The sequence below is a fragment of the Phodopus roborovskii genome, unplaced genomic scaffold (genome assembly GCF_943737965.1).
Source record: "Phodopus roborovskii unplaced genomic scaffold, PHOROB, whole genome shotgun sequence".
Classification (NCBI taxonomy): Eukaryota; Metazoa; Chordata; class Mammalia; order Rodentia; family Cricetidae; genus Phodopus; species Phodopus roborovskii.
This window is the reverse complement of record NW_026126541.1, coordinates 22,353,141-22,425,229: the sequence shown is the minus strand read 5'-3', so window position 1 is coordinate 22,425,229 and position 72,089 is coordinate 22,353,141. Positions and strand designations below refer to the sequence as shown.

The following is a 72,089-nucleotide window of genomic DNA, read 5'->3' as shown; positions in this document are numbered from 1 at the left end:
GCCTGCCTCCGGAAACACAAGATGCTGAGACAAAATGCTTGAGTCTGAAACAAGAAAGCTCATCTGTTCTTTGCAGAGTCAGCTCGCAAGAAGCACAAAAAACACAGGACAATTTGCCATTACAACTCACATCACACTAGAAAGCTCAAAATTAACATTTGAGGGCTGAAGACACAACTCAGTAGTTAAGAGCGTTTTGTCCCTCTTTTTAACAGTTATCATTATATTGTGTGTAAAGGTGTTTGGTGTACATAATCTGGTGCCCATGGGTACCAGAGAGCACTAGATCTCCTGAAACTGGAGTTGCAGATGGTTGAGAGCCACCATGTGTGTGCTGGGAAGCAAACCCAGGTCCTGAGTGAAAGCAGCAAACACTTAATGAATCTTCCCTTCATGCTGTTCTTCCGGAGGACCCAAATCAGGTTCCCAGCAGCTGCCTGTAACTCCAGCTCCAGGATGCTGATGTTCTCTCCTGGTCTCCTGGTACCCACACAAATGTGGAGATAATCTCTATCTGTCTGTCTGTCTGTCTGTCTATCTATCTCTCTCTCACACACACAGACAGACACACACTAAAAATCAAATCTTTACAAAATAAACTAATATTTCAATTTTAATATCTGCATTTTATCAGGCCTGCAATCAATCCTTTACATGATGAGTTTCTCTGAGGTCTCAGATTTTACAATAAGTCTTAAATGTGTTTAGCTAGGCTTGGCTAGATGTAGAATGCCTGGCTTTTCAAAAGAGACAATGGCAGAAAACAGAAGGAAGGGCGTAGGCAAACAGTATCCCTGTGACGGTTCACCGACATTGTCAACTTGACACAGAAACACACAGCTTGGTTTGTCTTTGAGAAATGTTTAACTGAGGAGAGACCTGGATATGGATATAAGTAACACCGTCCCTGGGCTGGGGTTGTAGACTGAATAAGGAGAAGGATCTGAGCACTAGCATCCATCCCACCCAAACCCCTTCAACCCAGGACTTTCTCGTGATGTTGTGGGTGGTATTCTCTCTGATGTCTCCACCCTGCATGGTGGAGGAACAGGTTTGCAATAAACAGGAGAAGTCACCGAAACACACAAAATTAAAACATTAAAAAGTGGTAGGAGAAAAGGAATGGTAGCAAACACATGGACATTCTGATATAAGCAAAAACAACCCATGATTGAAAACAAAATAGCTACCCAAGCAGCCAGTCATGGCCAAGCCAAAAGTGACCTGAGCCCCACTGAGAATTCTCCATCATCCACTCAAGGTGGAAAGAGACCCCTGGCCACAAAGGGCACATGATTGTATCCAACATTGATCATACTGACTGCTCCAAGTGGATCCTTGGGGGAATCCTCAAACTAAACATGCATTCCTGTCTACAAACCCTCTGACTGAATGCCTTGAGTACCCATCTCCTCCCATCTTATATTCCTCTGTCTATCCAGCCATATCACTCCTGTCTCTGCCTCTGCTGGGATTAAAGGTGTGGTCACCACTGCCTGGCCCCTATGACTAACTAGTGGCTTAGTTCCTCACTCTGATCTTCAGGCAAGCTTTATTTGTTAGATCACAAACAAAATGTCACCACAAAGGTGGACAATGAATGGCTTTCAAAGGTACTAAAAATAGAGATAATTTGGCCGGGTTGGCAACATTCTAATGCTCCACAACCACAAGGTCCTTGTAAATTCTTCAAGAGAGGTGAAGTTTACTTCTGGGAACTTCCATTCACACGAGTCACCAATACGTCCTATTAGTAACTGCTTACCCAAGCCCTATACATAAATCCAGTAAACTCATTGGTCTGCCAAGCTGGATTTGAATGGAATTGTTCCTTTGGTCTGTAGGTGTCCTATCAAAAGTGAATAGATGATTCTCCACATCTCCCTAGGAAAAGTCACACAACACATGTAACCTTCTGTGTGCTCACTAACACAGACATGTATGTATATACACACACATACTTCACCCCACCCCACACATCATTTTTATTTCCAAGCTATTCACTCTGGCACTGTGCTCATCCATGGACCTAGCCTGCCAAACATGAGTTTATGTCTGTGTGGTTTCTCCTCACAACCAGCTTCCAGACCTCCCTGGTTTGTATCCCACAGTGGCCAGATATGTTCTGCTCAGCCCAGGCTGTGCAGGCTGCTGCTGGAAACTCTTCAGCCCCCATTTGGATTTTCCGGGGTATAAACTACAGTCTGGGAATGTAGACCAAGTCCAGGGTCTGCCTGGAAAATGATCTGATGGCTGCTCTGGTGGCACAGGAGGAAAAGAGGGCATCCTGGAGCAACGTCACATCCCAGAACCTCAGGGCAGAGACCTGGGCTTCCCACTCTGACATGAGCTGTTTGTATAGTCTCTTCCTGGGTCTCATTTCCTCCCCATAAAGTGAAGGTGTGAACATGGCTGTCTCTGGAGCAACTTCAGCACAAGCACAGTATCCCTCAGTATCATCTCCCTTGCATAGCATCTTCCTCTGAGTCTCTGCTCCCTGAGGGCAGAGGCTGAGCCAAAACAGGTGAGGTAGAAGGGGAGGCTGCCCTAGAGGCCAGACACAGACTAGAGTTTCTTCTTTCTAGAGCTGGCTTCCTCCTCTTGAGACAAAGTGCTGTCAGTGGTGCTTTGGAAGCAACATACATGATAATTACATTACCCCGAGTGCTTTTTCTTTTCAATTAAAAAAGAAAAGCAACATTTCAGCAAACACTGAGGGCTTTCTGCCCTGCATAAGGAGAACTTGTCTGCTCAGCTCTGTGTTGTGAGCAGCACCACTCCTTAATACTCCATGCTAGGGTTTTAGTGATACCCATCTACTCAGTGTGCAGCGTGTTTTAATACTTCCCTAATTCACTGGTGGGTGTCTTTGTTTGTTTGCTTTTAATTCTAGATCTGGGTGATAGAGAAATGGCTCAGTGATTAAAAGTACTTGCTGTTTTTCCAAAGGACCCTCGTGGCAGCTTACAACCATCTGTAACTCAGGGTCCATGGGATCTGATACCCTCTTCTGGCCTCCACAAACACTGCTTACTTACGGTGCAGATACATATGTGTAGGCAAACACCCATACACTGCCTTAACCACAGTTCTTATAAAAGAAAGCATTTCATTGGTGACTTGCTGACAGTTTTAGAGGCTTAGTCCATTATCCTCAAGGCAGGGAGAAAGCGTGGCAGCACTCAGGCAGGCTGTGGAGCACTAACTGAGAGTGACTGGGCCTGACACAGGCTTGGGAAACCTCAAAGCCCACCCCACTGTCACACTTCCTCCAATAGACTACATCGCCTAATCCTTCTAACCCTATCAAAGAGTTCCAGTTCCTGGTGACGAAGCACTCAAAATATGAGCCTAAGGGGGCCATTCCTATTTAAACCACCACATGCACATGAAATAGGAATTAATAAATTCCAGAAACTGGGCATGCTGGTGCATTCCTGCAATTCCAACCCCCTGGAAATTGAAGCAGACTGTTGCTGGTTGTTGCTGTTGTTTTGTTTTGTTTGTTTGTTTTTTGTTTGGGTTTTGTTGTTTTGTTTTGTCTTGTCTTGTTTTTTGTTTGTTTGTTTTTTGTTTAGGTTTTGTTGTTGTTTTGTTTTGTTTTCTCTTTGGCTCTTTTGGGGCTGCCACCCAGTACCCAAATAAATCACACTTGGAGGCTTATTTTTAGTTATGAATGCTGGCCCTAGCTTGGCTTGTTTCTTGCCTGCTTTTCTTAACATAAATGAACCCTTCTATTTTTTGCCTCTGGGCTTTTCCTTTCCTATCCCTGTCTTTCTTTCCTTCTTACTCTAAGTCTTGCTGTGTAACTGGGTGGCTGGGTGGCTGGGTGGGCTGGGTGGCAGAGTGGGCTGGGTGGCTGGGTGGCTGGGTGGCTGGGTGGCTGGGTGGGCTTGGTGGCTGGGTGGCTGGGTGGCTGGGTGGCTGGTCCCAGAAGTCCTCTTCCCCTTGTTCTCTCCTTGCTCCTCCTCTTCCTTGTTTCTCCTTATATTTATTCTCTCTGCCTGTCAGCCCCCGCCTATCCTTGCTCCTGCCTAGCTATTAGCCATTCATCTCTTTATTAGGACCATTGTGTTTTAGGCAGGCAAATAATCACAGCTTCACAGAGTTTAAAAAAATGCAGCATAAACAAAAGTCACATAACTTAAAATGATATTCTACACCAGCAGACAGATCTTAAGTGCCAGACCACATACATTCTTTCCTCTTCAGAAAAGAATTCTAACAATAAATAAATGATTAAATTTGTTGAGTAAATCATTTTTCAAAACTACTCCACCTTCTCCTGCATAAGTTGTCACTATGAACAATTTGGCAACATTCTTTTATACTAACATTCATACAAATATTTCTTAGCCTTTTACTATGGACATTTTGACCAAGATATTTCAATGTTGTAGGATGATTAGCTGCACATCTGGTCTCTATTCACTAAATACCAGTAACACTTTCCAAATGACAGCCAAAAACATCTTGAAATACTTCTAAGTATCTCCAGAGGACAAATCATACACACACACACACACACACACACACACACACACACACACTCCTTAATACCCACATCACCCTCTCTTTTAGAACTACTATAATATACACAAGCACAGAGAGAGAGAGAGAGAGAGAGAGAGAGAGAGAGAGAGAGAGAGTAAAAGCAAGAGAGGGGTAAGTGGTAGAGGCGGGGATCAACAACTATATGCAATTGAAAGATTATAAGTCAAAATTTATATTCCCTTGCCCCTAGTCTACATGAGCTGTGTCCGCTCATTCATTTTTTAAAATTTCAGTCATCAAGTGTTTATTGAGTAGCTATAGACTAGTAACTGTATCATCAATGTGAAAACAAACAACAAAACTCCCACAACTTTCTCCTCAAAGGGAGTAAGAATTGATGCTAGAGTCAAATGGGAGTAATCACAGTCCTGAACACGGGTTCAGGTTGCTGTGAGAAGCTTGTCCCTCTGTGGAGGTGCCGCTTCCAGAAGAGTCTTTAGTCACAGATCTAGTCATTCACTAAATGCGTTGGTGGCGCACAGGTTCATGGGTAACACAAAAGGAGAAAATGCGGCTACAGGTCTCAGGTGCTCTCCGATGACATCCTAGCTTTTAGATTGGAGGAAGCTAGTGATCTGCTAAACAAACATTTAAAGCTTTGATAGTTACAAGGGTGTTGGGTCAGGCAGACATGGGGTAAGTGATGAATTGCTTTCACAGGGACTAAAAATAGCCCAAGATAAATTAAATTGGCTCTGGTCTACAACATTTAACTCTCCATGATCATGAAATTTAGTCACTTGGCCTTGTAGAACTTTTAACACAGGAGTAAATCTTCCTTTTTCTGGGAACTTCAGTTTACAGCTATGCTGGCTGATTTTATGCCAACTTGACTCCATCTGGGGTCATCTGGAAAGAGGAAACCTCAGCTGAGAAAATGGCCTCCACCAGATGTGCCTGTGGTCAAGCCTAAGGGGGCATTTTCTTGGTTGATGATTGATGTGGGAGGGCCCAGATCACTGTGGGCGGTGCCACCTGTGGGAAGGTGATCCTGGATGATAAAGAACACAGACTGAGCATACCAAGCTGAGCAAGCTGGTAAGCAGCATTCTGATTCAGTTCCTGCCTCCTGTTCTGCACCCATACTTCCTGGATGATGAACAGATGCCATAGGCTGAAGCAAACCCTTCCCTTACCAAGTTATTTTTGCCGTGGTGTTTCATCACAGCAAATGGAAACCCAAAGTACAACTCTCATGGGTACATTTTAAGTCTACTTCCCAGTTACATTCACACACACTCCCAAAAAGGAAAGGGGTAAGTGGGAACAAGCCACCCCTAGATTTTGTCTGGTTACATGTGTCTCCTAAAAACACACCACTCTCATCTCTAGCCAGCTCTCTCATACCTCCAACAGCCATATTGCCTTGGGGAAAGGAAAAGGTACAGAAAAGAGAGAAGGAAAGAGGCAGATGTCACTTGGTGTCCTTGGTCTTCCTTGGAATGAGTCACTGGAGCACATGCCATCCCCAGGACCAGGGTCCTTCCAAACCCTCCATGCCAGCCCCAGAAAGGCCTTTGTAAGCACTTTGCAAGTGTCCATATCCTAGATGTATTTAGCCCCCAGGCCCGCCCAGCTGCTCCCAGCCCTGTTTACCCATGCTGGTCTTCAAGCATACTCTTCGGCCAACCTTAACCAGGTTACTGGCACAGCCCCTGGGTATTGACCTACTCAAAGATTAAAACTGAGCAAACAAAAAGCACGTTAATTTTTAATTTCACTTCCATTGATCGGACTTCCTCTCTGTCCTATAACAAGACACACACAGTCCTTGCCCTACATTGAAAGTCCACCGATGTGGCCATCCTGACCCTGGTGGGTTTGTCAGCATAGCACCCATTTTGGTTTGGCAGCAGCCATCTTAGAGAATTAGGGAGTTTCAGAGTTGAGCAACACGATAGATAGTCTCCAGAATAAAAGGGGAATGATAGTCTCCAGAATAAAAGAGGAATGCCTAGTGCAGAGAGACACAAGGCTTGGCTGAGGAGTAGAGTGGGGTGCCTTCCAAAAGGAGCAAGCATCTCCTCCCACCACCCCCATTTAGAACAAGCCACTGCCAACCACAGACAACCTCACACTGTGGAGCCATGGCTTCTCCTCCAGGGGTGGCTTTACCACCCTGCAACATGAGGGCAAAAACCTGCTGAGCCTGCTGAGGGGTATCCATTTCTGCACGTAAGCCTTTAGGCTCCATAACTGTCACACCACCCTGGGAGGTAATTAGCGGCTTCCTCACTTAGGTGGAGAGCTGTCACTTTCCCCCCCCCCCTTTTTGAGGCTGAGGTGGTTTTAGTGTGAAAACCGTGATAAATTTAGTCAAGACAAGCAACAGGAGCTTTCTCCCCCCAAAACTGGAGTGGGTTTATGCTTCTGTCTTGTTCATGCTTGCCTTGCCATGTTACTAATTGCAGAGGAAGAAGAAAGTTCTAAGACTGCCCTTTGCAGCCTCAAGCCATGTCTCTGTTCGGAGTGTTGTTTGCTGGTTTATTTGTTTTTAACTGACACAGAAAGTATAGTCAGAACCTAAATGAGACTTAAATGCTGGAGACCCAGTGAGCAGAAATTCATTCAGTCAGTTATTTTAAATAATTCACTCCAGAAAAGACTAAAGGTGTGTGTGTGTGTGTCTATGTGTGTGTGTGTGTGTCTGTGTGTGTGTGTATATCTGTGTGTATCTGTGTCTGTGTGTCTGTGTATGTGTCTGTGTGTGTGTGTACTTTATTCATAGATGTTAGCAAGTGACTGAGGGGAAAAAAGAAGAGAAATTCAATGCCTATAGGTGAATCCACCAAATTATGCAAGCATCATAGAACTTGAAGATTGAAAGGAAACTAAGAAATCTGTAACATATGGCTTTCGACCTTTTTCAGAGGAGATTTTTTCTGAATCACAAAGACAGAATTCATTCTTAGTGTGGAAGGAGAGGAAGGGTCAATGTTGTCCTGAGCACTGCTACTATCTATCAACTCTGAGGCCTCCGGTCTGCCATTGCTGTGGTGACATTTCTTTGGAAAAGCAATCTTACCATGTTTTCTTCCCAGTGGCTCTATGGTCACACATGTTAGAGAGGCATCATAAGTTCCACCCTTCTCCTGGATAATTGCTAGTTGTGTCTGCACAGCAAATTCTGAATGACTAACCTGACATTTATAGAAACACTGCTCATTAACCTTGTATCATACAGGATACAGGGCAACCCTGACCTAGAAAGGACTGTGATACCTCAAGGTGCTGCACATCACAGGAGAAGCATCGGCTACTAAGCCGTGACATAAGAGGTCTCTGTTATTGTTGTCTCCTGAGCATGCTGCCCTCAGGCAATCAGCTGAATCCATCTTCTCAGAGGCAAGATGGATACCTCCTCACGATGTAATGTTTTTAGGTTTTCAAAACACACTACACAACTCTCTTGTGTACATCCTTCGGGGGGCAATAATGTTTCTCTCTGAAATTCCTATAGAGCTTCCACATATATTGTCCTAACCTTAATTGATTCTGTTAGATCTTAACGTTAATCTGCAGACCTCACCTGCCCAAAGGTCAGGTAACTTTCTTGGATTTTGGGAATTGTAGTTCTTGAAAGATAACACCTGCCCAAGGATGAGGTAATTTCCCAGGATTCTAAGAGTTGCAGTTGATGGAAAGTAACAACAAAGCTTCATGGGAAAGTACAGTGGCCTATGGGTTTTCCCATATAAGCTCCACCAACACAAGTCTCGGAGGCCACTTACCTGGGAGGTTTCCAGGTGGTGGTCTTAACCAAATTCCATCTTGATCAGTATTTAAATTTTTAATGAAAGCTTGCTTAAATTCTGCCAAAATGGTGTAACTGGTCTCTCTGGTGAGTTTCAGGGTTAGCAGATTCACTGATTGAGCAAGTATTTACTGAAAACCACCTATGCCTCAGGACCAGGTTCAGGGATGCAAAGTTAAGTGAATCATAGCCTCCAAACCAGAGCATGCTGTATTGGTCTGTTTCGGGCAAATGTAACAACTGTCAGTGCCCCAGGACCACAATTACAATGCCCAAAGGGCCAGTTAGTACAGGGCACTGTCAAACCCCACTCATCCTATTACAGCTACTCTGGCAGGTGACAGATCTGGTTGAACTTTGGTCAAATGAGTACCCAGCCTTTACCTCCATTTGGAAGGATGATGAAAGCAGTCCTTTACCTTACCACAGAAGTACTTCCAAGTCTGCATGTGTCTTCTGTGAGATGCACATAAGAAAGACTGGGCTGCATCTCTAAGAAATACATAGCCCAAGAAGTTAAACAAAACACTATTTGGTCCCACAGATGTTTACAGGGCAGCTGCTAGGTAGCCAGATTAGTACTCAGGACCAATTAATATTGTGGATTTTCCCTATTTTAATAAAGAAAGACTGGGCCATGGCCGTTTTTAAAATATAAATTTATTTTGAGTGAAAGAGAAGTCAAAAAATGCTGCAAGGGAAAGCTATGTCTTTTATGTCAAACGAGAGGAAGCTGGGATACCGATGAAATGTGTGCCTGGCTCTCAGAGTCTAGCTGGAGGAAACATTACAGGTTTCCAAGTGTGGATCCAGGAGAAGGAGCCTGTGTGACTTAGTGGCTGCGAAGGAGTTGACGTCAGTTTCTCCTCACGGCTGGTGCAAGGCATACTTACTAGCCAAGCTGGGAAATGAATGGAATGCATGTAGCCTGGCCAACCTAGGCTCTGAGATCTGGAGTACACCTACAAATTGTCCTTCTGCATATCACACACACCCTGAAATTCCTCACAGGGCAGCAAAGTCTAGCTGGGATCTGAGGAAGCAGGGGGTGTCATATGCTCCAAGTGACTCATCACCAAAATTAAGAAAGAAAGAACAAAGAGTCTTGGGCTTGGACTTTAGGGAAATGACCAAGTTCCTTTGGAGGTTAGAAATAGGACTGTCGGTCAATTTAGCATCACCAGATGCTAACCAGATTACAGAGAGGAAAAAAAAAAAAAAAAAACTTATCTGGACTCAAGATTTTGGGAGTTTCAATCCATGACCATTGCTTTCGGGTATGTGACAAAGTAGTCCATCGTGGAAAGAACATGTAATGAAGCAAAACCACTCCCCTGGTGGCTAGGGAAGAGAGAGTGACTGAAAGAGCTTCCACTGAGCCCCACATCTTAAACATTCCACCAGCTCCAAATAATGTCACCATACAGACCAAACCTTTAACATGTGGCGTGTTATAGAACATTTCTAATCCAAACAATGCCCTGACCGATGTGAAAGAGGTGGAGAGCCTCCCTTTAGACAGTACCCTGGGCAATGTTATCACTGAAGAGCTAACCGAGACTTAAATAATCATCTATTAGAGGATCCCAAAATCTCTTGGCAGGGGCAGGTCAAATCACACTTTGTGCTTCAGTGGTCTCCATCTGAACATAGGAAAAGCTACAGCCTACCTCTTCTTCCATTGATGGGTTCTACTGATTTCCCTGTGATTCCAAGTTGACTGCTGTGCTCCTTTGATTTCAGTTGCTATGATAGAACAGTCTGACATGCCTGTCCAAGAGACACTAGAGCTATTGCCCTTGGGTGTCGCACAGAGGAGGAAGGTAAACACCTATTGCTGCAGACACGATGCACTTCAAACACTGGGCTCAGAGCCCCTGATCTGGAGCTGACCTGAAAGCCTCATCTCTGAGGACCAGCTTTGTTGGTACCAAAAGGCTCCAAAAGTGAAGAAACCAATAGTCCTATCCAGCTATGAGGTCTATGATAACCAATGTGGCATGGGAAGTAGCACACATACCTTGGCAGTAACCAACATCTCTCTAGTTGGACTTAAGATCTGGTCTGGTATGGGAAACCTAGCCATCTAGCCAGGGCTACTGAAGTCACTGGTCTTGGAGAACCTCCACTTCACTAAGCCAGCATAACCCCTAACCACATTGTAAACATTTGTCCTTATAACCACATATAAGTGAGGTCCTCCCCAGTCGCCAAGGAAGTTTCTCTTTGCAACAGATGGAGACCATTACAGAAAACCACAACTAATCAAAATGCACAGATGTGGACCCCAGTCCCACTGGAGAGATCGATAACACAACTCCTGCACCTAATGCTTGGGGATGGTTTTGGAAGACAGGGCACAAAGAGCCCAAGAACCAGAGGAACATGGAGATTGCTGGGAGATCCTGTCTCCCAGGAATGTGAGATGCTACACCCATAAAGTCTCACCAATATGGCTGCCTGAACAAGAGTTGAACAAAGACAACAGCAAACACACTGAAGTGAATGGAGGAAAGCCCGGGAGGCCTCAACCCTGCACAGAGGACTATATGGAAGAAGTAATCTCCCCAGGGAAAACACGCGTACAAGTAGCATTATACAGGCTGAGCAGGTTGTACTTATATATTTCAGATTTTGTGTGTGTGTGTGTGTGTGTGTTGTGTGTAATAACAGTTAATGGGGGAAAGAGGCCATTAATTTGAAAGAGAGCAACAAAATGTCTTGAGGAAGGAAGTGGAGGGGGGGAATGATGCAATTATTTTATACTCTCAAACAATAGGTTTTTTTCAATATTAAGAACAGAAAGAAAACACTCTGACCAAAACCAACATGAGGAGAAAGGGTTCATTTGTCTAACCTTCCAGGTCAGATTCCATCACTGAGGGAAGTCAGGGTAGGAGCTAAACTCAAGCAGAAACGATGAAGGGATGCTGCTTACTGGCTTCTCTTAGCGTTCTTATACAGCCCAGGACTACAGAGACGGTGCCTCCCACAGTAGGCTGGGCCCTCCCCTATCAATGATCAGAATCAAGACAGCCTCTCATAGCTATGCCTATAGGCTAATCTGAGGGAGGCAATTCTTCAAATGAGGTTCTTTCTTCCCATGTGACTCTAGGTAGTGTCAAGTTGACAGTAAAACTATGTGAGGGGGAAGGTTGGGGGAGATAGGGAAAAGGGAATGGGGAGGCTGAGGGGGAGGGGGCAGGGGTGGACAAACAAACACACACACACAAACAAAAAAATCTAAAAGGACGGCTGGTACCTGAGTGGCAATGTACAGCTCTGAATCTGGCCCCTCGACAAGGTTATCACCCGCAAAGGACACTTAAAGTGTCAATAGGTCACAGGCATGTTAAATGTAAGCATCCATGAGGCCTAAATATAGTTGGAGAACATTTTGTCTGTGGGCATCATCTAAGGAATTTAAGAAGTGAAAATAAAATCTTCTGGGAAGTTATTGGTGACTGGGTTTGTGTCAGGTCCAACAAAAATTCCCTTTCCCAACATTCCAAAAGACAGAAGGGACAAATGGCCATATGGTATCTACTAACATACCAACACTCAAACTGGCCTCCAGGCTCCCTCCGTATCACAAGTGCCTGTTATACATTACAAAGTCCAGAGCTAGCATCCTAGCCCTTCTCACCCCACCACCACCACCATAAACTCCCTCCAACTCATGGGCTCCCCCCCCCAGCCCCCAGCTACTCATTCTCCTTATAACCCTGCTATTTTCAATAGGTTCTCTCTCTGTCTTCCTCGTGCTATCTCTTTCTCTCTGCCCCCCCCCCAAGCCCACTCCTTCTCTCTGCTCCAGTCTGCTGGCCATGCTCAGACTACTGCTTTCTCTCTCTCTCTACCCTGTGTTCTTCCCAGTGCCTCTGGCTGTCCTGTCCCATACCTACAATAAAAACCTTCCCCTTAATCATACTATGTAGTAGTCATGGGGTCAGTTTATACAGTCAAAGGGCAAGAGATCAGAGTATTAGAAAGGCTACAAAGTAAATATGTATATGAATGTGTGCTACTTTATATGCATTATTCTCAGTCTTGACGACATTCTTTGAAGGGAATGTTCTCCTGTGCAATGTGGGACCAGAGTCACAAAACAAAAGCCAGCTCCCCACAGGTGCTACTAAGTGGTGGCGCTGGCTGAAAAGCTGGCTCTCCACAGCCCAAGGTTTGCCCAATTAAACTGAAACTCTAACTCCAAAGCAACAAAAAGATTAAATTTCCATGGACAAAGCCATAGAATGGAGTGATATTAAACAGAATATTGCTCGAAAAGAGCGGCAGCGGTTGGTGCAAGGGAGAAAAGGCCGATACACAATCCCCCTCCAGGAAGGGGCAGTGACTAAAAGACAGGGCCTCCAGGCCACTCTCAGGCCTCCAGGTAGGAGGGTGAGCCCTGGACAGAAAGTTATAGAACATGCATGGGAGTCAAACATGATGAGGGCTGTAAAAGGAAGGGGTAGCATCCTTTCAAAACCTGGGGAGGGACTTCATTTCTGCTCCCTTAATTCCAACACTCCAGGGGCAGAGGCAAGTCGACGATGATGACGGAAGTCTGTGAGTTCAAGGCCTACCTGGTCTACAGGGTTGTAGGAGAGAAAGGATACAAGCAGAGGTGACTACAGAGAAAATCCCTGGAGACAAGCCCCTGAGCAACCCCAAGAACAAAGGAAATATCAGATCTTTAGAAGTTGGGGGCTGTGCTAGCAGGAAATTTCCCATCACTAGACTTTTTTTATAACATAGCACACATGTCTGAGAGCATGTTATGAGCTCTCAGTAAGTCGCAGTAAATGCTGTATGTTAACTCTGTCCCAGAAAGAACTGCATGGGGGCATGGCTTGATCTCATCAGGCTGCAGATCTGGTCTCTTGAGAATGACCAGTGTCTTAAAGAGGCAGGGCCGTGTTCTACCAAGTCCTGTGGACACATACAAGACCGAACAAGACACACAATCCTGGCCTGCAGCCTAATGGGAAGAGCAAGGTATGTGTTTATAATGGCAAAATAAACAGCATTTGTAATAGTCAGCAGCCATAGCTATTCAGATTCATCCTATAGTCTTCAACGGTTGCTAGTCCTGACTGGACTGTCATTCACTCTGCTTTGTGTAATCTCCTTTCTGCTTCAGAGTCTGCGTTTGCTCTTCCTTCTGCCTCCCATGCTCTCCCAAAACTCCTCTTCCTTGGCCCTATGCTAAGAGCCCTGGCTTCCTTTTTTCCCTCCAGTCTTTGTACCCCCAACACACACACACACACACACACACACACACACACACACACACACACACACACACACTGTCAGTGTCTGTGAGATCTTTGCCACACTACTTCCTAGCCGTTAGATTTGGTGTAAAATACTGATTGTTGCATTTCATATCTGTAAGCAGATAATGACTGCGGATAGCTCAGGGGAGTTCTGTGAGGGAAAAAGACCTAGCAACCATTAAGATGCTTAGAACAGTGGAGCCTTGCTGGAGGAAATGAGTCACTGGGAGCAGGCTTTAAGATCTTGTAGCCTTCTTTACTTTCCATTTATCCTCTGCCTCCCAACTGAGGACACAAGGTGACCAATTAGACTCTGGCTTCTTCCGCGATGCCTGCTCTGCAATGATGGGATGACTCTCCTTGAATTGTAAACTATAATAAACCCTTCTTCCTTTAATTTCTCATCAGGTGTTTTGCCATGGCAATAAGAAAAGTAACAGAAGTTTAGGGTGGGTCAAGAGACATCAAACCTTTCTAGTCATACCTTCCAGGGCAGGCATGATATTTCAGCAGACAGAGGCTCTTGACACCAAACCTGATGACCTGACTTCAAACCCTGGGGCCCACATAGTGGAAGAAGAGAACAGATTCCCCCAAGTTATCCTGTAGCCTCCACACATGTACCATGCATGAGTGAATATGTTCATATACATATACTTACACATGCATACACACACACACAAATGAAATTAAAAAGCTTAGAATACTGTCTACAGAATTTCAATATTTAAATACTGGAGTCCATCAGCTCAGCCTGCATGGCACTCTGGGCAAACTGGAGAAGCTCTGTTCCCACACCTCCTGCAGCCAAGCTCCACATCTTCATATTGGGAACCTCTACACAGCCCACTGAGCCAAGTGCCCCAGAAACCACCCCAAGGCAGCTAAAGAGAGCCAGACTCCACTTGTGGGATCCTCAGACACCAGAGAACAGCAGGGAACCAAAGTGCAAGCCTTGTCCTTGTCCTCTCTGTGTCCTGGGACTTGAGAAGACAGCTCCTGCTTTGTCATCTAACTCAACATGCCGTGTGCTCATCACGCTGGCCCAGAAAACTGGTTCCTAACCTATGCCTTCAAATGCAGCAGATAAAATTTTACTGAATTTTAAGCTATTCAGAAAAGGTTTTTTCTTTGGACAGCTACAATTCATTTCCACTCAACACTAGCAGTCATCAAAGTAAACAAATAAGAAATAAAACAAAACCCTCCCTGAGTATCTCATGGATCTCTAGAATATGTGATTTGCTTCTAAAGGTTGTCAGCCCTTCCTACCAGCCACAAGCATCTCTTGCTAAAGATAGCATGGGATCCTCTTAGCTAGATAAGTCAGGGACCATGTGATCTTCTCTCCATTACAGTGGATTCAGGAAGAACTAAGACTTAGAGCCAGGCCAGCAAATGGCTTAGAACATAAATGTACTCAACACAAAGCCTGACACCCTGAGTTTGATCCCTAGGATCCACAGGATGAAAGGAGAGTGCCTATAAGTTGTCTTCTGATCTCCAAAGAGGTGGGACAATAAAAGGTATTTCAAGACTTGGAAGCTGAGTCAATCATTGGAACCATCTTGTTTTGTGAAAGTGATAGTAAGTTACTTGTAATTTATACGGAAGCAAGTGTGGCACTCAGCATGACCAGAGTTTGGATCTTATGCTTACAAAACAGCCGGAAAGGAAAATTAACTACTATTTTTACAAAATTATTTCCATTTCAGAAGTCCTAATTAATTTGATTTTTCTGGCACCGGGGAAAAATCTAAGGGAAATGAATATCAACCACATGTTGCCATTAAGTCAGAAAGGCACAGTCTAGAAATACAGGACTAGACTTGGGTTTAATAAGAAGTCCCGGTGCTAGAGAGATGGCTCAGTGGTTAAAATCACTGGCTGTTCTTCCAGAGAACCCAGGTTCAATTCCCAGCACCCACATGCAGCTCATAACTGTCTGTAACTCCAGTTCCTTGGAATCTGGAATCTGACAGTTTCACACCAACGCACATAAAATAAGTTAAATACATTATTTAAAAAAAAAAAGAAATAAATAAAAAGAAACCCCTTAGCCTGCTAAGGAAAATAATGCTGACAGGTTCTTCTTCACTGATCACAATTGCGGCATTAACCAAATATTATTTATTTTTCCATTGTTTATTACACTAGCTTTGTTGTTTACTTCAATGAAATGTGAATCACAAAGTTTTAGCAATTCATCGCTAATCAATCTTAAATCCTTCTGATATGAATCCTTTCTTTATTCACATGGTTGTTTGATGGTACCATCAAATCGGATAAACCATGAAGTGAACAGAAAAATTATGGTAAAATCTTCAATGTCCAATATATCCTCTTATTGTTTTATTTTTTTATAAAAGTGTCTATTTATAAAAAGCCTATTAGGATAGGCTACACATCTGATATTATAATAAAATTCTAGAATATTACTGATTTAAACCTTACAGCCTTGATGTGGGTTGGAAGAAGATATAGTACCTTTTAAAGGAGAAGAAGGAGGAGGAGGGAAGGGAAGGAAGGAAGGAGGAAAGAAATTATTTTTTTTTTCTCCATAGTAAAATTGCAAGAGGTAGATAGTCTTCGATGTTGCAAAAGCTCAGACCCAAGACAGAGCAAACATAAGACCCATCTTGATGGAGACCACCACAAATCTGAGAACAAGGAAGGAGATGGGAAGATGTCTAAACTAATTCTGAAAGCATCCCCCACAATCCTTTATACCTGATCTTAAAAAAAAAAAAAAAGGCAACTGGAACCTGTGTGAGGGGTCCTATTAACCAGCCTGTGAGCTACATTACACCACATGTTTATAACATAGCCGGAGTTTGTGCTGGCCAAGTTGCTCCTTGTTTGTGTAATGGACAGTCATAAATTACTCCTCCATTTCTCAGGTGAATTCATCTGGAAAGTTGTCCCACCTAAAGCAGGAATTCCAGTTAGGTGAGCAACAGTAAAGGTTGACTGAGGGCCACACATATCACACCACACAGATAAACTTGTCTGACACGGTGTAGGTTACTCCTCTTCCCAGATCAGGTCATAAATGACACTGATTTGAGTTTGGGTGAGATTTGAACTGGGGAAATAATTAGGCTGCCCTAAAGGAAAAGATGCCAGTGTTGAGAGCATTAAAAATCCTCTTCAACCTATAGTACTGTGGTACATCCACACCCTCAGAGAAAATACCTCCCTGACATGTCACAAACAAATCTCTGAGAAGTTACATTCCTCCTCTAAGCTGTCAAATAAAGACATGTTTAAGTATAAGAACTGTTATAAAAAAAAAAATCCATCATATTCAGAACCCAAACGTGTAAAGCAGGTATCACATGGAGGCTAAACATGGGATGAAGGACCACATCCCTTTACACCTGACCCCTAGCAGCAGGCCCTGAAATGCCTACACACAGACGCTTTGGAGCTTCAAGGAGCACAGGTTCAAAACTCGAGTTTTCTCAACCTCTACATCCTTTCCTATGACTCATGCTCCAGCTTTAATGCTGCCATTTCCTGGTTCTAAATATGAAGAAATAATAAGTGGACTCAACCCCCCAACCCTGGCCTCAAGGCTGCCTCTGCTTGGCCTGCTATGTTTACCCCTCCATGGCGCCAAGCAACCTACTCCCCCTGCCTTGGAAACTGTTAATAGTAACTACTATTAACTCTGTCCCCAGGCCCTGAATAGTTCTGACATCTTTTGCCTGTACTTGGGAGTGAGCAAGCCATGCCTGCAATGCAGACACTTCACAGGCCACGGCCTTCTGCTCCTGTGCCCAGGCTCCTATTCACTCCCTTTCTCATTAAGTGCTACTTTTTGTCATCCAAGTGTTAACGGGGCTGGAGTTGCAGTGGTGTGAGGCTCTCTTCCTATCCCAGACCCCTTGGTGATTAATTAGGATCCATGGGGACACTGGGCGAGCCTTTGGAATATTAAAGCTTCTATCCTGGCCGCCTTGCTGCAGCCTCTTCCATACAATAAAGGGGCCAATTGTACTGTGAAGAGGTGTCTCTGAGGAGCTTTCGTCTGGCCAGTTGAGTGATCCCCTGCCTGTCTGTTTGTAGCAGAAACAGGATATGGCCTTTAAGACTCATAACTATTGGGAACACCCTTTTCAGTCATCAGCATTTCAAACGTTCTATTTGCCAGTGAGTCCTGTCTTTATCTAGGTCATTGGCTCTGCTGTTTACTGAGCTCTTTCTCTGGCTGCTCACTGATCCAAGAACAGCCCCAGCCAAAGGAATCATATGGGAACTTGTAAAGAATGCAGAAAACTTAGGACCCAGCCCCAGACTATCAGATGGAAACCTGCATTTTAACCAGATCCCTGGCCCACTGCTTTTATAGAGACAACTATAGAAGTTTGAGTGACTTGGTTAATGGCAAGAGCCCAGCTGTCTTGGAAAAGCACATCCTTTGTCACAGGAAGCACTGGCTTCTATTTCTGGCTTCTATTTCTGACTCGGCCACTGTCACTCTGAGTGGCCTTGGCTAAGTCACTTAACTGCTTGAGAATTTTGGACAAGCTGAACTCCTGAGTCCTCAGGGGCTTGCTCTCGAGACAGAAGGCAGAAAGGGTAGGACTGACCACTATACTGAGACCATGCTTTCACTGTCAAATACTTACCAGACCGTTGTCCTCAGCAGTTAACTACTATCAAGTGGATATATAATTGCCATGAATCAGTCAAAAGCAAAATCCATCTAGGAAAAAGAGGGAGAACCTCAAAGCAGCTCCCGTGGCCATTTTGTTTTGTGAGTGATAGCCTCTCAACGATTACTCCATCACATGAGGTCTGTCTGTGCACGCTCACTCCATCAGGCTACCTGGGGTATCTCTGTGGGCTCTTTGCCTTTCAGCTTCCAAAATATGAATAATCATGCCTGCCTGCCCATCATGCAGAGTTGTGCCAAGACACCCCCAGGCGGCATCTTGAAGGTCATGAGGCAGCTCCACACTCCACATGACAGCCTCTCTGTGAAGGCCAGCTAGAATGGAACTCTTTCAACCTTTGAATGAGTACAGCCTTTCTAGCAAACCCTTTGTCAAGTACAGACCCTGGGGACGAACAACCAAGGGAATATGCAGGGTTGTGTGTGAGGCACAACACTGTTAGTAACTAGAAACAGTGAACGACCTCAGTGTTCACAACAGCAAAGTGGCTCAATTAACTAGTTAATGAAGATGCCACCACTGTAATTTAAAAGCTATTAAAAACCATGCCTGCCAGGAGGTGCTGGCACACGCCTTTAATCCCAGCTGATTAAAGGAGGCAGCAGCAGGTGGATCTCCAAGTTGGTCTTCAGTGTGAGTTCCAGGACAGCCAGGGCTACACAGAGAAATGCTGTCTTGAAAAATGAAACAAAACAAAACAAACAAACAAATAAAAAAAATGACTCAGAGAACTAAAAGATCTAGGAAACTGTTGACCACATCTCATCGATTCATGCAAATGTACCAAAGACTGCATTATGGAATATGGAACGTATCACACCGTGAGCTCTGACTTCAGAGAGCTTATTTTCCTTATTTGATTTATTAGTCTCTGTAATGAGAGTCATTGCAATTTTCAAAAGCTAGATGTCTATTAGCAAAAAACATGTAGCAGCAGTGTTCCTTATGATTACAAGAGTTGCTTTTAGGATCCCTGTGCTCATTAGTGAGACACACACTCTGGTTGGGGAGGAGGAGACCCAGAGGACAGGATTCTACACTGCTGCCGTGTATCCATTACCTGAGCTGACTTGAAATGACACCAGCAGCCTCTACAGGGAGGGGGCGGGGACAATCTTCTCATTCAGAGACCCAGGGAAGAGGATCAAATAGAGAGCGAATCTAATTTCTGGCTAGCAGGCAGAAACCGCACAGCTCTGCGAGCTGAACAGCAGCATAGACTCACATCACACCCCCTGCAAAGGCCTGAAATCCAAAACCCAGTTGCAGAACCAGGCAGAGAGACACAGACAGCAGCTCCCCTGTCTCCTGAGGCCTAAACAGCCAGACCAATCTTCTTGCCAGATGTTCCTTCCAAGACCCAAAGGAAGGTAATCAATCTATTTTTCAAGAGGAGAAAGGAACGTAATGCCGTGATTCCTCCCTCCTGTTCACTGAAAGGAAGATTTGTCTTCTTCATTTAAAACGTTTGCATCTATAACTGCGAAGACCAACAGCTATGGGCGCCTGATCAGTTCATTCTAACAGCAGTAGCAGCGGGGCATGGTGGGAGGGACAGCGCTGGTGGTGGCAACCCTGGAAGAGTAGCCTTGCTAGTGAGTGTGGGTCTGGCGTTTCCCCGTGTGGTTTTATTTAAATCTTTGTAGCAGCCCTGTAAAGTGAGTAGCACTGTAAAACAAGAGACCAAAGGCCAGAGAGTTGCTTCCTTAACAAAGACCAGAAACTGGAATCCTGTTAAGGTTCAAACCCAAGACAAAAGGCTGAGGTGCCTACTTAATATATCAAAGCAGACCTGACTGCCAGGTTCTCCCAGCATCCCTCGGTCCCTACCTGTTACAGAGTATGGCTGGCATTTCCTGCTCTCTACCCTGAACTCTCCAGCCCAGGAGCTGGGCTGCCCTTCCTATATAATCCAGACAGTTTGTTACCTGCCCCTTTTTATGTCTTTGACCTCCTGGCTGCTGGTTCCCTTCTTTGCCCTCTCCTTTCCCCTCCCCCTCTCCTACATGGCCCAGCTCAGTCTGACCATGTCCATCCACTCTGGACTCACCTAGATGTGTCCCTCCTCCTACCTATGCTCTCCCTGTTATCTACAATAAACCTTCTCCTCCACCATAACTTGAAGCAGCCATGTCCTTCCATTTTTTCTTTCAAATCCAACTCCAGGAAAACTTCTTTCTGCTACAAATATTTTTAAAAAATTAAGGCACAGCTGGGCAGTGGTGGTGCACACCTTTAATCCCAGCACTTGGGAGCAGAAGCAGGAGGATCTCTGTAAGTTTGAGGCCAGCCTGGTCTACAGAACAAGTTCCAGGACAGCCTCCAAAGCTACACAGAGAAACCCTGTCTTGAAAAACCAAAACAAACGAACTATGATGCTACCAGACCCAGTGATAATTATCAAAAGCCTGATAATTATAGGCTGATTTGGCCCTTGGTTTTCTTCCATACATGGCCAAAACTGGTTCTAGGGATAGCTGCAATGTTCTAGTACATGCAATAAACTGGTTCTGCTTTCCCCCCACCAAAAAAACTTCTTACTTCAAGATCTTCTTACATCTGTATGAGATTCCTAACATATTCTCTCTCCACTTCACTGAAAAACCACTTTGACAACCACCTGACTATCTAGAGCTATTTTTCTTCTGCCTGGATAATGTACCAGGATCTGGCTCTCATCATGTGGGAGGTTTCCCCTGTCACCCTCTACAAAACTGCTGTTTAAGAAAATGTACCCCAACCCTGCACTAGAGTGCCTAGTTAGAAAAGAATGGAGATACGCTTTATATCTGAGCTTTTATAGAGTCATTTGTTAGGTTAGGTTTCCCAGCAATGAAGCTAGGACCACGGGAGACAGAAAAGAATGTTATATGGCAAAGGCATTTCTGTCTAGAGATAAAACAAAAACAAACAAACAAACAACAACAAAACAAAAAAACCTTGTCTGTGTGTCCAGGGAGCCTCCCTCTCAGGTCAGGAATGTCAGGTCATCTGTGCGTCCGAAGACAGGATCTCCAGCAGGCTGATGCTCTGGGTTGCTAAGGAAGCATCCACGGCTCAGGTGTTGGTTGATCAGATGCCTCCTGCATTCCAGGCACAGGCGCTGGCTCCAGAGTTTCACTGGTGTTGGGTCATAGACTCTCCAGCTGCCATGAAGAGGCCCTCACACCTGTCCACACCCTTCTGTAGCTTTTCTTTCTTCCTTCACAATTCTCATAAGAGCCAGTGGGACTGGCTCTTTCCCAAGACCAGGCATTTCCAGAAAACAAACCCCAAACTGAGAAAGGCTATGGACAAAACTCTCCAGTCACGTACTAACTAGGCCTATTGTTCCTCTGCTTATCCAGGAAAGTCCTTGTTTTAAACACCTGCTTCAGCCAGAAATACGGGAAGACGTATCTCCAAACCTAGCTGGATGAAGCCAGCCATTTCCTCAGCCACACCTTCCTACTCCCTACTCTTGCACAAGGTAAAGGAATTCACTCTGATCTGACCTCAGGTGGGCTGCCGTCCTTCAGACCTCACCACTTTGCCTAAACGACGATCAAACCTGTTCCTCTCAGAGACATCAGATAAACGAGATAAACCCACATCAGACAGGGTCCCTGGACTTGGAGAGTGTAGAGAAACTAGAAACACTATCAATCTATGCCTTTAAAAACAACGGAGAGTTATATTTTTCATTCAAGGTCCATGGGTAGGTCCTCTGAAGCCATTATACCTCTTACATGTCCCCCACCTTCCACTTTAAACCTTCAGAGTGGTGGCTTTTCAATTTTGTTTTATCATATGCCTCAAGATGGCTACCCCATCTCTCAGCATTACATCTATAATTAGGGCACTGATGGCAGAGGGTAAAAATAAGCAATATCTCTGTTGGTCGCTGTCTAACATTCTATCCAATCTTTTCAATGACCCTGTCAGGTAAGTATTAATATTTTCATTTTACAGAGACAGAATCCAAAGCCTACAGAAACGAAGTACCCAAGGATGTGTAGCTATCTGACCTCACATGTGATAATTACTTATAGAATTTTATACTATACTACTTTACTATTTGTATGTATGAGAAATAGATTGTGGTGTGGTATTTACTACACACAAAAAAAAAAATAAGGAAAAAAGCATTAAACCGTTGAGCACAGTTACTTCTGAGAAGAGAACACAGGATAGAAAGGGAAAACTTCTTTTCTCTCTCTACCTCTGCATTGTTCCAAGGTTTTACAATAAGAAATGTATTAATGTAATATTTGTGTCGTTAAATTTTCAGCTGAACTAACAGGTGTGTGTGATGCATGAAATGAAGTGTGGGTGGAACATGTCTAACCGAATGTAAGTCACTGGTCACTGATTCACTCTGCAGTGAATGAGATTGGTATATTCTGTGATTCGCAGCGGCAGACAGGGTGCTCCAAGTTCCTTCTCCCCTCTAATCCCACCAACCTGGGCTTCGTCCTTTCCTCCTAGCCCATGACACAGCTGGGAGGGAACTCTCCCTCATCCAAGCAGTTCTCTGGAGACATGCCTCAGAGTCCTGCCCCGCCCTCCACAGCTGCCTGCACACTTGTCAGACTGTGGTGTGGAGCATCCCACATGAGACCCCAAGTAGAACAGTTGACCTGGATGCAGGACTTCTATTCTCAGACTGTGTGTCTAGTTCAGGAATAGATTCTGAGGACAGAGTGCTCAGGGTCTCTCCCCTTGTGACTTGGAAAGATCATGTGGATTGGTGTGCTCCCTGACCCTGTCTTTGTCACCGTAAGAAGATATATTTAGTATCTGACCTGTAAGGGAGCTGTTAATGGAGCCTAAATGTGAGGCTGCCTCAGTCACTCTCCAGGATACTTATCACAATCTAATCCTGTCTATTTTTATAGATGCAGCTTATGGAGTGGTGATAAGGGTTATTTTTCTGATGCAAGGCAGGATCAGATGGGGCTGCCTGGGTAATGGATGGCTGAGAGCACCTGTTGTGGGAGGAATCACACCCCCACCCCTCCCCTTCCAGGCTTCAGTGCAGCTGGAAGTTAACCTCGCTCGTAAGAACATACTGTCTTAAGTGAATTCCAGATACCTTGTGGGTTACACCTATGAAGCATTTTCCCCTCACCCCGAAAGGAAAAGCCAGCAGGGCTCATACCAATACAGTCCTAAGACTCATCATTTCTTCAGTAATGATGAAGAACATGTCAGACCTTGACAGACCTCATTAACCAATCCCAGTCCTTTCTCCCCACTGTACACCCAAATTATCCATTTCTTCTAGGGAGACCATCCCTAGACACCCTTATCAGTCAATACTTGTTGTTCCTATGATGAAAACTGTGAGCCACAGTTGGGGGAAGGACAATGGAGGAAGGCATTAGGTAGATGCTTTGTTGGGAAGGGGGTGAGGTGGCTCCAGTTCAGAGATGGGATGCAAGGGTTATGGATGCTGTCACAGGATGGAGCCAGCAAGGCTGAGTGCTGCTCTTTGGACATTTGAGAGTCATAATAAGACAGAGGGGCTGCTTCCTTTGTCATGTGCTCCTAGAGAAGTTCCTTTTCTATTCTGGCCCTCAAATGTCCTGTCCATAAAGTGAATGGGTATGCTTTAACTCATGGTACTTACTACAGCATGGACTGCAAGACAGCATGCCACAGGTCTCCATACTATTCAGGATCAAGTGAAAGATGCTTCTAAGGAAGTCCCATTATCCTTTCTTCTTCATTAGCCAAAGAACTCTAGTACCTAGCTGAACAGTTGCCACTCAAGACAATAAATGTCCCACACTGCTAGCAACAGGACTGTGTTCTACCCGATGAGGTCCAAGAAGGGGTACAGAAAGAACTCTTAAGGACTTGACAGGCTGATATGTTAAATAAGACAACATCTGCCTCTAAGGAGCATAGACTCCAGCTCAAGAGAACTAAAGCAACCTAGAGTAATTGACATTACAGGCAGAACAGTCTGTCTTTTGTCAATTATTTCAGATATTGTATATTCTGGGAGGGACAAAGTAATTAGCAAAACTAGCATATCTATTCAACAACCAATATCTATATTCCATATTCTGCTTAATTAATCAAAGATAATATTAATCGTGCTTGTACTCCAGAAGCTGCAGCAGGAGGAGAATCAGGAGTTCCAGGCCAACCAGGGTAACATAGTATGACTGTATCTCAAAAATCAAAACAGGCTGGTGACTCGTCTCAGAGGCCACCAAGACTGACAACCTGAGTTTGATCCTTAGAACCTACAGATGGGAGGGAGAACCATGTCCTACAAGTTGTCCTCTGACCTCCCTACATGTGCCATGTCATGTATGTATACACACACACACACCAAACAAACAAACAAACAAATAGAAACACATATATCTTTTATTCTCATTTGGCAACTCTGGTGGGATCACAGTGATAACACCGTCCCAGGAGGTCCTATTCTCCATCTCAAGGCACTTGCCATCACTTCTTATCATTCATATACCAAACTATCTTATCTATCGAATTGACTCTTACTTGGTTCTGTAATGCCTTAAGAAGTTCAAGCTTGTCCTATAAGCCAGAATTTTAAAAAAAGGGGGGGGGTCTTTATTTTCCTTTACTATCAGCATTTTTTTTAATTGAGAGGTTATAAATTAGAAAAATAGATGTGAAGTATACTGGGCTCTAACGTCTACTTTGAAGCCCTGTATTGGTATCTGAAGATAAAAGAGAAAGAAAAGGGAAAGGGAGTGAGGAGGAGGAGCAGCTAAAAAAAAAAAAAAAAACACAATACAATCCACTGGGACCTGCATGCAATGCTGGAGCTCCAGCAGCCATCTTAGACTTGGGAGGAAAGATACACATAGGAAATATGGACCAGACTTGTAGAAGGAGTCAGTGGAGTAGAAGGAGTAAGTTCGTTGAGCAACCACAATTGGTGCTATGTGATAAAATAGAATCTTAGAAGTGGGAATCATTATTTTGCATTTTCTGTCTCATGAAACAACTCTAATCCCACTAGCAGGAAAGTTCAAGCCCAAACCTCAGGCTTCTCTGTGAGATCTTCCTGGGACCAAAAATTTTCAGCAAGAGCACAGTCTAAACACCAATAATAATACCAAGTCCTCTTTCACTTTCCCTGACAGCTGAAGGTAACACCAGGGATGGTTCCAGCTACTCCATACTGCTGTCTCAACACTGGGAATATGATCCCACAGGAGTATTCGTGGGGGTGCTTTGGGTGATCCGTAGCCTAAAACCCAAGCTGATTATTCTAAACAGGAAGAAAATTTTGTTAGCATTTTTCGTTTATAAATAGAAGTGAAAATATTCCCTTCTGCATAGGGTTGAAGGACTGCTTTGTAGCTCTAAAACAACAAAGCAAAACAAAATCAATAGTTCCAACCTTATATCATTGAAGTAATACGTCTAAGCCTTCTGTACCTTGTCTGGAACATAGATGGTGTGGAGTAAGTGAAGCCCTGGCTGATAGAGTCATAATTATTATTTGCTTCTTACTAACCCTGAGTAACCTACCCGAGCAAGTTCATCTGCAGCTTGGTCTGATTCACTGCCTGTCATCTTCCATGGAACAAATACAGGAAAAGCAGTGGGGGTCAGTGAGACATGGAAGCAGATTAGTCTTCAACCAGGGTAATCCGGTTGCAGGGGCGTGCTATCAGAGCCCCTACTGAGCAGGCATTGTAGGATTGTGCTTCCCACCGATCCTCGATCCTCTAGAGCTTCCTCGTTCTTCCTTCAGCGCCTACAGAGGAAAAGTCTCCCCTGACATCAGCAGTGGCGATCCACTTGTGCCCCCTGGTTAGCTGACATCATTCCATATGCTGATGCCTCACCACTTACAAGGCTCACTCTAGTTCATCTCCAGTGTGCTTATACGTACTCATATGGTAGCGTGTTTCCACTGTCAGCCTAAGTGGGTAAATGGTCCTTTAGCTTCTTTAGTTCAGGTCAGTTATTTTTTGTGCTGTCTTTCTCCAGAGACAAAATGGCCCTCATTCCACACAAGTGAGGAAAGCCATGATTCTGTGTTCCAAAGACCCATCAAAGTTGAAGAATAAGCTACTGGGGGAAAGGATCTCAGCTTCCAGATTGGATCTGGCCCATGGAATCCCATTCTCTTTTTTTATCCATAAGCAAATAACTCTAAGCTCCTACTGACTGTATGTTATTCACCGGGATCCACAGTGACAGAGATGCGGAAGGTCTCATCATCATGGAGCTTATGCTGTAGTCATGAGGACAACAGAGAATAGCTTTGGTGATGAAGGTAAGCATGGGCACTAAGATGGGACCTTCAGTGGGGGAAGAGGAGTCACGTTTGGTGAGAAAGTCCTTTGGGGAATAACGATCAGTTTGAGAAATGGGTGAAGGGAAAGAGTCAGCCACCGTTCTAGGGGAAGATAGCGAAGAAATTTTGTTACAAGGTTGTAAAAGGTTCACTGAGGAAACAGTAAGGGCTGTAACAGGGGGCCACTGAACTGGCTGACAAAGGGACATGCTGTCTTATACTGTGATGGCATAGACACCCCCACCTCCACCCCCTGAAGCCTTGTTATGGGACACAACCCGATTCCTTGTCTACAAACAGTAGTGAGTGCCTACTGTATGCATACGGCATTAATGAGCATCTACTGCACGCATACGAGGCCCAGTACTTTTGAGTGTAATCATTCTCAAAGCCAAGTGTCTGGAGGCAAAGAGGAATGTACACTGACCTTTCAGGGCACAAATGACAATGATAAATGAAGTGGGATTTGGATGCTCGCCCTTGACTATAAGAGGAAACAGACGACAGAGAACGGGGGTTGGTTCATGTTCTAAAGCTTAAGTTTCACCAACTGTGCAGTTTCTAGAATTGTTTGCTCACACTGAGCAAGCCAGGGATTTGGATTTAAAGATTTCCCTACTGGACTTACAGGCAACCGCAACTCTCTAAGCCCAGCACACACTGGCAGCATCTGCACAGGATGGGCTAGCCTGACAGGCACAGAGCGATGGACACAATCTAAAGGCCTGAGATGGCAGTCAAAATACTCAGCTCACAGTCCCAGTCTGCAGGAGGCACGACTCTGAAAGCTCCATAGCCACACCCAGCTGGGGGCTAAGCATGGTGGCTCTTCACACAAAACATCCCTGGGGCCCTCAGGAAAAGCATCCCCATCAAGCTACCACAGGAAGCCTAGAAGTTTTCCAACTTGGGACTCTATCTCAAGGCAGCTGATGGTTTCAAGCTGTTGTTCTATTTCCCTAGCAACTCAGATAGAGTTGAGCCGTTAAATGGGAATCCTGGTCATGTGAGTCCTTCCCTTCTGCTGCACAGAGGGTGGGGAGGTAAGATAAAGGAGATGAGAAAATGCTTGGTAAACATTAAGGAACCATGGGGAGCTGGGAGTGGGAGAGACTCCCAACACAGCTCCTAGCAGATCTTCTGCCTGCATAGTCTCTTGTCCTGAACCTCTATATATCGATTTTCCACTCCCCCACTCTTGTGAAGAACCCTTACCTACCATGTGATTACAGCCACCCCTGGGTTGGCAGTACAGATCTCCACCCCCAAACACCACATTAGCCCTGAACAGCAGCAATGCTGCCCTTAGCCTCAGTGGGAAATCTTAGCTGTAGGCCAACAGGCTGGGGAGAGTGCATGGAAAATGTGAGATGTTGTTCTTTCTTGGGAAGAAAGCCAAAACGGAGTTCTCTGGAATGGAGTTCTATAAATTATGTGCCCAGATTTAGTTTAAGAAGAAAAGGGGAAGAAAACCCCCCCCCCATTTGCTTAGTGAGCTGGGTTGGCCCAACCGGTGCCAAACCTCACATACTAGGCCCATGTTGCTATGATTGCAAAACAGGCCCATATTCCAAGAGAGGCTGAAGGCCTCCAAATAGCCAGGGTCTCTCTTTAGGCTGCTCCCTGGCCTACTTTGAAGTCCCTTGGATCCCCAAAGTCTGTAGCTTTGATTCTTGGACCTAGAAAGTGGAAGCTCAGGAAAGTGGCGTTCAAGAGATCTCTATAGTGCAGGAGATCTCTACACGTCGGCTTCCTTGCTCCCTATTTCTTCCAAATCCCCCATCCCACCACCACGTCCACGTTATGAAGCCCAACACTCAGGGTGACTCTTGGAGAACATCACCTCCAAGAAACCTTCTCCGGCCCTGAGGTAGGCTCAGGGCTCTTTCCCAAGGGCCCCACAACACCTTGCCTGTGTCGCACTGCATTGTTAAGCTGTTCATGAGTTAGTTTTCCATAGTCTCCTCAAAAGCAGACACTTGCTGTAGCACCCTCAGTAAGAGAGTCAGGAAACACCCCTTCTGGCCTCCTATGGACCACCCTGGGCTGTTTTCCCTGACTTGTCAGGGGTGGAGAAAGATAAAGCAACCTATGGAGCCAGTGCTTTCTCCACCCCAGACTTTAGCTATAGGAATGAGGCTCCTGCCTTCATTATCCCCACCCCGAGTCCCCAGCGCAGTGCTTGACGCCATTGTCACAGCTGTCAGGAAGTGCTGGCTGGGTTAATTCATTCACTAACATGCAGAAGATAATAATAGCAATAGATGTCATGGGGCAGAGTGTGAAGATTCCAGCAAATGCTGGGAACAAAGAGGAAGAGACAATTGCTGTATGCTAGGATGACTTGAGAGGGGGAGGAGATGGTGTGGAGGCAGAAGCTGACAAGATAATGCTCAACATGCCGGAAGGCTGGAGGACAGCCTAGGGCAGCAGGGAAAGAGGAAAGCAATGGGGTGGGGGGAAGCAACCGGGGGTCAGGTTTTTTTCAGAAGGGGGGTCTAGGGGAGAAGTAGGAGGGGGACCCTGGAGTACTTAGTGGTGGGAGATGAACTGTGGATTTGGTCAAAATAAAGTGTATTCGTGTGTGAAGGGGAAATAATGGTAAAATGAAACCTTTGTAAAACCTAAGCTTTTCAATCCAACTAGATCCAGGTCCTCTCTGGCTTAAAATGCCAGTGGCTTCTCTCTGTTTATGAAAATGCTGGAACATTTATCCAAGCCTATGAGGCCCCATGGATGCAACCCAGTCCTCAAGCTTTGGAAAGGGGCTAACTGAGTCTCAGAGTAACTTTTATAGGGAGATTTTTTTTTTAATTAGCAAATTGCATGCAATATTTTTGCTACAAATGTACTTGCCTTTGACCTGAAATCCCTAGTACACCTTCCCAGAGCTGCCTTCTCGTGTGAACTGAGCCCCAGGAGCCTCACGGTTGAGGTTTTTGTTTTGTTTTGTTTTCCACAGTGACCCATTTTTAAATTGCCCTATTTAATACTGCAGGGGCCTATTCTGGGATTGTTTATCTTCTAAATTGCTATGGGACCTTAATATTATAGTCTTCAAATGGGATCTGCTGAGAACCAGGAAAAGAAGCGAGACTTGTTTCCCTCTTCACTAACTGCTGAGGCCCAGCTTCATGCCCATCCCCGGGCCACCCGTCATCTGGAAGCACTTCTGCCCACACAGAACATGTGGTCTGAGAGAAGAGAAAGTAGGTGTACTCCATAACAAGTATTGAGCCAGGCGCTGCACTGACTACTGAATCTTATTCTCTTCCAAATCCATAAGCAGTAAATATTGTTACACTCACGTAATAACCAAAAAAAAAAAAAAAACTGTTGCTGAGAGACCAAGGGCTCGCCCAGGTCTAGCACCGCTTGTCAGAACAGGCATCATCTCCTCCACCGTGCTCTGTCTAAGGCAAAATGGGATGAGCCATACAAAACAGGCAAATCACTTCTCATTGCCAAGTCGAAGAAGCTACCTCAATTTCCCCAAAATATCCTTGCTTCTACTGGCTGTGGTGGTTGTAAGTGATGTGTCCTGGGCATTTTTGTATAACTCTATTCCTTATAACAACTCTTGGAGAGGTGACTCAAGTTTACCTTGCAGTGAGGGGTCTTTAGAAATGTCCAGAGAGACTAACGAATTCGTGCTAGGTCCCACAGAGGCAGGACTGATATTTCAACGTTTCCTGTTTTTATGTAAAGCCTTCCCCCACTCCCTTATACTCCCAGCTTGGAAGGAGCAATGGGCACAAAACTATTCAGTTTATCACTTACAATTCTGGGAAGATCATGAAAAAAGGACCTCACAAATGGTACTCATCAGAGAAGGGCCGGTCCCGAGGCAGGAACTGGAGTACATGCACAAACTTCAGTCTCCAAAAATGTGGACGACAATAGACCTAGAAGATTGGACAGATAGGTCTCAGGGTGCACTACATCACAAGAAAGTAAGGGACCCTTCCAGCTGTCACCGCCAACCCCTAGGCAATAAGGCTCAGTCTCAGAGGGAGCCTACACCAAGGTCAAATTCCCCAAAGCCATGACTAATGTCAAATACAGTTTAAGTGAAAAAGCTATGTCATCTAGTTTAGAAACAAAAAGAAGTGAAAATCAAACAAAACTACCAGTGAGAGCCAATAGGGGCCATGCAAGATGGAAGCCTGAAGAATGCTAGCAGAATGATCGATCAGGTGGAGATTACTGACAGTGAGCCTGATTCAATGCCCCAAGCCCTGGCACAGGCCAGTGTTTATAACACATACAAGAGTCCCTGTGTGTTTGGGAGAGTGGAGATGGAGTCAGAAACAGTCAAAGAAGAAAGAGAAACTTAAAACAGTGCCTTCAACTCCTTGTGTGTGTGATACTCCCTAACACATGCCCGAGTGAATGCAAAAAATCAACTGTCACTGAAACACGTCCGCTAGCATCCCTCTTAGAGCATCAGGCCATTGAAGGGCATCATTGTGCTTACAGATGAGTGTTTCTCATCACTGTAACCTCAAAATGCAAACCAATGACTCACCTGGAGCTCACCCAAAGAAAGAGCAGACAATAGACTGCGGTATGATGATCTCTGCGATGGGCCAAGTGCAAGTCTGCAAGCAGTTACTCCCCTGTAACTGGGGGAAATTGGACTGAATGTGGTTTTCATCTTTTTTGCTGACTTTGGACTTGTCTCTAAGTCGATGAAATGGCACTGTCTGGAGCCCTTGCTGCTACGGGGTATCTGCTGACAGCTCAGGACCCAGAGCTGATGTGTAGTGACATAAGCTTCAAGGAAATTGGTTTCATTTTTAAAATAAAGATAGCTAAGCTCCTGGACAGTAGCAATTACAGTGTGGCAGATTAACCCAACTGCAGGTTTTGTGGATGATTTTCAGGAAAGGAAGTAAAGAAAGAAGGGAGGGAAGGAAAGAGAGAAGAGGAAGGAGGGTGAGAGAGGGAGAGAAGGGAGGAAGGAAGGAAGGAAGGAGGAAGGAAGGAAGGAGGGAAGGAGGGAGAGAGGAGGGAGGGAGGGAGGGAGGGAAGGATGATGGGGGAGTGAGTGAGGGGGAGGGAGTGAGGAAGAGATGCAGAAAGGGGGAAGGCATTTTCTTTTTCCAACTGCTCCCTCTTGATCCCATCCTAAGAAATCCAAGGCTCTCTTGCACCAAGCAAGAGTTAGGGCCCTTTGTATTCCAAAGCCAAAAACATTAAAAATGTTGTGGGCTACAGTGTAGACACATGTATACATTGTATGTTTAAATCACTGTAAACATGTCTTTCTCTTCAAACATGTCATCATTTTGAATTTTCACTTTGTAGCCTTTCAAAATATACAGGGTGTTATTGTCCATCATCTCCTACCATGGAATAGCATCTTACTTCTATTCATTACTTAGCTCTGTGTCCCTGCCCCTTCCTCCCTCCCATTCTGCCTAGCCTTAGCCTCTTTCTATTCTCAATCTCCATGAAGTCACTTTTCTATATTCCACAAGGGAGTAAGATCATGTACGTACGCCCTGCTTTTCTGAGCCTGACAGGGTATTTTGTTGTTGGTTGTCCTGTATTTTGTCTTTGTTTTTTTTTTTTGTTTTTTTTTTTTTTTACTCATTATGTTTTCCAGTTCCATCTGTATTGTTGCAAATAACAGAGTGGTGTCAACCTAAGCAGTATTCCATTGTTCCTCTGCACCACACTTTCTCTACCCATTCATTTCCTGGCCATTGTGACACTGTCTGGAGCCGCTGCAAAGGATGTGAGTGTGAAGGTGCCTCTTTAGCAACCTGACTTAGTTTCCCAAGGGTGTATGCTATAGACCCAACAGTGGAATAGCCAGCTCAAATAATAGCATTTTTTTTTTTTTTTTTTTTTTTTTTTTTACGTTCTGAGTACTTTCTAGATTGTTTTCCAGGATGGCTAAAAGGTTTTATGATCAGTGGAGGCTCTTTTTAAAAAGGACAGCAGGTCCTGGAAAGAATAAATGGTGGGCAAACAGGTAATGCTATAACTGAATATGAAATGCCCATGGCCCCCCTGTGTTGAAGGCTTGGTCCCCAGCTGGCAGCACTATTTTGGGAGGTGATAGAAACCCTAGCTGAGCCCCTCTGGAGGAAGTAGTAGGTCACAGAGGGGTGCATCCTTGGGGGACACTCTCTCTCTCTCCTTCTCTCTCTCTCTCTCTCTCTGTGTGTGTGTGTTTCCATCATCTCCCCCACAAATATATTGCTGGCTTCTTCCATGAGGTGGGCAGCTCTACTAAACATCAACTTCCCATCCCAATGCAGTGTAGCCACTGGTGGTGGATTGAAACTATGAGACTATCAGTTGTTTTTCTCGGGTCTTTGTCCCAGGATGAAAAGTCTTACACAAGAGGGGAGTATTAAGAGGTGGGAACCTGCACACTATTCCTATGCAGTGTCCTGCTGGACACTGGCCTATAGGGGACTTCAGGGTGCCTCTGAGTGTTGACCATCATACAGAGTGAGTCCCCCTGAGTCGTGGAAACACCACCCCAGGTCTGTGGGTCAATCAAAGGTTTAAGGAATGCAAGACGACAGTCCCTGCCTACCAAAAAAAAAAAAAAAAAACACTGTTATGGAGACAGCAGACAGGCACGGAAGCAGACACCACCAGGAAAGCTAATGAACAATGGCATGATGTGGCTTCCATGAGCTACAACTCAGGTACCCCATCCTGCACCAGGAACCAGGAATCTGGTACATTCCTGTGGGAAGGAGGTGGCCCCGGTTGTGGATTGTCCTCTACCTGAAGAATGAGGGTGCTCATGCTATTTTAATTTTATTTATGAAAATGAATGAATATATGATTTTTAAGCCTAAGCTCTGCCCCCAAAGTCTCTCTCTCTCTCTCCTCTCTGTCCTCGCTCTCCCCTCTCTCCCTCCTCCCCTCCCTCCCCCTCTCTCTCTGGCATTGTTGTTAGACCAACACTAGCAGAAGGCTTATCCATTTACACATCCACATACAAAAGCTGCTGAGCTCCAGGCACATAGAAGGGCTCCCTAGTCTCTGGCGTCACCGTCCCCAGGTTGTACTTCCTCCCTCGTCTTTGGTAAGTTTGCCATGAGCGGCTTCAACCTTGCAGTGAGCTATGAAGAGCATCGGAATGCCCTCTCCCTCTTTGTGTGTGTGGCCTGTGTGATACTGTCATCAGAAGTTTGGAGAAGTCCCACTCAGGATGCACATGTTGCCAGGTAAACTGGAGGCTCCTTCTTAGTCTCCTTATTAAAAGAATTTAAGAATGGACCTAAAAGGAGGCTCAAAGACAATTTTATTAGAATTCAAAAGAAAAATCCCTGTAAATTTCAGCAACTACGGAGTGGAAAGAGTTGTAGAAAGACAGAGACAAACCCATGCATGCCCTTTTGAGTTGGGCAAGACTAGCAAGCAGTCAGGACAAAAGGAAGGTAGCTTCAGAGAAAGCAGAAAAATCCCCAAGTACCAGAGAAAGAATATGTAGGCCCTGGCCAGCATCTGAGAGGCAGAGACACAAAACACGAGAAAGGGGTTCCATGCAAGCAAGAAAATGAACCAACTTGTACAGTGAGTGTGCACGTTGAGTTAACCAGGGGCTGGAGACAGTGACGCCTTGCAGTGCCATGGGACACTAGTCACATCGATCGATCGCTGCTAAGGATGAGTTCACTTAAGTCAGTTCACCCTGGGGTCTGTTCTCCTCTGCTGTGTTGCCAGAGTGTCCACACCTCAGCTTCCCCCTGTCCAGGGCCAGCCCCTGACCCTGAAGCTGTCCCTTCACCTTCTCTGCGATGTCACGCAGCTGGGAGCACAGAGTGTGAGCCTTGTCCCTCTGGCTTCCTTCCCTCGGCAATATGCACTCAAGTTTCCCCGGGGCTTGGCGCCTCTTTTCTCCTAGCTCTGAAAAGCATTCTGGAAGTGTTATGGTTTACTTAGCCATCCCCTTATCAGAGGATATTGTGATTTTTTCCCCCCAGTTCAAGACACTAAAGAATAAAACTGCCATGAATTTGTGTGGACATAAGATTTCAACTCATATGGGTGAATATCTAGAAAAATACCTGCTGGGTTCTACAATGAATATTATGTTTGCCTTGTAAACACTGGGTTTTTGTTGTTGTTGTTTTTTTTTTTTTTTTTTAATCTCTTTTATCCAGCATTATACTTGTAGCAAGTAAGGGAAGGGGCATTTTAAGTCATAAATTGACTTCCCACAGTGTAGAACTAGAAACAGGCCCTGCTTTTATCTGTACTAAGTACACTGATCAAGTTTTTAAAATTGTCCCTAAATTCTCATGTATTTTCACTTAGTGATTAATATGCTATATAGCTATCTCTTTTCTTTCTTTCTTTCTTTCTTTTCTTTCTTTCTTTCTTTTTTTATTTGTTTTGTTTTTTGTTTGTTTGTTTAGGGTTTTTTGTGTATTTTTGTTCTGTTTTATTGAGATGGGGGTTTCTCTGTGTAGCCCCGGCTGACCTGAAACTTGCTCTGTAGACCAGACTGGCCTTGACCTCAGAGATCTGCCTGCCTCTGTCTCCCAAAGGCTGAGATTAAAGGCATGGGCCACCGCTGCCTGGCTTATTTTGGTCTTTTCAATTTGACTGTCAAGACAGACTAGCCTGAGAAGGTCTCTACCCACAGAATTCAATATTCTAGTGAGAGAGTGAGGGGGAAAAAAAAAATGTATAAGTAATTCCTGAAATCATGTAGACATACTAGAAAGGGAGAGATCACATCCAGGCAGGCAAGAAAAGCATTGTTAATTTATACAATAAGTCAGCAAGTTGAGCTAAATAGGAATTAGGGGAGAGGTTCAGGATGGGGCAATACAGGGACAACAGGGACACTTTGGCTCCAAGAATATATTATTAGAAATTTTCTTAAAATATTGTTCACATTCTAGTGCAGGAAGGGACTTCAGGAGCCCATTCCCCATGGAGGGATACACCCTTAGCCTAGTGACACTGGGGTAGGGCCTAGGCCCTACTGCAAGTGATTTGACAGACTTTGATGATCTCTCGTTGAAGGCCTCACCCTCCCTGGGGAATGGATGGGGGATGGGATGGGGGTCTATGGGGCATGGGAGGATGAGAGGTAGAGGGAACTGGGATCAATATGTAAAATAACAATAAATTTAAAAAATAAAAATAAAATTATTGTTCACAACAAGATAAGACAAGAATGTTAAGGAGAGAAATTTGTGGTTAGGGCAAAGAAAAAATTTCAAAAGTAAAAACAAGATATTTATACCGTCTACTTCATACCCTCTAACTAAAGTGGAAGAATCGCTTGCTATTTTGCACATGGTGAAAAGCTCAAAAACAACCCTACATTGAAGAAGAAAGCTTTCACTGAACACACATGGAAAAAAGTTTCCACTTATGCCCTCAAAGTTCAGCTACAGAAAAGTCAAACAAAAGCAGAAATCCTACCCTCTCAGATACTAAGATTATTTTTTACATGAGGTTGGACTGAGCCTAGAATATGTATTTTCAGAGGTTTGTGGTCATTAACTATTCTCCACCACTCTGGGAAATGTGAGCTTGGACTGGCTCCAAGAATCTTAGCAACGAGACAACAGCTCCCAAGCAGAGCCCCAGGCCTCTCTCTGATGGGGCCAGAATCCTGGAGACAAGGAGCTATTTATTGACACGGACTGTCTGTCTTCTAGGGCTAGAATCCCAAAGATGGAGCTAACGAGGAGCCCTGGTGCCAGGATGTCACATCGGGTTAGGAGGGCCAATCCATTAGTGGTCCGTGCTCACCCCAAACCAGAGGAGATGCAGAACATGCGTATACAGTGGCTTCTGAAAGGCCTTGGCACTTGACACTTGAGTGCCCAGACAATTGCTGTGTTTAGCTGGGAGTGTGGGAAAGGGCTCAGGCCGAGAATGCTTCCTGCACACATGGCCAGTGCTGTCATGGAGCAGCCAAGGCCGCCAGCTGCAGGGCCCCATGGCAGGAGTGTGCACAACGCCTGGGGAGAGGACTCCCTGTGTGATGGGCTTCAAGGTGAAGGGCAGTCTCTGCTGTTCTTCTTGTACCACATCTAGGGAAGAACTTAACCCAGGCTCAAGCACTGGCTTGGATGGAAAAGAAACCCTGCACAGCCGGGGTTAGGGGGGGGATGGGGAGATGGGGGTATAGGGAGAGTGTTCTACAGTTATAGGAGGAAGATCTGCTTCTCAGAAAACCCCAAGAGGAGGTATCATCTCAGCATACCATCCACAACCACCTTTAGATGGTTGGGAACCAAACCCACTGAAGTTCATGTCAATCACAGCCAAAGCTTTGCTGGCTAGCATTGCCTGAAGAGCTTTGTGCTAATCACCTTACCTGTGGTTCACTCACTAAAGCCCACAACTATGCAAATGGGAAACATCACAAAGCCCATTGTACAGGTAGGAAAAAAGAGGCTTGGAGAGACTAAGGTGGACAGTTTTCAGAGTGCTGCTCCATGGGCTGGTGACATCTTCGTCACCTGGAAATCTATTATGAAATTTCTCCAACCACTTGCCAGACCTACTGCAGCAGAAGCTTCCAAGCAGCATGAGCCATCCTTGAGCAAGTCCTGCAAGGGTGAGGCCTATGGGAGGGGCAGCTGGCCAACAACCACACTGCAAGAAAGACCCGAACCCAACAGTGCTGAGGCCCGAGTCTGTTCCCAACCTCCTAACTTGTTCTCCAAGTTCACACGAGACAGAGTGCTCCCGCTTCTGCCTACACCCACAAACTTGAAATTTAGGGACTCTGCAAACAGTAACAAACACTTGCCACAGAAGTGTCTGGCCAGGTTCACACAGTGGCATAAACAAGAGTTACCTGCCATTTTCTCCATTAAGGCTCTAGCTTCTTCCTGAACTCATAGAGCATGCTACATTCCTCAGAAGAATGAAGGTTGGTTAAACACCCCACCCCAGAAACAACACCCAGGCCTTCATTTCACACCCAAGAGGCAGCAGTTGAACTCAAAGGAATGACATAAAAGACTAAAATAATTAACTGGGTGTGGTAGTTCATGACTACAATCCCAGCTCTCAGAAGCCTGAAGTAGGATTGCCGAAAATTTGGGGCTAAGACTGGGCTACAGTGTGAGATCCTGTCTCAACACACCAAACCAAAATAAAACAAAAGAAGAAACAACTACAGAGTTCAGAGCCTCTAGTTAGCTTGCCAGGGATGTCGTCACAGAGTACCACAAGCTGGTGCCTTAAGACAATGGGAAGTTAGTATCACACTATTCTGGAGCTCTAAAATCAGGGCATGGGCAGTAGCATGTTCCCCTCAAACCTACATGAGAGGGAATGCTGCCTTACCTCTCCCAGCTTGTCTTGGTCCTCAGTGTCATCTGGTCACCTCTCTCCCTTCTCACCGGCTCCCTTCTATCTATGCCTGTCATCTGAATTTCCCCCTTTTATAAAGACTCTTTATATTAGATTAAGCCCTCCCCCCAATTCCAAATGAGTTGTCTTGGCTAAGAACATCTAAGGCCCTATTTCCAAGTCAAGTCATATGCTGAGGAACTATGGTCCAGGACACAACACCCCATTCAGGTCAAAGGGACCGTGGCTCAACAGTTACAATAGCCCAGGATTCCCATTTTTGTCTTTATGACCAGCGCCACTATATTAGCTGTTTCAGTCCCACTCAGCAACAGAGGCTCAAACAAAGTAACTTGCAAACAAGATTATTTTTTTCCAAAACAATGTTTTAGATTTAGTTTATGTGTATTACCTGCGTATATGTATATCATGTGTGTGCCTGGTATTCTAGGAGATCGAAAGGCACTGGATCTCTTGGAACTAGAGTTAAATATAGTTGTGAGCCACTGTGTGGTTGCTAGAAACTGAACTCAGGTCCTCTTAACCACTGAGCAGTTTCTCCATCCCAACACCAGGTAATTTCAATGGGTATAAACCAGGTTCATCCACAATAGCTTCAGTGAAGACACAGAGTTCACTGAGAACCTGTGCTCACATCAAAAGGAAGACACCAATGGCACCTTCATCACCAGATGAGCCAAAAGGGTGGGCAGCTTCATGGGAGTCCACAGAGGACAATGTCAGACAGGGTTAGTGCTACATCTCCTTCCCAAACCCATTTCAGACTCTGAATTAGTGCTCCAAGTCCAGAGGAAGTAGTCACCATGACTACACTTGCCAAACAAGACAGCAAGACATGAGGCTTGGCTCACCCAGGCCCCATTCTTCATCTGCTTCATTCTTGTAACTGATCTCTCATTGCAAGGATGAGTACCAACTCAAGGTATCGTAACAAAATGAAGGCTGATGCAGCAAGTGGATATAGGCTCCATAGACTTCAAGGGCAGGAAGAGTCACCTGGCCTCATGGGAGCCATGCAGTTAAGAACGGGCACCATCTTTCAAGGACCACATTACCCATTTCTCTTCCTCTGCTTGTTTCTCCATTTCTCTCCACTAAAGGCTTCCCTGTCACAACCTCAGTCTGTACAGTAATCTTCAAGGCTGCCTCAGTTCCCCGGGGCATAAAACCTTTCAGCTCAGCTCCCCATTGCTCAAGATCAGTCCCATCATGTTCCAACCCTCAGCTGCCAGTAGAGGAACCCACAGCCAATCTGGATCAGAGGCGACATTCCTCCACCCAATTAGCTGTGACAAGAGGTATCTAGTCTGGTGACTCCTCAAAGGCTCTGGGTAGGGAGCGTCATGACAGAAGGGTGCTGTGTATGCAGCACTCAAAGCATGTCTCCTACAGTGATGATGACAGTCATGGTAGTTTCAAACCACCTAGTAGATGACGGACACTGAACCACGCAGTATGTGATCCATTTCCAACCTTCAGGGTCATGGTAGTGTAGAAACTTAGTGGAGTAACTTGTCCAACGCCACTCAGCTTGTAAGAGATGAGAGGAATTCATTCCAGTGCACCAGGTTCCTTGCTGGAACATGTGCTTTTCCTGTGACCATTCAACCCCAGGCCATTGTACCAGGAGGTAATGCCACTTGATCAAATCAAGGGAAACAGAAGCTAGCTGTATCTATCCTATAAATACAGGATAGCCCCCAGACTGTCCTGGGCATGAGATGAAATCCCATCTGGAAAGGCCTTGGGAAAGTGAACACAGGTCCTGGTGGATCTTGAAGTTTTCCTAGTGACTGCACAACATTTTCATCTCTGTTCCCTGGACAACCTGGCCAAGAACACAGAAGAGGCTTAGCAGGTAGCCAAGACCTCCAACTTCCTGTTGCTACCCCTCTGGTACTGTGGCCCCAGCATCTGAGTCTTCCACTCCAAGGAGGGTGGCTGTGGATTTGGACTAACTATTTTTCACTGGGAAACTTACCCCAAAGAGTTGGCGAACTGTGGCCAAGGTGTCTATAACAGCACACACCAGAATTTGGGGTAACTATCCAATGTTAGTGGTACCCATCAAACCCCAGGATGATGGTGTCAGATCCATGAAGTCTGTCGTAGGAGGGAGGTCAACTCCCAAGATATAGCTGCCATGGTAGAGATAAAAGATGTCACCCAGAAGCAGGTCTTGTGCTGTTGGGTACTTACTTATACTTGTTCCTTTTGGGTGCCCACTGAGCTAGGCTGGGCTGCTCAACTGTTTGATCAATCACTAGAGCAGATATCACTATGTAGCCTTTTGTGTGTGTGACCATCTAAGTCACTGTTCTATTGCTGTGAAGAGACACCAAGGCCAAGGCAACCTTTATAAATAAACCATTTAGTTGGGACTGGCTTACAGTTTCAGAGGTTTACTCCATATTAGCATGGCAGGAAGCATGCCAACACATAGGCAGACATGGTGCTGGAGAGGAGCTGAGAGTTTTATATTTGGATCTATAGGCAGCAGGAAGAGAGAGACACTGGAATTGGCTTGGACTTCCTCCAACAAAGCCACACCTCCTAATCCCTGTCAAAAAGCACCACTCCCTAATGACCAAGCATTCAAATCTATGAGCCTAAGGGGGCCATTCTTCTTCAAACCACCACAGTAACTGACATCATCACTTGACTTGAAGTAAAGCAGAGTATCCATTCTGATGTAGGTGGGTTCATCCAATCAGTGGAAGGGCTTACTAGCAAGCTTCTAGGCTTCCTAGAAAAGAATGTCTGCCTTAAGAAGTTTAATCTGGATCAGTCCTATGCTGGTTTCCAGCTATCAGTCTGGGGGTCCATGAGCTCCCTCTTGTTCAGGTCAGCTGTCTCTGTGGGTTTCTGCAGCCTGGTCTTGACCCCTTTGTTCATCACTTCTCCCTCTCTGCAACTGGGCTCCAGGAGTTAGGCTCAGTGTTTAGCTGTGGGTGTCTGCTTCTGCTTCCATCAGCTACTAGATGAAGGCACTATGATGTCATATAAAGTAGTTACCAATCTCATTGTCAGGGAAGGGCATTTAAGGTAGCCTCTCCACTATTGCTCAAATTGTTAGTTGGGGTCATCCTTGTAGGTCTCTGGACATTTCCCTAGTGCCAGTTTTCTCTTCAAACCTATAATGGCTCCCTCTTTTATTGTATCTCTTTTCTTGCTCTCCTCTATTTCTCCCCTGACTCGATCTTCCTGTCCCCCCATGTTCTCCTCTCCCCTACTCTTCTTCCTTTCTCTTTCTCCTACTCCCTCCCAGACACCCTAAACTCAGGTCTCGGATAGAAGGCCTGGGCAGTCTATGGGACCTCTGACAGTGGAACCAGGATGTATCCCTGGTGCACGAAAGGACTTCGGGAGCACATTCCCCATGGAGGGATACTCCCTTAGCCTAGAGACATGAGGGAGGGCCTAGGCCCTAACCCAAATGACTTAACAGATTTTGATGATCCTTCCTGAAAGGCCTCACCCTCCCTGGGTATTAGATGGGGAATGAGAGGAGCTGAGGTGGGGAGGGGGGAATGGGAGAATAGGAGGGAGAGGGAACTGGGATCAATATGTAAAATAAAAAAAAAAATTTAAAAAAAAAAGTTTAATCTGAGTTTCCAGTCCACTGGCCTCACTGGAAAAGTTCAGATCAGGGCCTTCGGTTCCAATTCTTGTTGGCATTGCCAGTGTGCCAGCTTGCCTACTCTGTCATTCTCTCTAGAGAACCCTGCCTGATGTAGTCCTCAAGGACTGAACCACTCTTGGTGTGCTAATGACAGTCTCCTCACACCAACTGAATAGCCACTGCTGGAAGTACTGGACCATGACATCCCATGCTCACAGCAGAGGGCTGGACCATGAAGTCCCATGCTCACAGCAGAGCGTGGAACAAGTCCCCCCTCTTCCTACAGCTTCTGGCTCTCCCGACAGAACCTAGGTAGTCCCCAAAAGTTCAGTGAGGTAGTGTGTGTGGACCTTTATTCCTCAGCACAGAGCAACTCCACAGACATCATCCTGGGACTTCATGGAAACACAGAGATTTGAGCCCCACCTCCACCAGCTGAACCAGAACTGTCTTCACAGGATTCCTAGACTCTTAAATACACACAGCCTTTGAGCAGCGCTGGCATAGAAGCCGCCCTGTTTTCCAGGATGGATGCTTAACTAAATGATTTGGTTTGGCTCCCTGATGGGACTCTAGCCAACTCTGAGCACGTAGACAAAACCAATAAGGAGATAGATGAATTTATAACTAGCTGATAGGTTACATTAATGGGACAGCACATAGTGAAACCGTAGTAAAGGCTCGCTGTGTACCAGACACTGGAGAGGGCTCACTGCATTTTAACTATCCAACCCTCCCATGAAACCTAAGAGGAAGAAACTTCTCATGTCTCCATTCTACAGTTGACAAAACTGAAGTTCAGAGATGTCAAGTGGCCTTCCCAAGGTCACACAGCCAATAAATAATTGAGTGAAGATTTAGATTCAGACACCCTGTCTATATAGTCATACTCTGCCCCTCTGAAGCATGGTTTTCATAATGCTATGTCGGTTGTATAAAACAAGTTCTCATGGGACAGAGGGAAGTTCTGGCTGAGAGAAAACCAGAAAGAAGGCAATTTTTGGAGAGCTCTCCGGAGGACAGTGGTACAAAACTAAAGCGCCTTCCAGGGGTGAGAAGACTGCTTATAATTAAGATGGAATGTCCCACCCAACCATGATTCTCCCTCTCCTCAGAATTCCTCATGCTAACCCACTTTCCTCCTGTTTACCGGTTCCTCCCAGTGTACAACATCATTCAGATCTCAGCCTGCTGAGCCCCCTGAGTTATAGTGAGTTTCCCTCCAGAACTCTCTCCTTCGCCAAAGGGTTTTCCTCACCACACCTGTACTAGCTCATAATGAAACTTATCATGAGAACACTCTCACCAAGGCAGGATCTGTGCCTGGCTCTATGCACCTGGGAACCTCTGGGGTCTAGCCCAGAATCTGGCACAAAGCCAGTATTCACAGGGGGAGACCACCTGTGGGTCTCAAGCATGACCACCTACCACTCCACTCGCCCCAGAGTCAGAAGTAGGTCTGAAGCAGAAAAACACAAACAGGAATGCAGCCCAGCCTGCAGATCCTGGATTGGTTCATTTCAACACATTATTAATTGGAAGCCACAATGAGCACAGACAGACAGCTGTTTGCAATCCTAATGGAGCTGATGACTCGTACAAGGTCGCACTGTTCTCCCCAAAGCATAAATTGGAAGAATAGATGGATGGTGGATTTAAAAGAAAAATGTGGGAACATTCCAAAAATCCTGTGGCTTCTCCAAGAATCAAGATCAATCCAGCTCTGGTTAAGGCTGAGCAGGGTAAACTGAAACACCAGGAATGTTAGCCCAGCAGGGTGAATTCTCCTGAATTATGTAAGAGATGGAACCAGGTTCTGCAAGCAAATTCCCTTTTCAATATGAAAGCCCTCTTTCAGAGGCTGGGTGCTGCTTTGATGAAGGATGAGTTTAGCGGTCAGGGAAAGGATCCATTGTAGCTCAGAGTCCTATTGTGCTTCCTAGAGAACAACTGCAGACCCTTTATCCCTGCTGTTTGACTTCCAACCTTTTTAAATGAAGACCTCTCTTTTCCAAATCAGGCTGTAATTCATCAAACCGGCAATTCTTCTCCCTGGCAACCGTTTTAGGTTCATCCGCTTGTTTACCAAGTCTCGGTTGTTCTTTCTAGCCCCAAATATAAACACTTCTACAACTGCGGAGGATTTCCAAATACAAGTGAGATTTCAGAACATGGCTCTTTCTTACAGAAAGATGTTATCAGACCCCAGCATACACAGACTGGCTCCTGCGAAAACAAACACACTCGAAACGGGAAATAGAGCTTTGGAAGAATCACAAATGTAGCTGTGGGTCTTCCTGGCGGAGGTTTCTCCCATCCCCAAACAACGCAAACTGGCTGCTCAAAGCAGCTCAATTCTCCTGCAGTTCCAGATTGCTCCAAAGAAGAGCAAGCAGAAGGGTTCCAGCGCAGGCTGTGGTTTGACTCAAAGTCAGGACTTCTGGACAAAGAACAAGCAGAATTACAGCAGCCATTGGGATGTCTGAGTTCTGCTTGCTCATTTGACATAATTTTAGGAAATCAGAGCACTCCGCAACACTGATTGACAACATCCCTGCCAAGCCCGAGGCCTCTAGAGCAAAATCGCTTCTCAGGGCAGCAGTAGTGGATACTTTTAATCCCAGCACTCAGAAGGCAGAAGCAGGCAGATCTCCGGATCTCTGTAAGTTTGAGGGCAGCCTGGTCTATCTATAGAGTGAGTTCCAAGACAGCCAGGGCTACACAGAAAAATCCTTTCTTGAATTTTTTTTTTTTTTTTTTAGAGAGAAATCACTTGTTTGTACCTCGACTTAGATTTCTGCTTCCTGGTCTTGTGAACTCAAGAGTGACAGGTTGGCATCTCCTCTTGAATGTGTATGGTCCATGTAATCTACCCGTGGGGAATGAGTTCAGCATCATTCTGGACTTCTCTAATGTATTCTAGCTCCAATTTTAACATTTAGGTAAGAATGACAGCCTGCTGGTGAGATTCACCGAACACTTGTGTGCACGGTGATACTGGTGGCCTTTTAAAAATTGAATTTCAGTTAATGAATGTGGATACAAAGTGCTCTGTTTTTCTGAGATTGCACCCAGGCAGCCCTTGCAGGGAATGGTGCCTATTCGTTGCATGTACATTTTCCTCAATAAGCCAACAACAAATACCAGGATGGAACACAAAAATAGAGAAGCAGAAACCCAGATTCGTAGTTTTTCCTTCTAAATTGGAAAATCTGGCCAAAGAGAGCAGAGAGTTCACTCCTGAGTGTAACCCCCAGTCAGCTCTGTGTGGATGTCACCTGTAGGCCAACAACAAATCCATACCCATCAATTGTCTCATCTGAAAGGTACAGGAACTATACTACCTCTTCCCCTATGTATGTTGATAATTAAACAGGTAAGTTATTACACAGGGCTCAGATGCATCCCTGAAATAGTCTAAGTACATAGTGATTATTATCTGAGTTTTGTTTTTGCCAATATTATCTTTATTATTACAAACCTTGATAAAAATCTGCATTTGCCTCCTTTCTTTCTAGTAAGACTTCTCAAAATGCAATACATGGTCCACATGGGAAGCCTACTGAAATAAAATTTGGATCCATTTAAAAAATTGAATTTCAGCTGGGCATGGTGGTGCAAACCTTTAATCCCAGCACTCAGGAGGCTGAGAAAGGCAGATCGCTGCTTGTTCAAGGCCAGCCTGGTCTACAGAGTGAGCTTCAGGACAGCCTAGGGCAACACAGAGAAATCCTAACTCAAAATTTTCTTTTTTCTTTTTAATTTCCCTATCTTTAGATATGCCGCCCTGCCTTTTACACACACCTGGTCCACTTCATAAACTGACACTATCTGCTGGCTCAAGAAGGCATTTGTGCTTTACTGTCCCAGTAGAGACTATTCTGAAAGTCTATGTCCTTCCTGGACTCCTTTTTTAAAAATCTAAAAAGTCACTTAAGGTGACTCAGAAACTATGCATTCTCTCAAGCAGCAGTGCCCCAGCTTCAAATATACTAGGCTTCTTGAAGTTTTGTTTGTTCTATGTTGTTTTCTTGGGGGGAGGTATTCATGCATGTGGAAACCAAATTCAAGTGTCATTCTGAATGCCATCTATCTTATTTTTGAACCTGACTCCATTGCCCTAGCCTTATCCATTAGCTTAGGCCTGCTGGCCAGTAAAATTGGGGAACTGCCTATCAGTGTCTCTACAACGATGGGATTACAAGTGCATGTGCCACGCCCAGCTGTTTTTCCTCAGTTTCTGGGCACTGAACTCAAGACCTGATGCTTACGAGGCAAATACTTTACTGACAGGGCTATTTCTCCAGCCTGATTTCTTGAGGGTATTGTTGGTTTTTGTTTTATCTTTGTATGTTGGAGGAGGTAGGTATGAGGGTGTTTAATAAGGGTGGGTGTGGGTGTGTGCATTCTAGTGTGTAAGTCCAGGTGTGCCAGTGCCACGGCATGCTTATGAAGGACAGAGAACAAATCTAACCCTCAAACTTAACCCTAACCCTAACCTCAACCCTAACCTCAATCCTAACCTCAACCCTACCCTCAACCTTAACCCTAACCCTAACCTCAACCCTACCCTCAACCTTAACCCTAACCCTAACCCCAACCCTAACCCTAACCTTAACCCTAACCTCAACCCTAACCCTAACCCCAACCCTAACCCTAACCAAAACCTCAACCTCAATCCTAACCTTAAACTCAACCTTAACCCTAACCTCAACCCTAACCTTAACTTCAACCCTAACCCTAACCTCAATCCTAACCCTAACCCTTCCCCCTTGCTTGAGACAGGGTTTCTTTGTTTTCTTTCTGTGTATATGATATCCTAGCTGGCCATGCAAGCATCAGGGGAATTTCCTGACTCTGTCTTCCATCTTGTCATAAGAGCACTGGGATTCTATATTCTAGGGCTTTTGGTACACTAAGCATTCTGCATACTACCAAAAGAGAAATTCAAACATCAAGATGGCCACAAACTCTTTGATCTACATTCTGGTCCTGCCTGCAAGATGTGCTAGTACAATAGTGACAAAGCTTGTGGGAGTTAACCCATCAATATCTGATGTGACATAAAGGCCACTCTACAAGATGAAACCAATACTCAATACTGATCAGATGACCAAGAGCCAGAGACTAGAGACTTTTACCTAGGATAAAAACAAACACTTCTGGTCTAAACACAAGAAAAAATGGAGTAATAAAATAACTCCTGTTGATATTCTGCTAAACTCATGGGTCAGTGCCTTGCTCATTCATCATCAGAGAAGCTTCTTCCTGCAGCAGGAGACAAATACAGAGACCCACAGCCTGACTTTGCATACAGAATCAGAAATCTTGGAACACTCACCCCTAAACAGGATTTCTCCATCAAATCCCTCCCCCTCAGAGCTCAGGGAACCCCATGGAAGAAGTGAAAAGAATATAAAAGCCAGAGAGAGGGGATGGAGGGCACCAAGAACACAAGTCTCTAAACCACATGATCAAAGCTCATTGAACTTACAGACACTGAGATGGCATGTACAGGGCCCTCACGAGTTTGCACCAGGTCCTCTGCATATGTGTGTGTGTGTGTGTGTGTGTGTATATATATATATATATATATATATAATTTTTTTCCAGTTTAGTGTTTTTATGGGATTCCTGAATATGTGAATGAGTAGCTCTCTGATTCTTGTGCCTTCTCTTGGGCTTTTTTCCTTCTGTTGGAAGTTTTTGTTTTATCTTATTATATTTTATCATGCTATGTTTTGTTGTTATCTCTTGGAAACCATTCCTTTTTTAATGAAAGAAAGGGAGTGGATCTGAATGTCAGGGGAGGGGAAAAAAACAAATGCACACATATTGACTATTTAGACACACACCAACCCTCCTCACCCTCTGCTGTGTTGTGACCTAGGACACCATATGGTGATTTAAGGAGACCTGTGGGTAAAGTTAGCATTTAAGAAGTAGGATCTGAATTGGAAAGTCCATAAGGAAGATGTCTGTCTGTAATAGAGGAAATAATTGCAAAGTCTTCTTTCGTTGTTTTGACTCTTCAGAAATTCTCATTGTTCCGTTACAACGGAACAAGTGGATCAACTGGATCAAGTAAATTCCTGAATCCTGTCTAAAGAAAGAGTTAGTTAGCAATTTTAATTCTGGGAATAGGGTTTCCCTTGAAGATTCAAAACCCACTCGGTGAGGTAAATCTAAAGCATGCCCACTGACCTTCACTTCTTGGCCACCACTGACAGCCAGCTATGAAGCAAACAACTGGAACGCAAACAGCATAGACGCCTTGCTCAACACCCATAGACGCCTTGCTCAAGTTGGCTAGGAGGCCAGAGATCGTTTGCATCCAGCTCTGCCCTACCGGTCGTTTACACATGCTGCAAGACATTTTTCATTAACTAGACACCTACAGCCAAGCCAGTCCGGACGGAGGGCCCCCAACCAGCTCAGTCAGGGGCTGGAGCTGCCTTGTTCCCCACACAGCAGATCTAATCCTCCGCCCTCATTACACCGCTTACGGAAAAGGCAAACTTTGTCTCTCTGTTATCTAGAGAATAAGAACTACTTTCTGCAGCCTGGGCCTTCCCATCAAGTAGGAGCTCAGTCTGAGACCCCCCAGTCTTCACCGCCAGAAACCTCAATCTCTACTACAATCTCCACTTTCCCAGTCACAGCTCTTGTGAACACGGTCCATACACACCACCTCTTTTCCTGTCCTTCGGTCCCACCCCCGCCAACCTTTATGTCCCCACTCAAGGAGCCATTCCCAACCAGCCCACTTCTTAAAGGCCACTCCTTTGAAGTAACTTGAGTTTTCCCTTTCTGCTTTTATTCACCGGGGTCCTGGGCATAAAATAGTGGGCAGAGCAGAGGTCTTGCTTGAGACTTCATTAGCGGCCCCAGCCCATCCTTGTAAACTACAAACGGTTCATAAAGACCCTGGGAGTGGTTCATACTCGTAGGTGCCAGGTTGACTCATTGCCCTTCGAGGTTCATAGAGAAAGTCCTCGTGGGCCAAGTTCCGAAGTACACAAGAGAAAGGGTAAGTTACCGCGTCTCCCCACCAGCCGTCCATGCTTGCCAAAGGCATTTAAAAAGCACTGCGGCAGCCTTTTCATTGGCAAGGAAACAAGTCCCAGCCCTCTGCTTCCCGTTTGAAGGATGGAGGTCATCCAGGGAAGGACCAAAGAGACGTTTTGATGGAGTGGTACTGGGCTGGGGCGGGGAGGCGGAGGGGGTGACACACCCCCACCCGTTCTCCTAAGCCTGCTACTCCCTCCGAAGAGAACAAGCGTTCACTGTGGATTACTTCAGTGAGGCCTCTGCCAGGATTGGCTCTGCCTGGATGAGACTATACCCGGAAGAACCAGAATGACAGCTCAAGGTCAGAGAAATTATCAAGACAGAACTGGTAGGAGGAGGTGGCACTAAGACAGCTAGGAGATAAGGGGATGAAGAAAGGGAAAAGGAAGATGGAAGGAAGGGTGTTTTAAATGGAAGCCGGGGGGGGGGGGGGGAAGCTGAACCCCCTGCTCCTCGGCCACACACACACCTTCACAGAAACCCGTTCTTTGTGTTCCCTCCCCTCCTCTATTCCTCAAGGAATTTCTATAAATAAACAATGAGGCCGAGAGCCTGCCAGCAACCCGCTATTCACTCTTCCAGCATAGCAGCTGTGGTCTATGAATACTCACACTCCTCTTTCCTTCATGACTTCCGCAGTCCTTTCCCACGTGTACTCTCCACTTGATTCCTGCCTCCCACACTTTCAGAGTCCCATGAGCCCCTACCCATCAGTCTCAAACTTAGAGGGGGCACACCCCAAAAGTTCTGAATTTTACAATTAGAAGGTCCATGTACTACTCAAAAATCAAAAACAAACAAACAAACAAACAAACAAAATTAACTATGGCCCGCAGTAAACACACCTTCAATCCTACAAGCAAGTGAATCTCTGTGAGTTCAGGGCCAGCCGGGTCTACATAGTAAGTTCTGGACCTGCCAGGGCTACATAGTTTGAACGACAGCAACAGCCAAAAAAAAAAAAAATATATATATATATATAATAATAATAACAACCTTTGTTATTCACCTCTCTAAAATTTTCAAGCTTGTAGTCAACACACAATAAGAGTATATATTTACAGAATACACTTTACAGGATAGATGTACACACTGTGGAATGGCCATATAAGGCTAATATACCCATCACCTCACCCTGCCCCAACTGTATTGACCCCTGGGGATTCCTGTGGAACTGAAGAGAGATCACAATTGAGAAGAGGCTGGCACTGTCAGTACAATCAGGGCACAGACAATGAATGAAGATCTCACTCTACAGCATTTACCAGAACTGCCAGGGCCAGCAGTGTTTGCTCTACAACCAAAGGTGGTAAGAGCCTCTTGGCATCTAGCATCCCAAAACATCTGAAGTGACCTTCTAGTCACACATCTGGAATGCCAGGATCCATAACCAGTCAAACCTCCCCTTGCCTAAAGACGTTTTACTTTGCTTTTTAATGAATATTCTTTTTCCAGACTGTCATGGAATAACCTTTTTGTACACTGTGAATATGTGTTATTCTAATTGAATGGCCAATGGTAGAGAGGGAAGAAGGGAAGAGGCAACAGGCAGGCACAGAGAAAGCAGGAAAGCACCATAGCAGTACAGAATAAAGGTAATAAAGCCACGAGACAGGAACAAAATTAATAGAAATGGGTTAACTTAAGTTATAAGAGCTAGTTAGTAACGAGCCTAAGCTATCAGTAAGAAGTCTCTGTGTGGTCATTTGGGAGCTGGCTGGCAGAACAGAAAATCTTACACCAGACCTTTTGTTGAATCTTGGGGACAGAGAAGTCAGTAAGAGAGATGGGCCCTTCCCTCACAGTTTATGGGTTAGCGGGAGAGGGACTCCATAATTCAGCACGTGTGAAAATACATGGACCAGTTCACAGAGACATCACAAACACAGATGTAATGTAGTTTTCCTTTCTGTCTGCTGTCCTCAGCCATGCTATGTCAAATCATCTTCCTCCTCTCTCCATGCCTTTAAAATATTTCACACAAAGTCTACTTTCAGTTATCCAAGTTTAGTTCAGACCAGTTTAGACTCTTCCTCTGATACCCTTTTTTTGCCTAAAGCCCTCAGACTGCACAGTAGCTGAGTCTCGCTGTGAGAGGGCATAAAGTGGACAGGCAGCATCTACTCCCGCCTCTCCTCTCTGTGACTTTTATGGTCAGCCAGAAGGGGCAAAGAGGATGCAGGGATCAAGCAGCTCCTCCCCAACCCCAGCCCTTACCTCCTGTTGTTCCCCTCACAGGTCCTGTTGTGAGATAGCCCCTTGGACAGAGAGTGATACCTTGAGTGGGAACAGGCAAGTGAGCCCAGTCTCAGTACTTTCCTCCATGTCTTTGGCCAATGGGAAATTCAGCCATCCTGCCTGCCAAGCCATGCAAGTTATTTTGTCCATCACCAGCCTTCTAGACCAGGCTTCTCTCTTCATGGCTGCTTTTCTCCTAGAATGGGGCCAACAGCAGGACCTGGCAGATGTTCCACCAGGAGATATGATAATAATATTTCTCCTCTAAGATACTCTTCATTCTGCCTTGGCCTAAGGATGGAAAAGGAGTCCTTACCTTTGCCCTCAAACCTAGGACATTGAGGATACTGCCCCCCAATCCTTCCCCAGCTCAGACTTCTGTTTATAGACCTGAGATATTATGGGTGGTGGTGGCACATGGCCTTAATCCCAGCACTTGGGAGGCAGAGGTAGGCAGATCTTTCTCAGTGAGTTCGAGGTCAGCCTGAGCTACAAAGTGAATTCCAAGATGGCCAGAGAAACCCTGCCTCAAAAACAAACAAACAAGCAAAAAAGACCCAAGATATAAGCTGGTCAGTTGTATTTATGATAGCTCAATTCATGCTGCATCAATTGTTGAAGACCATCTGGGAGTTCTCAGAAACACGGCATGCTTAGTGCCCTTCATGACACTTGTGGGCCTAGGAAATGCCCACACTGCAGAATCATAGTTCTTGGGTCAAATCCAGGACTGCCCTTTATGAACTGTCTGCATAATCTTGGCCAAGTGATTCAGCTGCTGTGCCTCAGCACTCTTACTCATAAAATGATGAGGAAACTGGTATGTACTTCATAGAGTTAAGAATAAGAAAAGGAAAGTCTGGCATATTAACAAATAGACATTGCTAATTCCATGTGCACACTGCTAGAGTTATAAATGCAGAATTCATACCTCTCAGAGCAGTTTTAATTTGCAATTCCCTGGTGGTTAGGAATGTTGAAACCTTTTCAAATATCGATTGGCCATTTGTTTTACTTCCTCTGAGAACCATCTATTCAGTTCAATCCGATAGCACATTTATTGATTGGGTGATTAAGTTTGGAAGGGGGTGTGTATCCTAGCTATTGGTCTCCTGTCAGATGCGTAGTTGGCAAGGACTGATTTTCCCATTGTGTAGGCTGTATTTTCATTCTAATTGTGCTCTTAACCACTGAGCCATCTCTCCAGCCCCGTCATTAATCTGAGGCTTTTCTTTCTCTCTGTTTTTGGTTTTTTTTTCCCAATTAGATGGTTATAGATGGTTAGATTGGCCAGGGAACTGTCAATTCTGATTACATTTTCAAAGAACCAGCCTTTTGACTGCATATATATATATATATATATATATATATATATATATTATTGCATTGATTTATTTTAGGTGTATGAATGTTTTGCCTACATGTGTCTCTGTGCACCACATGGATGCCTTGTACCCCAGGAGTCCAGAAGAGGGTACCAGCTCTCCTGGAACTGAAATTACAGATCGCTGCAAGCCTCCGTGTGGGTGCTAGAAACTGAACCCAGGTCCTCTGGAAGAGAGAGCAATCAGCGGTCCCAGTCACTGACCCATCTTTCCAACCCCTGTACATGCTGTGGCTTTTGTTTTGTTTTGATTTGATTTGATTTCTTAATTTCTGCTTTTGAGTTTAGCTTGTCCTTATTATACTAAGACCTAGGAACTTCATTGTCAGTGTGTGTGTGTGTGTGTGTGTGTGTGTGTGTGTGTGTACATGTTTGTTAACATAAGCATTCGTCACTACAAACTTTCTTCTTAAAACTGCCTTGGCTGCATCCCAAAGGATAAATCTATTGTCATTTTATTGTAGAAGTTTTTTTTAATTTCCTGTGTGATTTCTTCAATGTCCTATGTAGTCATTCAAAATTAAATCATTGTATAGTTTCTGTAATTTCTCTTGTTATTGATTTCCAGCTTTATTTCAGTATAATTTATTAAGATACAAGAAATTAACTTGATTCTTTTATAGTTGTTAAGACTTGGTTGGCCAGACTGGAGACAGCCATTCATTACTCCAGTTCCAAGGGATGCAATGCCCTCTTTGGATCTATGGGCATCAGGCATACATGTGACACACACACACATACATGCAAGCAAAATATTCATGCACACAAAAAATGAAATAAGTAAACCTTTAGGAAGTATCTTAGTCATCTAAAACATGTCCTATCTTAGTGTTCTGTGGTCTTCCAAGAAGAGTGTGTTCCGTATCTGTTGGATGGAATACTATGCATATATCTGATAAGTCCATTTGGTCTGTGATATATGCCATTTCTTCATTGAATTTTAGTTTGGGGGACTTACTGTGGCACTTGCATTATTTATCTTGTTCTTTAATTCAGTCAGCTAATTTGAACCTTTTTACTGGTGAGTAGAAGATATGTACACTTAAGAAGTTTATGTACTTATTTGATGTGTATGTGTATGTGTCTGTGTGTGTATACACACATGTATTGTTCTTTTCAGCTGAGCAGGTTTTTTAAAAACAACAGTGAACTTCATGGCAGCTAGATGGCTCCCCACAGGTGGAGCTACCCACTGCCCTCAGGCTCAAGGAAATCCCACCTCGTAATGAGGCCTGTTCCCAGGTGTCCAGGGTAGGCTGTCTTCCCCTATACACTTCAATGTCTAAGTCAAGCCTTGTCAGCGTCTGGCCCTTACACTGTTTTTTAATAAGTTCTTGCCTTGATATCTATGAAAATACCATCATGAAACACATTACTTTGCATCCTAACTTAGGAAGAACAAAAGGAAGGGAGGGCGGGCGGGAGAGGGAAGAAGGAAGGGAGAGAAGGAGGAAGAAGGAAGGGAGGAAAGGAGAGGGGGGAAGAGAGGGCGGGGACAGGAGCTACAAGGCAGCCTGGAGTTCTAGGTTTGGAATATCACATCCATCAGATTCTAATGTCAAATTCTAAACAATCCAAGTTGTAGACATGATTCTACCTCTCACCAGAGGAACAGTGAAATCATGTTTATCACAGAGAAACTTGAAGAATTTATTATTTTTTGTCTCCTGTACTCTAATATATTATATTCATGTGTGCCCTGGACTGAATTAATTATGTTACCCAGAATTTCATACAAATCATTTGGAAAAACTGGAAATATTCATAGTAGAAATTTTTCCATTTCCCCTGGCTTGCTGTTCAGAGTGTGTTCATTGTAACTTAAGCTTTATTCATGGCTATCCTTGCTGTGGTTTATTTCCTCTAATACAGCAAAACTTAAAAGAATTACTGATAGGTGTACTGAATAAAATGATCAAATAGTTTTGTTTGTTTGTTGTTTTTAATTTTTGGCTTGAGGGTTTCAGAGTATAAGGAATATTTATCCGGGCATCGTGGTGCACTCGGTAGGTAGAGAGAAAACAATCAGGAGTGCAGTGTAATCATTGGTTACATAGCAAGCCAGGGCCAGCAGGGGCCACAGAAGACCCTGTCTCAAACAAACAAAGAGGTATGGGGATTTATCACAAATTCATGGGATGGTTTGATAGGAGATGTCATTCTGTAAATATGTTTTTCTTATTGGTTAATGCATAAAGCCCTGTTGGCCAATAGGAAAGCAAGATAGGTGGGACGAGGAAATGAGGTTTCAGGGAGAGGAAGGAAGAGATTCAACATGGAGGATGAAGAGGGCAGAACTCCGACCCTCTCTCTGGTAAGATAAGACCATGTGGAACCACTTAGATTAATAGAAATGAGTTAATGTTTAAGACAGAGCTAGCCAATAAGTAATGCTAGTAACAGGCCAACAGCTTTATATCTAATACAGCATCTCTGTGTGTTATTTGGGGCTGTGGGACCAGGCTGATGGAAAACATGCTCATAACAATGGTTCAGTTATGGTGATAAACTTTAGGAGGGTTATATGTTTTGTTTTTCCCATATTTCCCGGAGATAATGTTGAGACAGTCATCTTTTCTAGTTTGGGTTTAATGTGAAAAGGGTGATGTTTTTTGTTTTTGTTTTTGTTTTTTAGCACATTAATGGCCTCTAATCCTTTATCTTCTGACTCTAGAGTAAACACAACTGTCTGACATCATTGAAATGATAAATAAACAAATAAGTGTAATATTTTGAAAAATTTTGATCACCTTGGGGTCAGACCGCCTGCTCCCTGTCTTGGCAGCTGCTTCCAAATTATCACCCAGAGACTTAGTATTATTTATAAGTGATCAGCTGATAGCTCAGGCTTGTTACTAGCTAACTCTTACACTTAAATTAACCCACACTTCTATTTATGCTTTGCCATGTGGTTCATGGCTTGTTATTTCATTTTCTACACGTCCTGCGTGCTCAGGGGGCTGGCTGGCATCTGTCCCGACTCCCCTGACACTATCCTTCCCCCTCCCATCATTCTCTCTTCATACGGAAGTCTCGCCCAATCTCTTCTTGCCCTGCATCAGCCAACTAGTTTTAACAGCAATGAGCATAATCCAAGCAGGTGAGCATGTGAATTTGAGGTAAGTGGCACTCCAGTACACATTTACCTCCCTAGAAACCTGTGCATCATCTTCACTGGATAGGGCAGAGAAGGCCTTTTTAAAGCCATTCTTTCAGCTCAGTTCAACATTTCCTTCAAAAACGAACACATATAATTTGAAAATATTTTATCAACCATTCTAAGCGTTTTCTTCTGGGCAGATTTCTCAGAGGCTAACAGAGACTTCCAACTTGATTTTGTATTTCCAAGCTCTAAGCCATCACACCGTCATCATCATGACAATGCTTTGGCCATGCCAATAAACACACTCTAGATGCTAGAATAATCTGCAAAGTGTTTCCAGAAAGAAAAGGTGAGATAACTTTCTTGGCAAGGATTCTAGTCCTCCTTCAGCTTTGACCTCAGTGGGTCATACTCGTGACTTTTTCCTTAAACATTTCTCGAAGATGCCAGGTGGTGGTGGCACACACCTTTAATCCCAGCACTCGGGAGGCAGAAGCAGGTGGATCTCTGTGAGTTCAAGGCCAGCCTGGTCTACACAGAATGAGTGCCAGGACAGGCTCCAAAGCTACACAGAGAAACCCTGTCTTGAAAAACAAAAACAAAAATTCTAGAAGAAACTCACATGGGAGGAGTGTCTTCGTTTTCTAGTGCTGTGATAAAACACCTTAACAAAAAGCAGCTTGAGGAGGAAAGGGTATGACTTACAGAGTCCACTAAGGAAAGCCAAGAGAGGGAGTGAAGCAGGGACTGCGCTTACTGGCTTGCTCAGCCTGCTGTCTTTATAAACCCCAGGACCACTTGCCCAGGCTCAGCACCCACAGTGAGCTGAGATCTCCCACTTGTCATCAGTCAAGAATATGCCCCACCAGCTTGCCTGCAGGCCAGTCTGATACAGGCATTTCTCCGTTGGGTTCCTTCTTGCACGATGACTCTAACTTGTGTCACACTGACCAAAAAAACTAAGCAGCGCACTGGAGACATGAACTAAATAAACAAGTTATTTCAGGCAAAGTGTGATGAGTAAGATTATCACAGAGTTAGTCACAGTGAACTGATGTCCCCATGAGACTACCTACAACAGCCTAGAAAACACTGTGCTAGTTAGCACTTTTGTTACTTTGACAAATACTGGGGGGGGGGGACTTGAGGAGGAGTTTGTTTTGGTTCAGTTTCAATACTCTCAACCTGCAGCAAGTCTCCAGATTCTGCTGGTTTGTGCCTGCAGGAAGGCAGAAGCATCATGGGGACTGGAGCATGTGCAGAGGCTCATGAACAGTGACCCCCTCATCCCACGTGTCTCAATCAGAAAAAGCTAGGGGCGGGAGATATAATACGCGTTTTAGAGACAGGCACCCAGTGACTATCTTCCAGCTAGGCCTCATCTCCTCAAGTTTCCTCATCTCCTCAAGTTTCTGCCAGACAATACAACCCTCCAGAGACCAAACCCAACATGAGAGCCTTTGCAAGAGTGTGTTTCTTATTTAAGCAAACACCCTGCAAATCATTTCAAAACACTCAGTTTCTAAAGCTGTTCAGAGAGTATCAAATATCAGATGAGACCCCAATGTTAGGTCTCAAACCCTGGACTGAGGCTGAAATGCCTATTAACACATCAAAGCAGACTCTGGCTGCCAGGTTCTCCCAGAATCCCTCAGTCCCTACCTGTTAGGGACCTCTTAGATGACATACCCTGCCCCCTAACCTGAACTCTCCAGCTCAGGGGCTGGGCTGCCCCTTCCCCAACTCCTCTGTCCTCTATAGAACTCAACCATTTTGGCTACACACCTCCCTTGGCTGGACTCTTGGCCCAGGCCACCACCCATCTTGGTCGGTGGCTCCTTTCTTGCTCTTCCCTCCCCTTCTATCCTCACATGGCTCAGCTCAGTCTGACCATGTTCCCTCTGGACTCTCCAAGACGTTGCTGTCTGTGCCTATGCTTTCCCTCATATCTGCAAGAAATTTTCTCCATACCTAAGAGCAGTTATGTCCTCCTTTTAAATTTCTTCTCCTCCTCCTTCTCCTCCTCTTCTTCCTCCTCTTCCTCTTTCTCTTCCTCCTCCTCCTTCTCCTTCTTCTTCTTTCATTCAACTCCCACTTCTAAATATGGGAAGGCAGCTTGGGGCAGATCAATACTAACACAAAACACTAGGATAGTAACTGAAAGTACCTGAAGGCGTTGAAGCTTGACCTACCAGGACTTTGTTGTTAGGTTGCCCTGATTCACAGTTGTTTTCACCTAATATGTTTGCTGCTTTTGGATAAAGACAAGAAACTGAAAACTGGGTTCTGCCTGGGAGAGGACAATGGTTCAGACAGGGCTGCAGTGGTTTGCTTCACAGAGCTGAAAGAGAAGAATTTAAAGATGTTGATATCCTGATTAAAGATACACAAATGACTAACCCTGTTTCACAGGAAACCCTGTTTCCCTGTGAAGGTACTTAACCAGAAGCTGCCATAAGCTCGCTCCCCAGGAGGATGCTGGAACAGAGGAGTATAGGTAGACCCCTGTGCAAAGGAGACACAAGCCAGCACTCAGAACCTCCCAGGAGGAAGAGTGGACACCAAATGCTCAACTGAAGAGGGTTAGAGCTTAGGAGTCAGGAAAACCAAAGACAGGGAGCTTTGGCAAGCCTGAGTCTGTTTGCTAGAAGAGAGCAGGACAGCTGGGCATAATGGCTTCCCTGTAACATCCAGCACTCAAGAGGCCAGAGTTAATAAGTTCCAAACCAGCCTGGGTGACCTAGAGAAACCCTGTCTCAAAAGGGGGAGAAACTCTCTGAAGACCATACATTAACAAAATTTGGTTTTCCCTCCATTTTTTTGAAAAGGAAAAAAGTATGTAACAGAATTAAATTCACAAGATATTTAGGCATAAAATGAATTGATACATTTTAGAACTGTCTTATATATGCCACCTATTATTGGCCAAATAATTTGTTTAAACACTCTATCTGGGTAGCAATTAAGTTGTTAACATTCCCAACCTCCAGAATAACCTCTTTTTAACTTTTATTTATTTGTGTGTGGGGCATGGACACGAGGTTGGGAGGCATCTTGGGGGAGCCTCTGCCTCCATTGTGTGGGTCCTGGGGATAAAACTTGATAGCAGGAGCCTTTACCTGATGAGCCATCCTGCCTGGCTCAAAATAGATGAACATGTGAAGTTTATGAGGCTTCTCCAACCCTCTGGATAGCTCAGTGCTCTTTCAATATAGACAAGTAAGTTGGCTCCTATTTCCTGGGCCCTGTGAAAAACTGTTTTGAGTAGCTACTGAAACATGGACCTCAACCATTTAAGAAAACCTGTGTCCAGGAGAGACATGTAATGAGCCTCAGGTTCTTTCCAGCCACCGTTCACCTTCCTGTTTAGAAAGCCAGACCTAGAACTACCCTGGCCCCTGGCTGATTGGTTCAGAGTTGAGGTGGGAAAGGTTTATTAATTTAAAACAGAGCAACATCGGGAAGCGATGGGCTCCATCCACTGAAAGATGTGTGTCTCCCTCTGCCTGAAAACAGTGGCAGCCATCTCCTAGTTAGGAAGGGCACTAACACAAGAACAACACAAAGCCATGACGGTGGTGGGATGAAAACAGACATACTGGTACTGAAAAGGGGGTCAGGGAGTCAGGCACTAGTGTTGCTGTAATTGCAAGCAAGGTTTAACTTCTGGGACTTCAATTTGTTGTTTGTTCGTTCGTTTTGATGCTTTGGTGGAGGAGGAGGAGGAGGTTAATACATCAGTCTGTTCTTTGAAACTGTAGCAATTAAAATTTTTTTTTTACCCAGTATTCAACCTTGACACATAATGAAAACACATGGGGAGTCTTCAAAAACATCCAACTGGCAGCTACAGCTCTGAGGAATTAAGTATGAACCTTAAAACTCACAGGGTGGTTCTGATATGCAGCCAAGGTTGAGGACCACTGGTGGCAGGAGTGATGCCCACTCCATCCATAGTGGGCAACTTCTTACTAAGCAGAAGGAGGTGTGGTCAGAAGGCCAGGAGATAAAGGAATCGTATGTGAGGACTTTTCTGAGTTTGAGATCAATCCTTGCCCACTAATGGCAGGAGTTGTTCAGACCACAGCTCCCAGCATTTTTTGGAAAACTCTATGAAGAACTTTGAATGATAGCTGAGAAACAGTCTCTTTTTCTGACTGTATGATTGGGAAGGTTCTTCTGTATGCTGGTAATATATGTTTTTCTCTTATTGGTTGATGAATACAGTCAATGGACAGGCAAGAAGTATAGGTAGGGCTACCAGACTAGGAGAATTCTGGGAAGAGGAATACAAAAGGGAGCTGCCTGAGAGATGCCATGTAGCTACTAGGAAGGTAGGATGTCTGGGCATTCTCTAGTAAGATGAGGCCAGGTGGGAATACATAGCTTAATAGTTATAGATTAATAATTAAGAGAGAGCTAGCCAGTAAGAAGCCTAAGCCATCAGCCAAACCATTTATAATTAATATAAGCCTCTGTGTGTTTATTTGGGACTAAACAGCCTCGGGACCGGGTGGGACAGAAACTTCCATCTACAACTGAATTTTCATAGAACTTTTGAACTCTGAGGAAGATACATGGTTTGTTCTCATTTTACAGAGTTTTTGCCTAGGGACAAAGTAAGACATAAATTTAAAAGATGGATCAGTGTCTTGCTCAGCCATCATCGGAGAAGCTTCCATCTGCAATGGATGAAGAGAGTGAGATCTTGGAACACTCAATCCTAAGTGGATGTCTCCAGATCCCTTCCCTCAGGTCTCAGAGAGTCCCATGGGAGAGAAGACAGAAAGACTGTAAGAGACAGTAGGGATGGACAACATCAAGGGAACGGTGCCTTCCACACACAGCAGGGCTGACACATGTATGAACTCACAGAGACTGTGGCAGAATGCACGGGGCTTGCACAAGTCCAAGCTCAGCAGGGACCCACAGTGGGGGGGGGGGAGAAGTGGGGACCCCATAGTGAGCAGGGGAAGTGGGCGGGCATTATCTTCCATTCCTAACCAAGAAACTACCTCCAGTTTACAGCTTACAACCACTTGCAAAGGAAAAATTAGTATCTCCAATGGAGTCTCATTGAGTGGATATACAAACCACACCCAAGGGCAGGCCCCATGCCCAGCTATAGATGGCCAACACAAAATGAACTCACTGGTATTATAAGGGAATTTTTATCTTATCCTGGGCATTGTTGTTGTTTGATCTTACTTTTGCTTACATGCTATGGTTTCTGTTTTTGTGTGTTTTTCTGTGTGGGCATGTGTCTCTGACTCTACATGTAATTTCCCTGATCTGTTGTTTGGTTGTTTTGCTTTTTCTTTTTCTGGTTTTTTTTTTCTATTTTGTTTTTTATTGATGTGTTTTTTTCTAAAAAGAAAGAGAAGGAAGGCTTGGAGTTGGATGGGTGGGGAAGTAGGGAACTGGGAGGAGATGAAGAAAGAGAAACTGATCAGACTATATTCAATGAAAAAAAACTATTTTCAATGTAAAAGAGGACTCATAAATTTAGAAAGCAATGGCATCCTTCCTTTATTAATTAAACTTCTTTCTTCAGAACAGAATAGTGTGAACTTTTTTAAATTTCAAGCAATTTTTAATCTCTGAGCCTCCATTTTATCATCTGTTTGTGGGGGAAAACACACACACATACATGCACACCCACACGCACGCTCATGTGCACAGGCACACACACACACGCACATGCACACGCACGCTCATGTGCACAGGCACACGCACGCTCATGTGCACAGGCACACACACGCACATGCACACGCACGCACACTCATGTGCACAGGCACACGCACGCTCATGTGCACAGGCACACACACATGCACATGCGCACACACGCACGCTCATGTGCACAGGCACACGCACGCTCATGTGCTCAGGCACACACACACACACATGCACACGCACACGCATGCTCATGTGCACAGGCACACACACGCACAAAAGAAAAATGTGAGGGAGGTAGGCAGGTAGTTCATACCTGCAATCTCAACATTTGGGAGGAGGAAGATCTGGTGTTCAATGTTATCCTTGGCTGCACAGTGAGTTTGAAGATGCCTGGGCTGCATGAAACCTCGTCTCAAAAATAAAAGCAAACAAACACAAATGATAGATGTTTCCTCTGAGCTACTTTAGTCACCTTGTTCTTCAAAATTGGGGGAGTTAAGCATTTACCAAGCTTAAAAGAAGTCATTCCTCCATGTTAAATCTCGTGTGTGTGTGTGTGTCTGTGTGTGAGGGGTATCTATGATGTGTGTCTATGTGGTATGTGTGTATGTGTGGTGTGTGTGTGTATGTGTGTGTCTGCATGTGTCTATGTGATGTCTATGTGGTGTGTGTGTGTAATATGTGTGTGTCTGTATGTGGGTGTCATATGTATGTGTCTGTTGTGTCTGTTTGATGTGTGTCTGTATCTGCGTGTGTCTGTGTCTATGTGGTGTGTGTGTATGTATCTGCGTGGTGCATGTGTGTCTGTATGTCATGTGTATGTGTGTATGTATGTGCATCTGTATATCATGTGTGTATATATACATATGTGAGCATACGCATTTGAAAGCCAGAAGTCAGTATCAGGTATTTTCTTCCATTGCTCTCCACCTTGCTTTTTGAGGCAGAGTTTCTAACTGATTTGGAGTTTACTGATTTGGCTGAGGTACTCCAAGGATTCATTGACTGCTTCCCCGGCGCTGGAATTACCATCTTTGGTTTTCATGGATATGGGAACCTGAACTCAGGTCTTCATTCTAGCTCAGCATGCACTTTAACTGAGATAACTCCCCAGTCCCTCCTCATGTTAAATCTTTTTATAAGGATTTTTATTTGTGTGTGTGAGAGAGAGATAAAGACACACAGAGAGGAGAGAGAGAGAGAGAGAGAGAGAGAGAGAGAGAGAGAGAGAGAGAGAGAGAGAGAGAAGGCATATCACAGAGGCCAGAAGAGAGTGTCAGATCCCCTGGAGCTGGAGTTACAGGCAGTTATGAGTCAACCAAGATGGGTGCTAGGAATTGAACTCAGATCTTCTGCAAGAGTAGCTCATGACTGCTGAGCCATCTAACTACCCCCTGTGTAACCCTTACCACAGCCCTGTTTCTCCTAACAGGCAGGGTTCCTAACAGAATGTGAAGCAGGAACAATTACATTCCTCAGGAGCACCCTCCTCTTTGCCTAGATCCTTCCTCAGGCAGCCCTTGAATGTGCCAACACCAAGTAAGGCTGACACAGGCAGTTAAGAGCTGCCAGAATAATGCTCGCCTAGAAACAGCTCCTTCTTTCAGCTTCCCCAGCTATTAAAAAGTAGGATCTTGTGGGAGACTTCAACAAATGTCAAGAGCAGGAAGGAACATGAGGCCAAAAGCCACTGACCAGCCTGGCACAGGTTGGACTAGCCATTTCCCGTCTCTCAATCTTACTTTCTTTTATAGAGTTTACATTTGAGACTCATGGCTTTCAAACCTCCATTTGAGTTTTGTCCATCTCTTGGAAGATTCCTCACACAATCATTACCATGAATAGATCCAGAAGGGACAAAATACTGACCACAGCCTTCGGAGACCAGCCAACAGCATACCGGAATACAGCCATGGGTAGAGGCTTTTGGCAAACACTCCATGCTTGCCCTATTAAGGGCAGCATGCCCTATCTAAAGGGGGTGGCTGCTATTCAGATCCACACAGTCGTTTCCAGGAGGACAGAGCTTGCCATTTTTAAAGGGGAAAACATGGCATTTTTGTGTTTTATGTAAGTCTGCTCATTTATGCCTTGACAATAAATTTTTCTTAAAATATCCATGTTTGGTGTGCTGGCAAACACTTGTATTCCCAGCACTCAGGAGGCAGGAGCAGGCACAGTGATTCAAGTTCGAGTGTAGTTTGGTCTACATAGATAATTTCAGACCATCTAGGGCTATAAAGCCAGTTACTGTTAAAAAGAACAAAACAAAAATCTGTATTCCAAATAAAATACATCCATGGTCAACATAGTCTATAGCCCCCCCCCCATACAGACAGAGGACTCTATGCTATAAAAGTTTATTCTTTGTATTCCAGCATCATTAGTTGTCTTGTCATTGATTACCCCTTCTACTTAAGATACTGTCTAAACAGAGACCCACAACTTGACAACGTGCAATGCTACACTTGGGAACGCTCCATCCTGAATGAGATGTCTCCATCAGAGCCCTTCCCTCGGGGCTCAGGGAACCCTGCAGAAGAGGAGGCAGAAAGAGTGTAAGAGCCTGAGGGGATGGAGGACACCAGGAAACAGGTCTTCCAGACACAAAGGGGCTGATGTATACATGAACTAACTGTGGTGGCACACACAAGACCTGCACAGGTTCAAGCCAGATGGATCCCAACACTGAGAGAGGGGAGTAGACACAGGCTCCCACTCCTAACCAAGAAGCTATTTGTAGCTAATATCCACAGGCAAAGAAAAACTTGGTTTTCTCCAATGAAGTGTCCCTGGGAATATTAACCACACTTCAGGGGAGGCCCCAATCCTAGGCCAACGCAAAACAAACTTGATGGTATTTTTGTAGACTTTTTGTCTCATTTTGCTTTGCTTGGACATCTTTATGTCTTATTGGTCTTTTGCTTGTTTATTTTGATTTCTATTTTGTGTAGGAGGGGTATTTCTGTTGTTAAAAGGGAGAGATAAAACATAAAGTTGAATGGGGAGAATCTGAGAGGAATTTGGTGAGAAAAAAATGATCAGAAAGTTCTTTTTAAAAGATACTGTGTGAAGAATTTTATAAAAATTTCAGGCAAAACTGGCAAAGCAGCTGAGGTTCTTGACGCTGTTAACTAACCTAAAGAGCTGTTCTTCCCCTTCAGCCCAAGACGGACACCCATGGGCCCTTCCTACGGTCCTCCCTGCAGTTCCAAGTTCTGCCCCTTAGGAAGGTACTAGAGCTCAAAAAGTAAGAACTATTCCAACACTTCCTACATCATGCCCTCCCCATTACAAAAATGACAGGTGGCGTCCAAGGTAAGCCTGACCCAGCAGACAGCATGGGAGAGAAGTAACCACAGAGACAGACAGTTACAGCAGCTAAGCTACAGCATCTGCATCCAAGCCCCAGCTGTCAGGGAGGTAGGACCTTTGGTCACTAATGAGACTGAAGCATGTGACTATCCGCAGGTGGATCCATTTCCCAGTCCAAACCAGTTCTGCTTGGTCGTTGCTAGGCCAAACAGGCGGACTTCAGCTACTAAGCTTCTGGTTTGACTGGTTATGGTTTGGGGAAAGAAAACATTCTGAGGTCTTCTATCAAGCAAATTTATTTTTAAAGTGAGAGGCTCATGAGGGACAATGTAGATATTTACAGCAGATACTTAAGAATATTAGCCAAACCTCAGATGCTGTCAGAGTGGAGTTATTCCAATAGTGTTTTCACAGCATGGCAGATCACATGTGTTACAATTCACTGCACTCTCCTAACACCCCCAAAAGGGCATACACAATAATGGCAAACATCCTGGGACACCTGCCTTCAAGATCTCACATAATGGATTCACGTACATACAAAACTGTTCACATTCAAAATAATTCACATCTGCTTTTTTAAGAAGCACTTGAAACTAAAACAGCAAGACAAAAGTAGGCGAGAGATAGACTGCTACTTGGATGTGCGAGGTACTGGATTCTTGAGCTGAGACCCTGGTGACAGTCCCCACTTCAAACATCACATCAAAAAAGTGTGGCAGAAAGATGAGTCACCTTCAATATGAAGGATGTGAGTTGTGTACACCGACAGCACTCCTGAAAATACAGCAGTATTTTAGGAGAACGCCAGCGAATGGACCTTCAAATGAGGCCAAATGAAAAAAGCTCATGAGTTATTAGATGGCCATTCAGGTAACCGGTTTAAACAGTACAGTGTTCTGGTTTAATCAAGGCACTGGAAGAGTTGTCAACCTTTGACATGACATTGAGTCTCTACATACTGCTAGCCATTGGTGACAGCATGACTCTTGTCGGGAAGCATTCTCTACCAAGAACCCAAGAATGATGCCTTGACTGCAAAGTCACTTACCAGGTTAAGCCTGCAAAGCTGGATTTGCTTAAACACTCCCCAAAACGTGGATTGTGATAGACCACGTTTAAACGGAAAGGATTCACTTAGAGTCTTCTTGTCATCTCCTCAAGACAGGGTCTCATATGGCCCAGGCTGATCTCCAACTTTCTAGGTGCCAAGGATGACCTTGAATTTCTGATCCTCCTGCCTCTACCCTAATGTATGGTATTAGAGGCACATGTTGCCATCTCCAGTTTTATGGTACTTCATGCATGCTAAGCAAACATCTACCAACTAAGTTACATCTCTAGCCCTCAAGATCTTGATTCTTCAGACCAACAGTTCATCTCCCCCCCAGTACCATCCAATACCCTGTATTTTTCTATGCAACAATGCACAGAATGGACCTCTTTCCCCTTGTTGAATTATTTCCTCAGGAGAAACCTGTAAAACCCACATTGAAACACAAGGTAACTTTATGTTTTCCCACCAACAGTTTAAGTATCAGCCCCCTGCTCCTCCTCTGACTCAAGCCTCAGAGCCCTTAGCGTATATATTCCACATTCCTCACACCCTTACCACAGCGTTCCATCACTATCAACTGTCCTTAAGCCTTTCCTTGTCCAACGTGAAAGCTAGTGAACTGAGAGGGAGTGGGAAAATTGCACCCCCAAAAAGGTGTTACTGTTATAAAACTAGTTCCCAGACTGTTACTTGATCCTCCAAAACAAGACCGGGTGGCATCACCCTCAGGGACCCCAACACTATATTATCTATAGCCAGGCCCCAAGAGCTCATACCTAAACCTACTGATGGAAAGTAACTAAGACTTCCTAATATTGAGCAACGCAGAGCTAGAATCGCATGAGGATTGTCATCAGACAAAGCTAGTCCATAGGCTATCTAACTCATCGGTAGGAGGCCAAGTTATCCATTCTCCCCCAGGTCTGCCACTCTGGGAAGAGGCCACTAGCAAGCCTCGGACTGCCAAAGACAGTGGGTTCTAACTCAGTCTTAGGCACCGCCTGTTGGAATGCACAGTCTTGGGGTGCCATCTGTGTCTGCACCCCATCGGGTTTCCATTGTACATGGACAATTCTATAATTCTGACCCTCGTTGTTGTCCCAGAAGACCCTCCCATTAGTGTGGTAAGAAATGCAAAACTCAATTTTCTCCTCAGTTGGAATGACATGGGGTAAGTCAATGGCAAAGGAGAAGGTGTCGCTGTCTGAGCTGCCATAAACATTCTTCATGTATACACAGTCCACATCTGTGTAGGTTTTCCAGGAGTCAAAGGTGATTCGGACCCGAACCTCCTTCTCAAAGCTCACATTTTTAACTTTGACTGTCCCAGTCACTGTCCGCTCTTGCAAAGAGCAGTTCTCTAAGCAGACCAAGTTCTTATGAAAGCGGTCCCGGAAACTTAAGTAATCAGATGAAGGCTGGGGGAAATCGAAAACCAAATTTTTCTCCTCGTGAAGTTTTAAGCTGGAGGAGATATCGTTAAGGTCCAAGAGATCGAACTGCAGGTCCCACGCAGGTTCTTCTGGGAGGTCAGAGAAGATGTGGATTGCAGTGAGTGACAACCCCTTGGAGTCGGCAAACACGACCCGCTTCTTGGCTTGGTCATTCGGGGGCTTCCATTCGTTCTGTGATTTTGTTTCCTGTTTGACATTGAGACATGGTTTCAAAGGCTTCAATTTGTTCACAAAATTTCTTCGCTGAAAGTTGTTGTAAGGACCCAGGAAACTCTTCAGGGGTGGTGAATGAGCCAAGCAAATCCTCATAGCCACATCCATTGGCATGACTGAACTTGTCAAAGGCCGTGGATCCAGCACATGGATCATTCTAGAATGGAAAAGGAAGAGAGGTGGTCACCAAGAGCTGGAGTTGTCTTGCCCTACTCATATGCAAGTGCACTCCTTACAGTTAATCAGGGAGATGCTAACAGATGAAGACAGGAGAGCATGCCAGTGATTAGATCTGCAGTCTAGCTGGGTGCTTGGCAGCCCATTGGACCATGTGTAAGGCACCTGAAACACTCAGAGTGGTTCACTGCCCCCGTCTGAGAGATAAGAGGGTTGGATCTGATGATGTCTGACACAGCTCTGAGGATTATTTGCTCTGTTCTGGGTCAGTGCTTCTTATACCTGTCAGGTCAACATGACCTAAGAAGTTCCTTTCCTTTAAGGGAAAAAAATCAGATTCCTGGGACTTAGAACACTACTCCATGTGTGGGCCAACAAGGTAAATATGTACTTAAAGCTTCCTCAAGTCTATTGACCAGACAGGAAACTCCATAATCACAGTCCCAGACAGACCCTCTTGCTCCTTCTGGCTGATGTTTCTTATTTTGGCTCTTAAATCAGTTTTACTTCTCTGGAGAAGTAATCCCACTTGAAAAGAGATAAAGAAATGTTTAAAATGTCATGCAGTTATTGTGTGAAGTCAGAATGACTTTTGCATTTTATCAAGTTCATCCTAATTTTTCACAAATGATCAACCTGTAACACCAGCCAACATCTCATGTACTAAAGGTTTAAAAACAAACAAACAAACAAACCTCTAAATAACCTGCATTTCATATAGAAGGATACCCATGACAAGTTCACATATAAATGGAAAAACTGGCAGCCAAGAAAACAGACCTACTCATTCTGTCCAATAATACTTTATTATATTTGTCTTGTAACCTGCTGTATACATGTATAAATGTGTTTTTAAAAACTGATAATCTGAGAATTGAACTGTTTTAAAATACATAGTAGGTATATGAATTTGTAAATACTGAGAAACTTCACAGGGAAAAACACCAAAATGTTAATTACCTTTGCAGGACAGAATTACACAATCTACTCATTTTGTGTTTCTTTGGTGTTTTCTACTGTTTGAGCAAGTGGCGTTTACAAGTAGAAAGACAATAACAATAGTTAATATAAAACAAGAATCATCCACCAAGATTTTTTTTTCTGGCCTTTCCCCTGCCCTCACACTATGTTGCCAGCCTTATGGGATTAGAGTTTTCCAATTTCAGCATTATAGACAAGAGACACATGAAATATAGAAGGTGCCATTTTCAGTTTGACTTTCATTTTTATTTACTTATTCTTTAACAGTTTATACAGGTATTTAACATCTTTTGAGCACAGATAGACAGACAGACAGAGAGTCTGGCTTGAAGAATTTCTCTTCACAGCCACACTAAGCACATCACACTGGCAAATGGTCATCATCACAAAGTGGATGGTAAAGAATGTATACAGAAATCACTTTAATAGCCCTAGGAGTTTTTCTGACAAAAGCTCGAAATGTATTAGTCTGACAACCATTAACAGACAGGATTCGAGGAGAGAGAATTGTTTTTACTACATCACAACTTGGAGATGCAACTAAATTTCATGGGATGTTCTTGGTTGCTTGGTCGATTGGGCTGTTATTCGTTGTTTTTGTTTTGTGGATCTGTTATTTGTTTCTTCACTTTTGCATTTATAGAAATTTTTAGAATTGGGCTTTTGGAATCCTAAGTCCCCAGCAAAAGTTAAAATGATAGTTTGCTCAAACTCTGAGGCTGAATTTTCTATGACCAGCCAGGATAAGGCAAATGGGAGAAACGAGTAAATGCAAAATCTGTAACTTCTGCCACAGTCTCACCAGCAATGTCAGGGTGCAAACTAAGCTGCCCTCAAGTGCTTGGGTCTCTGAGCTCAAAGGCGAGTCACTTCAACAAGGGAATCCCAGCTACAGCTGACTCAAACTAAGGCAGTATCTGCTTTGGGGTGCTGACTCATAAAACAAGCCCTAAGAAATACAACTCAATTCCACCCTTCCAGGCCTCCGGGGTCTCCATTTGCAGAGAAGACAAAAAACCACAGAAAAACCCAACGTCCCGCAGCTGCAGGTTCCCCTCCGTTAGGGCGCAGAGTTGCACTGAACGTACCTGGTGCAGCTCATTGGGCCGAGAGTCAGCGGCAACCGCGACAGCCACACCCAGCACAACTTCACACCCAGCACTTTGCGGATGCAGCTGCGGTCCAGCCCGCCGACTGACCGCCGGGGGCCGGGAGGCAGCTTATCAGAGCCCGACCACGTGAGCTGGTTCATCCGACCAATCAGCAGCCCAATGGCAGGACCAACCAGCGCGCAGCTGGGCCACGAGCCCCTGTCCCCGGAACGTGATCACCGCGGGGCTGGATGTGGCCGGAGCGTGCTGGAAAGTGAGCCTGGTGTCAGGGAGCCCGGGGCCAGCGGGACTCAGCCGCGGTCCGGAACAGCGTGCGGCACGTAGCGCACGACCACAGATTCTCAGCTAGCCGCTCCCTGCCTGTGCGAGCCTGGAGGAGCCCTATGTGTTATGCATGGGTCTATGCAAAGTTGCATCTGAGTTCTGAGTGCTGTGTTATTTGAAATACTTGTGCTCCTTGCTTTGTGTGTCCAAGCACCTTGGCCCACACAAAAAGAAGTTGCATGGCTTTTCTTTCTCCACAAATAATGCCATACAGCCACTCAAAATAAGCAGGGGATGTTAAGAAAGCTCATGAGCCCACGAAAGGAGGTGGCCCTGTGATCTCTCCCTTCTGAAGATAGGCAGGGGCCCAGCCTGGACAGCCTAGCAAGACTCAACCTCTAAACAAACAAGCAGACACTTTGTATGCTGATTAATTGGAAGAGAAAGCTACAGGCCAACATGAAGTTACTCTCCTTGCTTATTGCCTTCAGATGCAGCAGGCAGCCCTAACCCCTGGCCGGGGTTCTGACATCCTTAGGCAGTGAGGTAAAAGTCACACTGTATCACAGCCCTCCCAAGCCAGCTGCTTTCACCGAGGCTTCCTTATTTTATTTTGGACCTTGAGGGACCAAATCAATTGTACAATTAAAAACTGTAAAACTAACTCTGTTAGTCAAGTAGAAATTTTCTTCTTTTGTTTTTCTGAGATTTTAATCACATCATCTCCCCCTTCCCTTTCCTCCCTCCAAACACTCCTACATTTCCCTCCTTGTTCTCTTTCAAATTCATGGCCTCCTTTTTATAAGTGTTGCTGTATGCATATATACAAATTATTTTCATAAAGCCCCATGACCTAGCTTTGCTTGGTTATCCAGCAGCCAATTAGAATGTGCACAATTTTTCTGTGTCATTTACCTGTCAAACACAAGAATTGTTACAATGAAGTTAGAGTGAAGAAGAAAAAAACGCATGCTCCTGGGGTGGAGACTGCTCAGCTCTCAATTCTGAGAGCTGCCCTTTCAGAGAGCCGGAGGTGGGTTCCAGCACCCAGACGAGGCAGCTCACATCCCCCTATCATTCCAGCTCCAAGGGATGTGCGCCCTCTTCAGGCTTCTGCTGGACCTGCACATGTGGACACTCAAACACAGAGACACACAAAAGTAAATCTTTTCATTTTTAAGAAACTCAAACTTGACATTACAGAGGAAATTAGTGACTGAGCTTTTTTAAAGATTTACTTTTATAGTACACAGATGTGTGCTTTTCCTGTACATATTATGCATACCACATGCACACAGGGCCTTCAGAGGTCAGAAGAGGACATTGGGTTCCCTGGCACTGAAGTTACTGGTGGTTGTAAGCCACCGTTGGGTTCTGGGAACCAAATCCTGGTCCTCCCCAAGAGCAGCAAGTGCTCTTAAACACTGGGCCATCTTGCTAGCCTTTTGGCTCTGTTTTTGAAATCAAGTATGTACTTAATGATACATGTCGTTGCCCTCTCAAGTAGGCCCCAAACCATTTGAAAGACAAGGATTAGGGTTTGGTCCTCACCTGAATCCAGGCAGGTTCTAGCTTCAGTTTCTTGATGTGCAGCATGGAAATAATAAATTTGTTCTAAGGAATAAATGAACTTGTGCATCTCAGCCCCGTACCCAGTTCATGTGTTCAACCCATATTAGATCTCAAGTGAGTACTTGATTGGTCCCTGCTTGTTTCTGCTCTCCCCCTCAGCAGAGTTAGTGCCTAGGGAAACGGTGATCATGACCACTGCTCATTGAGTCTTATCATGTGCATTGTGGTATCTGTTTAATATTTACTGAACCCTGGGTGGTGTTGCCCGTCACAAATACCACCTTAGAGAAAGGAAACCCATTAGGAGATCAACAACCCTGCCCAGGCCCTTGCAAGTATAAAACTGCATGATGCAAGATTGACAACTACGGCCTGACCTGTTCTGTCTTCCTTTGGTCACTGGTCAGTTAGAAGGACAGAGATAGGAGGGCCTTGTGTGTTGTTGGCATCAAGCTCTTCATATTTCACAGCTGAGAAATCTAAGTCCTGAGAAGCCAAACTGCTTGCCAAGGGCTGGTTAGGTCAGAGCCAAAACTAAAATCTCAGGCAGGTGAACATTACCAGCTAAAGCTTTGGAGGGAATAATAGTTAGGAGGGAATAATACGCATGGATAGGAACTAGAACATTATAGGCTCTACCAAAACATGAGTGCTTATTTGGGAACCGTGAAGATATGAGTAGTAAAATGCTTTTGTTTTGCTTCTCTGTAGCTTTTGGATTTTTTTTTTCAATGAACACAGAAGACTTTTGTAACTCAGAAATAAATTTGAAAAGATTTTCAAACTTTCAGATCCAAGTAATGTGAACAGCCTCCATGCTGGGTGCCAAAACCAGGCTGGAAGGCTTTTTATGTACTTAGCTGGTTTGCTCCCATGTCCTTCTGAAATCTATTAAGTCTGCTCTCTCTCCTGCCCCCTGGTGTTGATTAATGCTGTCAAAGCAACTTTGTTTCAACTTCAAGAGAATTTTTCAGGGGA

At 44.7% G+C, this 72,089-nt stretch overlaps 1 protein-coding gene across 1 annotated transcript; it reads right to left on the bottom strand.

Annotated features, from left to right (window-relative positions):
* Positions 1-64,659: 64,659 nt before the first annotated feature.
* On the bottom strand, positions 64,660-69,430 carry Ppp1r3c (protein phosphatase 1 regulatory subunit 3C). Its single transcript, XM_051199599.1, has 2 exons — positions 69,252-69,430; positions 64,660-67,162 (listed from the first exon to the last, which is right to left on the bottom strand). Exons 1-2 carry the CDS (start codon positions 69,413-69,415, stop codon positions 66,223-66,225), a joined length of 1,104 nt encoding a protein of 367 aa, XP_051055556.1. The 5' UTR covers positions 69,416-69,430; the 3' UTR covers positions 64,660-66,222.
* Positions 69,431-72,089: the final 2,659 nt, after the last annotated feature.

Bases quoted from the DNA above. Each gene is read 5' to 3' on its own strand.
- Ppp1r3c (XM_051199599.1), bottom strand. From the start codon at position 69,415: ATGAACCAGCTCACGTGGTCGGGCTCTGATAAGCTGCCTCCCGGCCCC. The intron at 67,163-69,251 runs GTACGTTCAGTG...TTTCCATTCTAG, and splicing joins GGCCCAATGAGCTGCACCAG to AATGATCCATGTGCTGGATC.